This window comes from Dendrobates tinctorius, unplaced genomic scaffold (assembly GCF_039654945.1).
Source record: "Dendrobates tinctorius isolate UK_male_01 unplaced genomic scaffold, ASM3965494v1 ptg000038l, whole genome shotgun sequence".
NCBI lineage: Eukaryota > Metazoa > Chordata > Amphibia > Anura > Dendrobatidae > Dendrobates > Dendrobates tinctorius.
Window position 1 is genome coordinate 20,249,668 of NW_027361706.1, and position 72,089 is coordinate 20,321,756.

The following is a 72,089-nucleotide window of genomic DNA, read 5'->3' on the forward strand; positions in this document are numbered from 1 at the left end:
CGTCGCCAGAGCCCTCCTCGGGAGGTAAAGACGCTTTCTGCCTTAAAGAGGTCTCCCTAAGTGAGTCTATAGCCTGGGTCAGTGACTCCACCGACCGTGACAGGGACGTAGCCCACTCAGGGGATTAAACGCAGGAAATCCGTCAGCAGCGGTGGCGGCGAGGGACGTTTGAGCGCAAGCCGGGTCACAGCCCGTGCATAAGGGATTAGTCTGGGCACTGGGCAAGGCAGTCTTGCAAGTGGTACACAAGGTAAAAAACGCGGCGTTCTTCTTAGCAGCCCGTTTAGCCTCCTTAGATTGAGACATAGCGCTCCTGAAAGGGTTAAAAGCAGAGTCTGGTCTGCAGTTGCAGGGAATGTGCCGAGAAGGGGTTAAGCTTTGTTCCTATGCGGTGTCCCCGGGAGGAATAGCGGTGGCCCTGTGGTGTCACCCGATATCCAGCAGAGTGCGCGCCACACATTCCGAGTCCAGAGAAGGCTGAAGTAAATGACATGGCCCCCGAGACTAGGATTGCGCGTCTCGTAAGGGATCGAGAGGCGCCAAGGAGGGGGGACAGCGGCGCAAGCGTGTGCGGCGTTATTCAAATTGCGGTCTAGTAGGCCGGAAAAGCCGGGTACTACATTTTTGGCCTACCCACGGTAAGCGCCGGGTTTGGGGGGGCGCCTGTGCACCTCCGCTGAGACAAAGTCAGCACCTGTCCCATGAAACAGGACCCGACCCCATACCTCTACTCCAGTGCTCAGGCCGGCCACGCTGTCCGGGGCCATCCATGCAGGTCTTCTCATCCTCCTGGGCTGATGTAGCAGAGCTGGAGGCGTTCTTAAAGGGGTATGCTCAATCGATCCTCCCTATGGGCAGGGGGATGGAGAGCTATGGGGTTGATTTAGGGCATTCGGAAGCGCTGTTCCAGTCTTTTCCATTGCACTCCATGCTTCGTCTGTCGCGCTCCAGAGCCCTCCTCGTGCCCTCGTATCTGTGGATTACCGGGACCGTAAAGGAAGCATCGCCAGAGGAATCAGCCCCGTTTGTCGCAGGAAAGTGTACGGGGAGGTATACTCCGCGTGCTTGCCTGTTGCTGGTTCAGGGGAGAGCGGGCCGTAGAAAGGAACAGTCGCCCCCTTCACTCCGTTAATTAAAAAATTACAGAAAAATCAAAAAGGAAAAAACGGTGGGGTCTGAAGCCAGATCCAAGTGCCTCCTACAGACACTAAGCAAGAACTGGAGAAATCTCCTCCAGCGAGAGGGTGTATACTGCAGGGGAGGAGTTACATTTTTTTCTGGTTTACTTAGTGTCTTCCTAGTGGCAAGCAGCATAACACCCACTGTCTGTGTCCCCCAATGAGGCGTAGGAGAAATTGTATTGCATTACTTAACACAAAATTAATTTCTCATTGAATACACTATAGGACATGAAAATGAGTAAAGGGAAGGGGATCTAGGTGGACCCTATGCCATAGATAACACGTCCTAGGATGACCCATAAAACAAAACAAAAAAAAAAAACATAAAACAAAGCCCCAAAAAAAGACATAGAGAAGCATCAAAGTACAGACAGTGTAAGGCAACTATGGTAAAGGTGAGAACTAAATATTGGACAAAGGAAATGAAAAGGTGGTAGACCCCCACAGGACCAACCCTAGCAAGCCGTCGGAAGAGGGGAGGATAATTTCAGAGATCTTAGACTCCTCAATTGGACATCAGAGTGGCGCTGGGTCACACCTATTTTGGCAGAACATGGATGGTGGAGGCACCAGCACTCCACTTGGTGGAGAGATGACAAATGATGAATTGGCATCCAAAGAGGTTACTGTGGAGGGCACGGCGAGAGAAGATGGAGGAAACCCACAACACCTAGAAGAAAATAAAGACATTTATGTAAGTAAAATCTTGCCTAAGGTACAAAAAGCCACGGCCGCCCCTCCCAATATTCACACCGTGATCTAATGCCAATCAGCTAAAATGTACAACCTGAACATGAGGTTATTACTTTACATTCTGATCAGACTGTATGAAGCCCACTACCACGTCACAGCGACCAAAACAGGGGGGCCCTAGCCTTAAAGGTGCAGCGCCGGGGGAAAACCTTGGTTACAGCGGCAGAGCGAGCGGCAGCGTACTTCCTTCCCTAGGCAGACCCCGAGCACGAAGTCCCATGCAACCTACACCCACTTCCCCAGTCAGACTCCCAGCATGCAGTCCCATGCAAGCATCATCCCCTTCTTCCCAGGCAGACCCCCCCTTCAGCATGCGCACGCAGCCCCAAGCAAGCAACATCACCCCCTTCTTCCCAGGCAGACCCCCCTTCAGCATGCGCACGTAGCCCCAAGCAAGCAACATCACCCTCTTCTCCCCAGGCAGACCCCCCTCCAGTATGAACATGCAGCCCCATGCAAGCAACATCACCCTCTTCTCCCCAGGCAGACCCCCCTCCAGTATGAACATGCAGCCCCATGCAAGCAACATCACCCTCTTCTCCCCAGGCACACCCCCCTCCAGCATGCACATGCAGCCCCATGCAAGCATCATCACCCTCTTCTCCCCAGGCAGACCCCCCTCCAGCATGCACATGCAGCCCCATGCAAGCATCACCCCATTCTCCCCACGCAGACTCCCCTCCAGCATGCACATGCAGCCCCATGCAAGCATCACCCCCTTCTCCAAGGCAGACCCCCTGCAGTATGCAGCCACATGCAAGCATCATCACCCCGTTCTCCCCAGGCAGACCGCCCTCCAGCATGCACATGCAGCCCCATGCAAGCAACATCACCGCCTTCTCCCAGGCAGATCGGCTCCAGCATCCAGCCCCATTCAAGCATCATCACTCCCTTCTCCCCAGGCAGACCACCCCCCATAACGCACATGCAGCCCCATGCAAGCAACATCACCCCCTTCTGCCCAGGCAGACTCCCCCCCAGCATGCACATGCAGCCCCATGCAAGCAACACCACCCCCTTCTCCCAGGCAGACCCCCTCCAGAATGCACATGCAGCCCCATGCAAGCAACATCACCCCCTTCTCCCAGGCAGACCCCCTCCAGCATGCAGCCCCATGCAAGCATCATCACCCAGCTCTCCCCAGGCAGCCCGCCCTCCAGCATGCACATGCAGCACCATGCAAGCAACATCACTCCTTCTCCCCAGGCAGACCACCCAGAAAGCACATGCAGCCGCATGCAAGCAACATCACCCCCTTCTTCCAGGTAGACCCCCTCCAGCATGCACATGAAGCCCCATGCAAGATTCATCACTCCCTTCTCGCCAGGCAGACCCCCCTCCAGCATGCACATGCAGCGCCATGCAAGCATCATCACTCCCTTCTCCCTAGCCAGACCCCCCCCTCCAGCATGCACATGCAGCGCCATGCAAGCATCATCACTCCCTTATCCCTAGCCAGACCCCCCTCCAGCATGCACAAGCAGCCCCATGCAAGCAACATCACCCCCTTCTCCCCAGACAGACCCCCCCTCCAACATGCATATGCAGCCCCATGCAAGCATCACCCACTTCTCCCCAGGCAGACCCCCCCCTCCAGCATGCACATGCAGCCCCATACAAGCAACATCACCCCCTTCTCCCCAGACAGACCCCCCCTCCAACATGCATATGCAGCCCCATGCAAGCATCACCCACTTCTCCCCAGGCAGACCCCCCCTCACGCATGCACATGTAGCCCCATGCAAGCAACATCACCCCCTTCTCCCAAAGCATCCCCCCCTCCAGCATGCAGCCCCATGCAAGCACCATCACCCCGTTCTCCCAAAGCATTCCCCCCTCCAGCATGCACATGCAGCCCCATCACTCCTTCTCCCCAGGCAGACCACCCAGAAAGCACATGCTGGGTGGTCTGCCTGGGGAGAAGCAACATCACCCCCTTCTCCCAGTCAGACCCCCCCGTCCAGCATGCACATGACGCCCCATGCAAGATTCATAACTCCCTTCTCCCCAGGCAGACCCCCCTCCAGCATGCACATGCAGCCCCATGCAAGCAACATCACCCCCTTCTCCCCAGGCAGACTCCCTCCAGCATGCACATGAAGCCCCATGGAAGATTGATCACTCCCTTCTCCCCAGGCAGACCCCCCCAACATGCACATGCAGCGCCATGCAAGCATCATCACTCCCTTCTCCCTAGCCAGACCCCCCTCCAGTATGCACATGCAGCCCCATGCAAGCATCATCACTCCCTTCCCCCTAGCCAGACCCCCCGTCCAGCATGCACACGCAGCCCCATGCAAGCAACATCACCCCCTTCTCCCATGGCAGACCCCCCTCCAGCATGCACATGCAGCGCCATGCAAACATCATCACTCCCTTCTCACTAGCCAGACACCCCCTCCAGCATGCACAAGCAGCCCCATGCAAGCAACGTCACCCCCTTCTCCCCAGGCAGACCCCCTTCCAGCATGCACATGCAGCCCCATGCAAGCAACATCACCCCCTTCTCCCCAGGCAGACCCCCCCCTCAAGCAAGCACATGCAGCCCCATCACCCCCTTCTCCCCAGGCAGGCACCCCCTCACGCATGCACATGCAGCCCCATGAAAGCAACATCACCCTTTTATCCCCAAGCAGACCCCCCCAGCATGCACATGCAGCCCCATGCAAGCAACATCACCCCTTTGTGCCCAGGCAGACCCCCTCCAGCATGCACATGCAACCCCATGAAAGCAACATCACCCCCTTCTCCCCAGGCAGGCCCCCTCTCCAGCATGCACATGCAACCCCATACAAGCAACATCACCCCCTTCTCCCCAGGCAGGCACCCCCCCCCCTCAAGCAAGCACATGAAGCCCCATGCAAGCAACATCACCCCCTTCTCCCCAGGCAGGCACCCCCTCAAGCATGCACATGCAGCCCCATGCAAGAAACAGCACCCCTTTTTCCCCATGCAGACCCCCCCAGCATGCACATGCAGCCGCATGCAAGCAACATCACCCCCTGGTGCCCAGGCAGACCCCCCCCAGCATGCACATGCAGCCCCATGCAAGCAACATCACCCCCTTCTCCACAGGCAAACGCAGCCCCATGCAAGCAACATCACCCCCTTCTCCCCAGGCAGACACGCCTCCAGCATGCAGCCCCATTCAAGCAACAACACGCGCTTCTCCCCAGGCAGACCCCCCCTCCAGCATACACACGCAGTCCCATGCAAGCAACAAAACCCCCTTCTCCCCAGGCAGACCACCCAGCATGCAGCCCCATGCAAGCAACATCACCCTTCTCCCCAAGCAGACCGCCTTCCAGCATGCACGCAACATCACCCCTTTCTCCCCAGGCAGACCACCCAGCATGCACATGCAGCCCCATGCAAGCAACATCACCCTTCACCCCAAGCAGACCCCCTCCAGCATGCACATGCAGCCCCATGCAAGCAACATCACCCCCTTCTCCCTAGCCAGACCACCCCACCAGCATGCACATGCAGCCCCATGCAAGCAACATCACCCCCTTCTCCCAGGCAGACCCCCTCCAGCATGCATCCCCATGCAAACATCATCACCCCATTCTCCCCAGGCATCCCGCCCTCCAGCAAGCACATGCAGCCCCATGCAAGCAACATTACCCCCTTCTCCCCAGGCAGACCCCCCCTCCAGCATGCACATGCAGCCCCATGCAAGCAACATCACCCCCTTCTCCCCAGGCAGACCCCCCCCTCAAGCATGCACATGCAGCCCCATGCAAGCAACATTACCCCCTTCTCCCAGGCAGACCCCCCCCTCCAGCATGCACATGCAGCCCCATGCAAGCAACATCACCCCCTTCTCCCCAGGCAGACCCCCCTCAAGCATGCACATGCAGCCCCATGCAAGCAACATTACCCCCTTCTCCCAGGCAGACCCCCCCCTCCAGCATGCACATGCAGCCCCATGCAAGCAACATCACCCCCTTCTCCCAGGCAGACCCCCGCTCAAGCATGCACATGCAGCCCCATGCAAGCAACATCACCCCCTTCTCCCAGGCAGACCCCCCCTCAAGCATGCACATGCAGCCCCATGAAAGCAACATCACCCCCTTCTCCCAGGCAGACCCCCGCTCAAGCATGCACATGCAGCCCCATGCAAGCAACATCACCCCCTTCTCCCAGGCAGACCCCCCCTCAAGCATGCACATGCAGCCCCGTGAAAGCAACATCACCCCCTTCTCCCCAGGCAGACCCCCCTCAAGCATGCACATGCAGCCCCATGCAAGCAACATTACCCCCTTCTCCCAGGCAGACCCCCCCCTCCAGCATGCACATGCAGCCCCATGCAAGCAACATCACCCCCTTCTCCCAGGCAGACCCCCGCTCAAGCATGCACATGCAGCCCCATGCAAGCAACATCACCCCCTTCTCCCAGGCAGACCCCCGCTCAAGCATGCACATGCAGCCCCATGCAAGCAACATCACCCCCTTCTCCCAGGCAGACCCCCGCTCAAGCATGCACATGCAGCCCCATGCAAGCAACATCACCCCCTTCTCCCAGGCAGACCCCCCCTCAAGCATGCACATGCAGCCCCGTGAAAGCAACATCACCCCCTTCTCCCAGGCAGACCCCCCCTCAAGCATGCACATGCAGCCCCGTGAAAGCAACATCACCCCCTTCTCCCAGGCAGACCCCCCCTCAAGCATGCACATGCAGCCCCGTGAAAGCAACATCACCCCCTTCTCCCAGGCAGACCCCCGCTCAAGCATGCACATGCAGCCCCATGCAAGCAACATCACCCCCTTCTCCCAGGCAGACCCCCGCTCAAGCATGCACATGCAGCCCCATGCAAGCAACATCACCCCCTTCTCCCAGGCAGACCCCCCCTCAAGCATGCACATGCAGCCCCGTGAAAGCAACATCACCCCCTTCTCCCAGGCAGACCCCCCCTCAAGCATGCACATGCAGCCCCGTGAAAGCAACATCACCCCCTTCTCCCAGGCAGACCCCCCCTCAAGCATGCACATGCAGCCCCATGAAAGCAACATCACCCCCTTCTCCCCAGGCAGACTCCCAGCTCTTGCATGAACATCCACCTACCTGATCTGTGACCCCAAAACACTCCAAATCCCGCTATGACACGTGCTCTATGGAGAATGACCCCAAACCACTCCAAATACCGCACAAAATGCTCCAATTCCCACCATGACATCCGCAGCTTCCTCTGTCTGCTCTGCTGCTCTATGTGGAGGAAGAGGCCCCGCCCCTTGTGGTCACATGGGCATGACGTCAGCAGAGGTCCTTTAGCCGACTTGGATTTAGCCTCTACCGTGATCTCTGGGGAAAGTGGTTGTCACGTGGTGCAGTGCGCATGCGGAGTTGTGTATGAGACGAAGTGGGGCCGTGCGTGCGTAACGTGGGTACAGCGGAGCCGTGCGTGCGTAACGTGGGTACAGCGGAGCCGTGCGTGCGTAACGTGGGTACGGCGGAGCCGTGTGTGTAACGTGGGTACAGCGGAGCCGTGCGTGCGTAACGTGGGTACGGCGGAGCCGTGTGCGTGCGTAACGTGTGTACAGCGGAGCCGTGTGTGTAACGTGGGTACGGCGGAGCCGTGCGTGCGTAACGTGTGTACAGCGGAGCCGTGCGTGCGTAACGTGTGTACAGCGGAGCCGTGCGTGCGTAACGTGTGTACAGCGGAGCCGTGCGTGCGTAACGTGGGTACAGCGGAGCCATGTGTGTGTGTAACGTGGGTACGGCGGAGCCGTGCGTGCGTAACGTGGGTACAGCGGAGCCGTGCGTGCGTAACGTGGGTACAGCGGAGCTGTGCGTGCGTAACGTGTGTACAGCGGAGCCGTGCGTGCGTAACGTGTGTACAGCGGAGCCGTGCGTGCGTAACGTGTGTACAGCGGAGCCGTGCGTGCGTAACGTGTGTACAGCGGAGCCGTGCGTGCGTAACGTGGGTACAGCGGAGCCATGTGTGTGTGTAACGTGGATACAGCGGAGCCGTGTGCGTGTGTAACGTGGGTACAGCGGAGCCGTGTGTGCGTAACGTGGGTACAGCAGAGCCGTGTGTGTAACGTGGGTACGGCGGAGCCGTGCGTGCGTAACGTGGGTACTGCGGAGCCGTGCGTGCGTAACGTGTGTACAGCGGAGCCGTGTGTGTGTGTAACGTGGGTACAGCGGAGCCGTGCGTGCGTAACGTGGGTACAGCGGAGCCGTGCGTGCGTAACGTGGGTACGGCGGAGCCGTGCGTGCGTAACGTGTGTACGGCGGAGCCGTGTGTGTAACGTGGGTACGGCGGAGCCGTGCGTGCGTAACGTGGGTACGGCGGAGCCGTGCGTGCGTAACGTGGGTACGGCGGAGCCGTGTGTGTGTGTAACGTGGGTACAGCGGAGCCGTGTGCGTGCGTAACGTGGGTACAGCGGAGCCGTGCGTGCGTAACGTGGGTACAGCGGAGCCGTGCGTGCGTAACGTGTGTACAGCGGAGCCGTGCGTGCGTAACGTGGGTACAGCGGAGCCGTGTGCGTGCGTAACGTGGATACAGCGGAGCCGTGTGCGTGTGTAACGTGGGTACAGCGGAGCCGTGTGCGTGCGTAACGTGGGTACAGCGGAGCCGTGTGTGCGTAACGTGTGTACAGCGGAGCCGTGCGTGCGTAACGTGTGTACAGCGGAGCCGTGTGTGTGTGTAACGTGGGTACAGCGGAGCCGTGTGCGTGCGTAACGTGTGTACAGCGGAGCCGTGCGTGCGTAACGTGTGTACAGCGGAGCCGTGCGTGCGTAACGTGGGTACAGCGGAGCCATGTGTGTGCGTAACGTGGATACAGCGGAGCCGTGTGCGTGTGTAACGTGGGTACAGCGGAGCCGTGCGTGCGTAACGTGGGTACAGCGGAGCCGTGCGTGCGTAACGTGTGTACAGCGGAGCCGTGCGTAACGTGGGTACAGCGGAGCCGTGCGTGTGTGTAACGTGGGTACAGCGGAGCCGTGTGTAACGTGGGTACAGCGGAGCCGTGCGTGCGTAACGTGTGTACAGCGGAGCCGTGTGTGTAACGTGGGTACAGCGGAGCCGTGCGTGCGTAACGTGTGTACAGCGGAGCCGTGTGTGTAACGTGGGTACGGCGGAGCCGTGCGTGCGTAACGTGGGTACGGTGGAGCCGTGCGTGCGTAACGTGGGTACAGCGGAGCCGTGTGTGTGTGTGTGTAACGTGGGTACAGCGGAGTCGTGTGCGTGCGTAACGTGGGTACAGCGGAGCCGTGCGTGCGTAACGTGTGTACAGCGGAGCCGTGCGTGCGTAACGTGGGTACAGCGGAGCCATGTGTGTGTGTAACGTGGGTACAGCTGAGCCGTGTGTGCGTAACGTGGGTACAGCGGAGCCGTGCGTGCGTAACGTGTGTACAGCGGAGCCGTGCGTGCGTAACGTGGGTACAGCGGAGCCGTGCGTGTGTGTAACGTGGGTACAGCGGAGCCGTGTGTAACGTGGGTACAGTGGAGCCGTGCGTGTGTGACTTGTGTACAGCGGAGCCGTGCGTGCGTAACGTGGATACAGCGGAGCCGTGCGTGTGTAACGTGTGTACGTAACCTGTGTACAGCAGAGCCGTGTGTGTGTAATGTGGGTACAGCAGAGCCGTGCGTGTGTGTAACGTGGGTACAGCGGGGCCGTGCGTGTGTGTAACGTGGGTACAGCGGGGCTGTGTGTGTGTAACGTGGGTACAGCGGGGCCGTGTGTGTAACGTGGGTATAGCGGAGCCGTGTGCGTGCGTAACGTGGATACAGCGGAGCCGTGTGCGTGTGTAACGTGGGTACAGCGGAGCCGTGTGCGTGCGTAACGTGGGTACAGCGGAGCCGTGTGTGCGTAACGTGTGTACAGCGGAGCCGTGCGTGCGTAACGTGTGTACAGCGGAGCCGTGTGTGTGTGTAACGTGGGTACAGCGGAGCCGTGTGCGTGCGTAACGTGTGTACAGCGGAGCCGTGCGTGCGTAACGTGTGTACAGCGGAGCCGTGCGTGCGTAACGTGGGTACAGCGGAGCCATGTGTGTGCGTAACGTGGATACAGCGGAGCCGTGTGCGTGTGTAACGTGGGTACAGCGGAGCCGTGCGTGCGTAACGTGGGTACAGCGGAGCCGTGCGTGCGTAACGTGTGTACAGCGGAGCCGTGCGTGCGTAACGTGGGTACAGCGGAGCCGTGCGTGTGTGTAACGTGGGTACAGCGGAGCCGTGTGTAACGTGGGTACAGCGGAGCCGTGCGTGCGTAACGTGTGTACAGCGGAGCCGTGTGTGTAACGTGGGTACAGCGGAGCCGTGCGTGCGTAACGTGTGTACAGCGGAGCCGTGTGTGTAACGTGGGTACGGCGGAGCCGTGCGTGCGTAACGTGGGTACGGTGGAGCCGTGCGTGCGTAACGTGGGTACAGCGGAGCCGTGTGTGTGTGTGTGTAACGTGGGTACAGCGGAGTCGTGTGCGTGCGTAACGTGGGTACAGCGGAGCCGTGCGTGCGTAACGTGTGTACAGCGGAGCCGTGCGTGCGTAACATGGGTACAGCGGAGCCATGTGTGTGTGTAACGTGGGTACAGCTGAGCCGTGTGTGCGTAACGTGGGTACAGCGGAGCCGTGCGTGCGTAACGTGTGTACAGCGGAGCCGTGCGTGCGTAACGTGGGTACAGCGGAGCCGTGCGTGTGTGTAACGTGGGTACAGCGGAGCCGTGTGTAACGTGGGTACAGTGGAGCCGTGCGTGTGTGACTTGTGTACAGCGGAGCCGTGCGTGCGTAACGTGGATACAGCGGAGCCGTGCGTGCGTAACGTGTGTACGTAACCTGTGTACAGCAGAGCCGTGTGTGTGTAATGTGGGTACAGCAGAGCCGTGCGTGTGTGTAACGTGGGTACAGCGGGGCCGTGCGTGTGTGTAACGTGGGTACAGCGGGGCTGTGTGTGTGTAACGTGGGTACAGCGGGGCCGTGTGTGTAACGTGGGTATAGCGGAGCCGTGCGTGTGTGTAACGTGTGTACAGCGGAGCCGTGCGTGTGTGTAACGTGGGTACAGCGGGGCCGTGCATGCGTAACGTGTGTACGTAACCTGTGTACAGCGGAGCCGTGTGTGTGTAACGTGGGTACAGCGGAGCCGTGTGCGTGCGTAACGTGGGTACAGCGGAGCCGTGCGTGCGTAACGTGTGTACAGCGGAGCCGTGCGTGCGTAACGTGGGTACAGCGGAGCCATGTGTGTGTGTAACGTGGGTACAGCGGAGCCGTGTGTGCGTAACGTGGGTACAGCGGAGCCTTGCGTGTGTACAGCGGAGCCGTGCGTGCGTAACGTGGGTACAGCGGAGCCGTGCGTGTGTGTAACGTGGGTACAGCGGAGCCGTGTGTAACGTGGGTACAGTGGAGCCATGCGTGTGTGACTTGTGTACAGCGGAGCCGTGCGTGCGTAACGTGGATACAGCGGAGCCGTGCGTGCGTAACGTGTGTACGTAACCTGTGTACAGCGGAGCCGTGTGTGTGTAATGTGGGTACAGCAGAGCCGTGCGTGTGTGTAACGTGGGTACAGCGGGGCCCTGCGTGTGTGTAACGTGGGTACAGCGGGGCCGTGCGTGTGTAACGTGGGTACAGCGGGGCTGTGTGTGTGTAACGTGGGTACAGCAGGGCCGTGTGTGTAACGTGGGTATAGCGGAGCCGTGCGTGTGTGTAACGTGTGTACAGCGGAGCCGTGCGTGTGTGTAACGGTACAGCGGGGCCGTGCGTGCGTAACGTGGGTACAGCGGAGCCGTGTGTGTAACGCGGGGCCGTGTCTGTGTGTAACGTGGGTACAGCGGAGCCGTGTGTGTAACGCGGGGCCGTGTCTGTGTGTAACGTGGGTACAGCGGAGCCGTGTGTGTAACGCGGGGCCGTGTGTGTGTGTAACGTGGGTACAGCGGGGCCATGTGTGTAACGTGGGTACAGCGGAGCCGTGCGTGCGTAACGGTACAGCGGAGCTGTGCGTGTAACGCGGGGCCGTGTGTGTGTGTGTAACGTGGGTACAGCGGGGCCGTGTGTGTGTGTAACGTGGGTACAGCGGAGCCGTGCGTGCGTAACGTGGATACAGCGGAGCCGTGTGTGTAACGCGGGGCCGTGTCTGTGTGTAACGTGGATACAGCGGAGCCGTGCGTGTGTAACGTGGATACGGCTGAGCCGTGCATGTGTAACATTGATGTGATGCTGAGCTGCTTGCAGACACGTGATATAGGTATAGTGGAGCTGAGTTTGTGTTTATGTATATAGTACAGCAGCGCATTAAACCGTTGGTCGTCAAGAGGCCTTATTCCAGATCGCTGTTTTAAAACTATGATCAGCAATAAGTGAATAGTGCCCCCCGCAGGCGACAGCTGCATATTATGTCGGCCCCAACTGATTTTGGAGCCGATCGGGGTTGATTGGACCCTTAAATAATAAGGGTCTAGGCATCTATGTGGCTAAGAGGGGGTTAAAAGGACCCCCATTGTGCGGTCCAGTTCCACCTATTAGCCTTGTATAACTGACAAATTTGAGGCAAATTACATTTTTACCACTAAAAAGTACTTAACCCCTTAACGACCATGGGGTATTTTTGGTTTTGCATTTTCATTTTTCCCTCCCCTTCTTTCCAGAGCCATAACTTTTTTATTTTTCCGTCACTATGGCCATGTGAGGGCTTATTTTTTGCGGGACGAGTTGTACTTTTAAATGACACCATTGGTTTTACCATGTTGTGTACTCGAAAACGGGAAAAAAATTCCAAGTGCGGTGAAATTGCCAAAAAAGTGCAATCCCACACTTGTTTTTTGCTAAGGCCTCTTTCACACTTCAGTTATTTGCATCAGTCAAAATCCGCCAAAAGGGCGGAAAAGCGGATCCGTCTGTAACTGATGTGAACGGATGCAATAGGATCCGTTTTATGACGGATCCGCAGAATGAAGAATTTTAAAGGAGCCACTGGCCGGGAAGGGGAGACAGAGAAGAGAGAGAGATTTTGGTTTTTTTGTCCGGCACCCAGACAGAATTTCGGGTTAAATCAGTGTGTGGAGGATCCGCTGGCCAAAAAAACGTTGCAAGCTCCGTTTGGAAGTCTTTGAGGATGTTGACGTACAGTAACATTTTGGCGGATTTGAACAAAAACGGATGCAACGGACGGCAATCCGTCAAGATCCGCCATTAATGAAAGTCAATGGGTAAAAAAACGGATCCGCAAAGAAAAATAGCGGATCCATTTTTTTTCCAAATCGGCGGATCTTGACTGATTGTCAAAAACGGAAGTGTGAAAGAGGCCCAAGTTCACTAGATGCTAAATCTGACCTGCCATTATGATTCTCCAGGTCATTACGAGTTCATAGACACCAAACATGTCTATGTTCTCTTTTATCTAAGTGGTGAAAAAAAATTCCAAAGTTTGCTAAAAAAAAAAAACTTGCGCAATTTTCCGAGACCCGTAGCGTCTCCATTTTTCATGACCTGGGGTCGGGTGACAGCTTATTTTTTCCGTGCCGGGCTGACGTTTTTAATGATACCACTTTTGTGCAGATATGTTCTTTTGCTCGCCCGTTATTGCATTTTAATGCAATGTCTTGACGACCAAAAAAACGTAATTCTGGCGTTTTTAATTTTTTTCTCACTACACCGTTCAGCGATTGGGTTAATGCTTTTTTTTTTTATTGATAGATTGGGCGATTCTGAACGCGGCGATACCTAATATGTGTATGTGGGATTTTTTTTTTACTGTTTTATTTTGATTGGGGCGAAAGGGGGGTGATTTGAACTTTTAGGTTTCTTTAATTTTTTTTTTAAACATTTTTTTTTTTTTTTTTTTTACTTTTGGCATGCTTCAATAGCCTCCGAAGGAGGTTAGAAGCATGCGCAACCCGATCGGCTCTGCTACATATGGGCGATGAGCAGATCGCCCATATGTAGCAGATTTACTGCTGTGCTTTCAGCGCCGACCACCGGGTGGCACTGAAAGCCATATGCCTGGAACAACCATAGAGGTCTCATAGAGACCTCTGGTTGTCCATGCAACATGACGCTGACCCCCGATCACGTGACGGGGGTCGGCGATGACATCATTTCCGGCCCGGCGGCCGGAAATGCTATTTAAATGCCCGCTGTCAGCTTTGACAGCGGGATTTAACTAGTTAATAGGCGCGGGCGGACGGCGATTCCGCTCGCGCCTATTGCGGGCACATGTCAGCTGTTCATGACAGCTGACATGTCCCGGCTTTGATGCGGACTGTGTCCGTCATTAGACATTAAGGGGTTAAAGGAAATCTGTCACCTATCAGCTGCCGACACTGACATCAGGGGCTTATCTACAGTATTCTGTAATGCTGTAGCTAAGCCCCCAGTGTAACCTGAAAGATAAGAAAAAAGAGTTAGATTATACTCACCGGGGGGCGGTCCGGTCTTGGTCCGATGGGCTTTGTGGTCCGGCGCCTCCCTTCTAACAGTGACTTCTTTGCTGCCTGTTGTGGCTCCTGCGCAGGCGCACTGCTCTGCCTTGTTGAGGGCAGAGCAGAATACTGCAGTGCGCAGGCGCCGGACCTATCCTGGTGCCTGCGCACTGCAGGACTCTGCTCTCAACAGGGCAGAGCAGTGCACCTGTGCAGGAGCCACGACAGGCAGCAAAGAAGAGGACGTCACCGTTAGAAGATGGGAGGTGCCGGACTGGACGGCGACACCCATCGGACCGGACCCAACGCCGGGGTGAGTATAATCTAACTCTTTTTTTTTTTCTTTCAGGTTACATCGGGAGTTCTTTTTCTGGTAATCCATGGTTTATGTAGAGTATTTCGTTGTTTAACCATGCTGTTTTCATTGATCCTGAATCCCAGCTGTGTTTTCATCTGCCCTCAACAGAGCAGAAAATTACGCCTGTGCAGGAGCCGCGACAGAAGCAAGGATGAGGACGTCATCACTAGAAGATGGGAGGCACCAGAGCCGCGACACCCATCGGACCCGGCCGCACCAGACCGCCCCCGGTGAGTAGAATATAACTCGTTTTTTTCAGGTTACATCGGGGGCTTATCTACAGCATTACAGAATGCTGTAGATAAGCCCCTGATGGCGATTGCCGCATCTCATAGGGAAAAAAAATAGGTGACAGATTCCCTTTAATTTACTGAGGTAATCTGGAGAAATTCACCCCATGCTTCCAGAATCCCCTCCCACAGGTTGGCTTGGCTTGATGTGCACTTTTTGCGTACTATACGGTCAAGCTGCTCCCACAACAGCTCAATGAGGTTGAGATCTGGTGACTGCGCTGGCCACTCCATTACAAATAGAATACAAGCTGCCTGCTTCTTCCCTAAATAGTTCATGCATAATTTGGAGGTGTGCTTTGGGTTATTGTACTGTTGTAGGATGAAATTGGCTCCAATCAAGCGCTGTCCGCAGGGTATGGCGTTGCAAAATGGAGTGTTAGATGTTGGGTTCCTGTCGCTGCACAGCAGGAATCCCGAGCTTTGCCTTCGGCGGTCTCCCATTCCTCTCCGACCACAGTGGAGCCTGCTCAGCAGACTCGTCGATCCCAGCGCTCTGCTCACACCAGCATTGTAGGTTTGGTTGCTGCTGCCACCTCTGGCTCAGCTATAGCAACGCATGCTGGTCAGCAGCGATCTACTCCAGGGACCAAGTCCTCCTGTCAGTCCACTGAGCATGCCCGTGGGACGATCTCTCATTGGAGATCGGAAGTCACATGCTCAGGTCCTTCTCCAGCTCGGATTGGACCATCAGGAAGGTCCCGGAAGGACGCTGCTATAAAAGGTTCGCATGGCCGCTCGGCCATGTGCTAAGATAGACTTTTGTTGAGACTTGTGTGAGTGATGATGGATGCATGTAACTGGTGACTGACTCATTAACCCCTTCCTTTGATACGTATGTGTTAGGGTTAGTTCAGCCTGAGTCAGCGCCTCATGGTGGCAAAGCATGTGCCACAGTGCTCCAGTCTAGCACAAAGGTTAGCGCCATAGTGCCGCCATATCTCCCATGCCTCTGGGTGGTAGGAGTCTATCCGCTGCACTCTGTGACAGCTAACAGGGCACAGCACTTTCCTAGCGTCACTCTTTAGCGCCGCTGCAGCGGCTCTGAGCACAAGTGGTTCTAGAAGGACTCTGACTCCATGCCTCTGGGCAGAGTTCTGTGACCACATCGCTTGCGCTCACATTATATTAGTGCGACCTTGTGAAGTAACAGGGTTCGCCTCGCACACTCCGGGTGAGGTAACCCGAGCGTGCTATTATCCGCCATTGTCTAGCAGCAGTTTCCATCGTTGCACGGTGAACCCCAGGCTGCGAACGCACCTCATTAACATCTATATTACTTGGTGCGTTCCGCCAGCCTAAAATGGAGTGATAACCTTCCGTATTCAAAATCCCTTTTACCTTGTACAAATCTCCTACTTTACCAGCAGCTAAGCAACCCCAGACCATCACATTACCTCCACCATGCTTGACAGATGGTGTTGGGCACTCTTCCATCATCTTTTCAGTTGTTCTGTGTCTCACAAATATTCTTCTGTGTGATCCAAACACCTCAAACTTGGATTCGTCTGTCCATAACACTTTTTGCAATCTTCCTCTGTCCAATGTCTGTGTTCTTTTGCCCATATTAATCTTTCCCTTTTATTTGCCAGTCTCAGATATGGCTTTTTCTTTGCCACTCTGCCCTGAAGGCCAGCATCCCGGAGTCGCCTCTTCACTGTAGACGTTGACACTGGCGTTGTGTGTACTATTTAATGAAGCTGCCAGTTGAGGACCTGTGAGGCGTCGATTTCTCAAACTACAGACTCTAATGTACTTGACGTGTTGCTCAGTTGTGCAGCGCGGCCTCCCACTTGTCTTTCTACTCTGGATAGAGCCTGTTTGTGCTCTCCTCCGAAGGGAGTAGAATCATAGAATCATAGAATCATAGAATCATAGAATCGTAGAGTTGGAAGGGACCTCCTGGGCCATCTGGTCCAACCCCCTGCTCAAAGCAGGATTCGCTAAATCATCCCAGTCAGATGTCTGTCCAGCCTCTGTTTGAAGACTTCCATTGAAGGAGAACTCACCACTTCTCGTGGCAGCCTGTTCCACTCATTGATCACTCTAACTGTCAAAAAGTTTTTTCTAATATCTAATCTGTGTCTCCTCCCATTCAGTTTCATCCCATTGCTTCTAGTCTTTCCTTGTGCAAATGAGAATAAAGTTGATCCTTCTACAATGTGACAGCCCTTTAGATATTTGTAGACAGCTATTAAGTCTCCTCTCAGTCTTCTCTTTTGCAAACTAAACATTCCCAAATCCTGCAACCTTTCCTCATAAGACAGGGTTTGCAGACCGGTCACCATTCTGGTCGCTCTTTTCTGAACTTGCTCCAGTTTGTTGATGTCTTTTTTAAAATGTGGTGCCCAAAACTGGACACAATATTCCAGATGAGGTCTGACCAAAGAGGAGTAGAGGGAAATAATGACTTCACGTGATCTAGACTGTATGCTTCTGTTAATACATCCTAGAATTGCATTTGCCTTTTTTGCTGCTGCATCACACTGTTGACTCATATTCAGTCTGTGATCTATTAGTATACCCAAGTCTTTTTCACATGTGCTGTCACTTAGCCCTATTCCTCCCATTCTATATATGCTTTTTCCATTTTTATTGCCCAGATGTAGTACTTTGCATTTCTCCCTGTTAAAAACCATTCTGTTAGTTGCTGCCCACTTCTCCAGTTTATTTAAATCTTTTTGAATCCTCTCTCTCTCTTCTCTAGTATTAGCTATCCCTCCTAGCTTTGTGTCATCAGCAAATTTAATCAGTTTACCCTCAATTCCTTCATCTAAATCGTTGATAAAGATGTTGAACAATACAGGGCCCAGGACAGAGCCCTGTGGTACCCCACTTGAGACATTCTTCCAACTGGATGTGCAGCCATTTACGACCACTCTTTGGGTCCGATCACTAAGCCAGTTATGAATCCACCTAACAGTTGCCTTGTCCATTCCATACTTAATCATTTTTTCAATAAGGATTATATGAGAGACTTTGTCAAATGCTTTGCTGAAGTCAAGATATACTATATCTACAGCATTTCCTTGATCCACCCAATCAGTGATACCGTCATAGAAGGAAATTAAGTTAGTCTGACATGACTTATTAGTTACAAACCCATGCTGACTCTGTTTAATCACTTCATTCTTATCCAGGTATTGACATACATGTTGTCTAATAATTTGTTCAAAGATCTTTCCTGGTATAGAAGTCAGACTCACCGGCCTATAGTTACCTGGGTCCACCTTCTTCCCCTTTTTGAAGATAGGAACAACATTTGCTCTTCTCCAGTCTTCTGGCACTTCTCCTGTTCTCCAAGAATTTTCAAAGATTATAGAGAGGGGTTCAAAAATTTCTTCTGCTATCTCCTTCAGTACTCTGGGGTGTAATTCATCTGGACCTGGAGACTTGAATTCATTTAGGCTAGCTAAGTGTTTCCTCACTATCTTTCTGTTTATAGATATCCTGGATTCTTCTATTCCCTTAATAGGACAGTGAATAACAGTTGATGTTACATTTCCTTTCTGAGAGAAAACAGATGCAAAATAGGAATTTAAAAGTTCAGCCTTCTCAACATCCTGTCTTACCATTTCATCATTTTCATCCTGTAAAAATCCTATGGCATCTTTGACTTTTCTTTTACTTTTGACATATCCCCAAAATCCTTTATTATTGCTTTTGACATCTCTTGCAAGCCTCAATTCATTTTCAGCTTTAGATAATCTGATTTGTACACACCGTTGTAGGAAATCTTCAGTTTCTTGGCAATTTCCCGCATGGAATAGCCTTCATTTTTAAGAACAAGAATAGACTGTCGAGTTTCACATGAAAGTTCTTTTTTTCTGGCCATTTTGAAAGTTTAATGGAACCAACAAATGTAATGCTCCAGATTCTCAACTAGCTCAAAAGAAGGTCAGGTTTATAGCTTCTCTAATCAGCCAAACTGTTTTCAGCTGTGCTAACATACCCTTGTGCAAGTATTCTAACCATCCATTAGCCTTCTTACACTGCAAACACAAAGTACCATAAGAACACTGGAGTGATGGTTGTTGGAAAAGGGCCTCTATACACCTATGAAGACATTGCATTACAAACCAGATGTTTGCAGCTAGAATAGTCATTTACCACATTAACAATGTATAGAGTGTATTTCTGTATAATTTAATGTTAGCTTAATTGGCAAAAACAGCTTTTCTTTCAAAATAAGGGAATTTATAAGTGACCCTAAACTTTTGAACGGCAGTGTGTATGTATGTATGTGTGTGTGTGTATATATATATATATATATATATATATATATATATATATATATACATGCACACACAGCTGTGGCAAAAATTAAGAGACAACTGCACAGTTTTATAAAAATCAGCTTCTCTACATGTCTCACAGTCATTCCATTCCAGTGTCACTTGAATTCCAACCAGACTACACCTCATTCTACTCAATGTGCTTCTGATTAGGTGATCACCTGAACCAAATCTTATTTAACAAAGGAAAGTATAAAAACCCTGCTGCGGTGTTCACAATCCTTTTGCAATAGGACAAGCTGGATGGCAAAACAAGTGCTAGTAATATCCCAAAATTAATAGGAATGAAAAAATAACTTTTAATCATGCCGAAGGAGTTGAAAAGACAAGTCTTGAGTGAGGAAAAGAAGAGCTCAATTCTGGCTTTACTAGCAGAGGGATTTATTCCCTGACTCACCTCCTGGGGAGGGGGTTGGGTGTTTAGCTCAGGGCTAAACAGGAGATAGGGACAGGTTGGGGACTTGGGCCTCCCTACCATCAAGTGTATCCCCAAGTTAAGGAGAGCCAGGGCACCCCCTTTAGCCTGAGGGGCAGTTCAGGGGCCCTGGTTCCACGTCTCCTGTTTCCCCGCAACTGCCCCATGACATTATTACCAGCACCCATTTTTTTTCTGGTGAGCCATGGCCCTAATGCAGACCTATCTCCAATTGCTGCAGACCCTCACTGAGGAGCGTGGGGTGCTGCACGGTGTGGTGGAGCTGCAGCAGTTTGTGGGGTTCAGGGCCTCAGCTCAGGTTCAGGCTCAACCAGAACCCAAGTTATCTCTCCCAGACAGGTTTTCTGGAGGGAGAGATAATTTTTTGTTTTTTTCAGGAGGCCTGCAAGCTACACTTCAGGCTCCGCCCTCGTTCATTAGGGAGTGAGGAACAGCGGGTGGGATTCATCATATCTCTCCTTAAAGTTGTTCCCCTATCCTGAGCCTTCTCCCTGCCGGCCGATTCATCATCTCTACGGTCGGTGGACGAGTTTTTTGCGGCTTTGGCGAATTTGCCCCCTGTAGTCCTTGCTAGGGAGGAGGACTCAATGGTGCAGTCGGACGAGCCCAGGCAGGTGGGAGGAGTTTGTTCCCCAATGGTGCTGCCTGCGGCTTGTCATGGTTTGGGGGCATGTTTTAGCTGTGAGCAGACTGGTCATTTTATCAGGGTCTGCTCAGCTTGCGCCAAACTTCCGTACCACCTAAGAAGCCGCGTCCCCCTGGTCGTGTGGAGGGAGGCGACCAGGGAGTGTATATTTCCTCCATTTTGCCCACTCTGTGTACTTTGTCAGCAGAAGTGGTGGTTGGCAGGGTACCTGAGGGCATACCGGTGTTTGTGGAGTCAATCTGCTGGATGCTCACTTTGTCCAGACCCATGGCCTGAGGTGTAGGACGCTGGCCAAACCCCTTAGCGTCCAGACCATTGACTCTGTCCCACTGAGCCAGGGGAGGTTGACCCAAGTCATGGAAAAAATACATTTGCGTATAGGGACATATCATGTAGAGTCCCTGTCATGCTACGTCTTGGGGGTGAATTCCATCAACCATCGTTTTAGGCCTCCCTTGGTTGGAAAAACACAACCCAATCATAGATTGGCAGTCTAGGGAAGTAGTCAGCTGGGATCAGTCGTGTGAGGGTTGCTGCCTGGGGGCTACTGTCTCTGCCATCTTTCTACAACCGTCCCCTTCTTCTCCAGTGGGGGCAGCAGAGGTGCTGCCAGGGAGTAGGGGCAAGTCTCTACCCTCACCACATGCTAACTCTGGGTGTCGGAGTCCTCTTAGGAGGAGGCGTCAGAGGAGTCAGTCATCTGTGTCAGAGTCCGGATGCTCTGATATAAACGTTTTTCCTTTCAGGCCATCGGGAGTTAATATTAGTTTTTCCCTCCAGTGACAGCTGGTGTTACTACAACTGTAGTTGGTCGGCTGCTGGGTTATCCTCACCCCGGTGGCTGCTGGTGTTACTACATGTTTAGTTAGTCAGCAGGTGGTGACTACTCCCACTTCCCTTTATAAGGCCACCTGGTGCTGCAATTCACTGTTGGTAATACTGGTCATTTGCTAACCAACCTTGGTGAAGACTGGGACCTGCCTGGTGCAGAGGGGGTTCAGCTTGTCTTGAGCAGTTTTGATGCTGCTGGATGCTGATCGGGTGCCTTACTCTGCTGGTGGGAGCATTGGCAGCAGATAAAGCTAAGCTTTGGTTTTTAGTTGCTTTAACCCCGTGGTGTCTGTTTTATATTTCCTTTCGTGTTATTGGTGCGGTGCAGTTCACTTCCCTGTCTTACTTCCTGGGGAGGGGGTTGGGTGTTTAGCTCAGGGCTAAACAGGGGACTTGGGACTCCCTACCATCAAGTGTACCCCCAAGTTAAGGAGAGTCAGGGCACCCCCTTTAGCCTGAGGGGCAGTTCAGGCAGGGGACCTGGTTCCACGTCTCCTGTTTCCCCGCAACTGCCCCGTGACAAGGATTGGACCATAGAGGACTGGAGTAAGGTAATCTTCTCTGATGAGTCTAATTTTCAGCTTTGCCCAACACCTGGTCGTGTAATGGTTTAGATGGAGACCTGGAGAGGCGTACAAGCCACAGTGTCTTGCACCCACTGTGAAATTTGGTGGAGGATCAGTGATGATCTGGGGATGCTTCAGCAAGGCTGGAATTGGGCAGGTTTTTCTTTGTGAAGGACGGATTAATCAAGCCGCATACAAGGTTATCCTGGAAACACAGTTGATTCCTTCTGCTCAGGCAATGTTTTCCGACTCTGAGGACTGTTTTTCCAGCAGGGCAATGCGCCATGCCACACAGCAAGGTCAATCAATGTGTGGATGAAGGACCACCACATCAAATCCCTGACATGGCCAGCCCGGTCTCCAGACCTGAACCCCATTGAAAACCTCTGGAATGTAATCACGAGGAAGATGGATAGTCACAAGCCATCAAACAAAGAACAACTGCTTAAATTTTTGTACCAGGAGTGGCAAAAGGTCACCCAAAAGCAGCGTGAAAGACTGGAGGAAAGCAGCCCAGACACATGAAAGCTGTGATTAAAAATCATGGTTATTCCACAAAATAGTGATTTCTGAACTCTTCCTGAGTTTAAACAGTTGTTTCTAAATGAACTTGTTTTCTTAGCATTATTTGAGGTCTTCAAGCACTGCATTTTTTGTTATTTTGAGCATTTCTCATTTTCAGAAAATAAATACAAAATTTAGTGCTTGGAAATTCGAAGCTATGTTGTCAGTAGTTTATAGAATAAAAGAGCAATTTACATTTTACTCAAAAATATACCTATAAAGGGAAAAATCCAACAAACTGAAAATTTTGCTGTAGTCTCTTAAATTTTGCCAGAGCTGTATTAGGGCAGTAAAAAATTGCTGAGTTAGTAAAGTGACATGGTAAAGTTTTAAAAAAAAATGTCATCCACAGTGGAGGCCTTCTCAATATCCAACACGTGCTCCCTCACTCTAAATTTAAGTTCCCTTGTGGTCAGCCCGACATATACTTTCCCACACAGGCATTCAGCGTGATATATCACCCCCTTGGAACTACATGTGAGGTGTTTCCGAATATCGTAAAGACGTGATCCATCAAAATTTTTGCATTTCTTGGATTTGTTCAGAGTCAAACAAGCCTTACATAGGCCACATGGGAAGAACCCTGGGCCTAGGGACCTACTGCTGGAGACTCTTGGGGGATTGTAGTGACTATGCACCAAAAGATCTTTAAAATTGGCCGAACGTCGAGCTACACACTGGGGGGAAGGAGGTAAAGCCCTTTTCAAAATGGGGTCCGTAAGGAGGACATTCCAATGTTTATTGATGAATTTTTCTATGTTATGCCACTAACTATTAAAGGTGGAGATAAATCTTACCTGTTTGTTGTTCTCTTTATCTGCAATTTGGTAACTATATAGCAGTTCATTCCTAGATGTTGCAACCGCTCTTTTGTACCCCCTCCTGATCATCCTTCGACTGTAGCCCCTATCCTCAAATCTCCTGGTCAGTTCTGCTCACTGTTTCTCAAACCTTATTGAATCCGAACAAAATCTCTTAGCATGTAAAAACCGACCTATAGGGATACTACGGATGATGCTTGCTGGGTGGGCAGAGCCTGCTTGTAAACACGAGTTTGTGGCTGTCGGCTTCCTGTATACATCTGTATGGATCATCCCATCATTGGAAGCTTCAATCCAGATGTCAAGGAACTGCAGGGGCGTGTTTTACTGAATATAAGTAAGGCTGTACCTTTGTTTTTAATATCCAGAGCGGTTTATGTCATTTTAATAAACTCGCTTGGATATTTCCACAATACTGCTTCCTATGCCTACCTCAACAGCAGCCTAACGTCTTCCACAAATCTCTACTGAAACCTTTTGAAGCAGTCCGGGGAGACTCCGAGTCTGCTGCTTCTCCTGTTTTGGTCGAGGGGCAGGTGGAGTACGAGGTTGGTCATATCGTAGATTCCAGGTTGGTACGGCGGTCGGTACAGTACCTGGTTCATTGGACCGAAAAACAGGTCCTGGGTACCGGCCCGGTTGATGCATGCTGATCGCCTGGTGCGGACTTTCCACGCTAAGTACCCGGGCAAGCCTGGGGGTACAGAGGTCCCCCCGTTGAGAGGGGGGTACTGTCATGATCTCAGTGCGGGTTTGACTCGCACACGTGGGGTTAATGTCTGGAACCAGTGCTGATGACTGGCATTTCTGGGGTTAAAGGTTGTGATCCCGGTGCAGGCTTACCTGCACACCTGGGGCTATGATTGTGGCCTCTCCCTGGTTTTGGGAGAGGCTTCTTATAGCCTCAGGACGCTCCCATCCCTGTCAGTTATACTCTTGCCCTTGGCATAGTGTGGTGACCCCTGAGAGTGTTAGTGCTGTGTTCTGGTTGCTTGATAATCTGTGTATGACTCGGTCTGTTCTCTGGATATTGCTTTGGATTCTGCTTGGTACCTTCTATGTCTGTTTGGTTTTGACTGCTGCTTGGCCCTGACTATCCACTCTGTCTCATCCTTGGTACGTTACGGCTATCTCTGTGTGTGAAACCCGTTTTGCCTGACTCTGAGTAATTCTGTATAGTGTCTTTCCATCTCACTAAGCAGGATGCTAAGCCCCGTCCCCTTGCAGTCACATGACCGTAGGTCCCGTGTCTGCTTGCTAAATTTCAGCATCCACAGGTCCTGTGCATCGGTACTTTCTGGCTGTACCTGACCCCGGTACCCCTACAGTGCGGGTGAGTCCCTGCTCAGCGGAGGCTGCACGCCGGGGCTGACAGGATCCTGACACTCAGTGAGCAAGTACAGTGCGGTGTTCCTGACAGGTATGTTTTTTGGTGCATCGGGAAAAATGGCATGAAACTCTGACAACATTGTTTAAAGCTGTGAACTAGGTATCAGGAATGCTTCCAGGAGCGATCCCCATGATGTCCCTGTGTCATTTGAGCAGTGTTTCCATCATTTTCTGACGTTTTTAGATGTTAAAAGGACCCAAGGGGGGATTGCGGTAAAAATGCTCGGGTCACCCATAGACATTACATTGGGCTCGTTGTTCTGTCCGAGTACCCGAGTATTCCAATTTGCTCGAATCGACCAATGAGCACCCGAGCATATTGATTATCAGATATCAACCAAAGTGCAGTGTACACAGAAGTCTGTCAATCAGTGGTTTAGGCAGAGCTCAGCATTCAGATAACTGTTAGAGCTCCATCAGATGAGACAGTGATTTTATCAAAATAACAGCAAGAAATCCAGTGAGTGGCATATTGCTGGAATAAGGGTCTCTGCCCCTGCATTATGCTGCTTTCAGATGGGGTAGAAAAAAACTGGCAACAGATTTCCTTTAAAAAGGGGTTGTCCAGTAGTGGAAACAATCTTTAAAGCTATAGCCTTATTTGAAACTGCAAGGTAGCTAGAGCCCTCGTAAAGTAAAAACACTCGTCCATATATACTGTATATTTATTTTAGTTTTATTTTTGTGAGGGATATTGTGTACCTGATTATTTTTTTTACCAATATTCAATCTATATTTGTCATGATCCCAGTGCAGGTTTTTGAGCGGCACGTCAGGGGTTAGTATCTGGAGCTCAGTGCAGGTTTTGACCTGCACACCTGAGGTTAATGATTGTGGCCTCTCTTTGGTTCTGGGAGAGCTTCTTAAACCCCTGGGAAGCTCCAATCCCTGCCAGTTATACTTTTGCCTTTGGCCGAGTGTGGTGACCTCTGTGTGCCTGTTCGTTGTTATAGCTTGTTTATATGGTTCTGACCCGGTTCTGTTCCCCGTTGTGAGTTTGCCTGTTGATTCTGTACTGCGCTACCCTCTCTGTGTATGACTCATTGCCTGTGATCTGACTACGCTCTGCTCGCCCCTCTTGTACCTTGCAGCTATCTCTGTGTATGACTCATTGGCTACGTCCTGACTATCCTCCCTGTCTATGCCCCTTGGTAACTTTGTCTCGCAGTTACCCTGCTAGGAGTTCTCTTGCAGCTCCTAGCTCTCTGGAGCTTAGGCCACGCCCCTAGTAGTCACGTGCTTCAGGTCCTGCTGTTCTGAAGTACGCATCTACTCGGCTGCTGCCCGCTCCACAGGTATGTTTGAGCACAGTTCGCTTTACTCAGGACTCGCGCACTGGCTCAGTGAGCAAGTTCAGTGCGGTGTTCCTGACAATATTCATGTTTAAATGTAAAATTCTTAATTTGTAAAACTATCATTTTGAAGAGGTATGGGGGAGAAGCTGCCCGAGAGAATTTGTTTGCTTAGTGTACAAGTCTGATTAGCCAAATAAGTCACCTTAAGTGTAAATTATATATCAACACCCAAAATTTCTCTTCTCATAGCGATATAAGATTTCTCAGTCTTTTGCATAGTGTAAGATTTTTATCCCTTTGAGAAAGAGTTTTAATCATTCAAAAGGGGATAATCAGAATAAGTCCTGACAATACTCAGACGTTTTGTTGGTGATTCTTTTTTCTGCTGTTTTCCTTGAGAAGATCTTCTCTGTCTTTAAGAAAGTCTGATGCTTGTTCTGCTGCTGAAAATGTTTGTGTTCTTCCTCCAGGTAAAAACACTTTAAGATTCGCCGAGAATTGTAATGAGACGCGGGTTTTCTTCTATACTAGCTCAGTGCATATTCCACTAAAGACGCGTCTTTCTTTGTTACTTCCACCGAGTAGTCACTGAAAATTAACACTCTACGTCCATCGAGCACCAGGGGTGGAGAGGATTTTCTGTACCGTTGTAAGATGTCCACTTTGTCTGCATAGCTCAGGTATTTCGCAGTACCAGGCCCGGGCTTATAAGCAGGGGATTCTTGTGGAGGTGGTGGTGGTGGGCCGACTCTGTGAGCGCATTTCACCTTCAATGGTGTATTAAGGCCCAGAGCGTTTGGTAGGTCTAGTGTGCATATACTTGTAAGCTGGCTACGGGTCATAGATTCTGGTAAACCCATGATCACAAGATTGCTTCTATTCTCCAGATCATCATATGCAGCAAGATCACATCTTTAATATGCATTTAATTCATTTATTTGCTGATATATATTTATTCAGATGAAAGTAAAATTCTCTCTCAAATTGGCACCGGCCGCGCCTGCGCAGTAGCATCTATTGGATCACCAATCTTGGAGGAGACAATTTTTTTTTCTCTAACAAACCGCCGGCGCCTGCCTGCTGAATGTGATTTTTTTTTCAAAACATATAGTCAGTGTGTAAAATAGGGGGCAGATCACTGAGGGTAAGAAAAGCTAAGAAGAGCACCACATGAAGCCTCCCCACAGGCCCGCCCCGGAGTGGAAAGAGATGAAAACATTCTCCACAAGAATTGGCCTGTACTAAAAACAGACCCAATTCTGGCAGCACAATTACCAAAAAATCCCCTTATAACGGCCAGGAGGGGTAGGAGTCTGAAGGACATGTTACTGAGGAGCCACTATACTGCCAAGGTGTCCAATCCCTTCACCTCTTCTGAAAGTAAACCGAGACGGGCTGGTACCCCTTTAGTGACTGTCGGGCCTGTGAAAATATCATCAGGAGTACAGAATTTATGTCCTCTGATGGGTCGTTATCTTGACATTTTAAGGTTTTTCATGGATGTGATACGAAAACTCTAACGGTAAGGGGGATTGATTGTGTTAATGGGGGAATTAGGGGTTGTGATTTAAAACAGATATTGGCACAATTAGAATGCCAATGGATCAGTCATTTGGAATCCATGGCCCCCCAAATGCTTAACTGAAAAATGAAGCTTTCTCCCATTTCTTTGAATAATCCATTAACATCAACAATGTCCATTGTATAGGGAATATTCAAGGTTCCTGATATCTCTGCGCTTTTATTTTAATTGTGTGTTTTTTGTCTGTTTGTAGCTGATACATTATTGAAGATTTATCTTTTCCTTATGGCTATTCATGAAATGTATGTGTGATATGGGATTCTTGTGTGACCATCATATGAGGACCCCTCTGGTGTCAGGATGAACACTTCTGAACACTTCATCTTGAACGCCATGTTATTGGTTGACACAGTAATGATAGTGTTGTTCATGTACTCTTGTATATATAGCTATTTACATTTTTGCACATATGCACCTTAATTATATATTTTTTTAAATGCCGCACTTTATAATGCTATGGTATATTAGTAGATTCCAATGCAATAATGTTGTTTTCTCTATTTGAGTATATTAAGCACATGTGCACTTTATTATACCTAATATTACCCATTGTGTGACATACTTTCATTAATGTGACTAGTGGTTATGATTTTACACTGGCACTTGTAATATCTGTTGTTTTCATTATCTAATATGGTGATTTATTTTACCCCACTAATAATGGTAGACTCCATGGGACTCCTTAAACATGTCCGCCGGCTGAGAGTGCACTCCTGAACGCTGGTCCGTCCTTCCTGGAATCCAACTTGACAACGCACCTGTCTGTGACGCCATCGGGGGATTTCCCCGGACGTGCACTTTAGATATATCCATATGAGCCACCATTACACATTACCTCTCTTAGGATAAGTATATATAGAGAAGCTATGGATGTACTTGACTCATACTGATAACTTTTTGTCTGCTGTGATTATTTTCCTGTCTTTTGAGGTGATATATGTTTATCTGCTGGATTTATAATATCCTTTATATACTTTCAATTGTTCCTCTGTTCTATGAGAGCCCAAGTCTGTGAGTGCTCCCCAGGTGACACTTGTTGTTTCTTTCTTGATGTACAGCCTGTATATATTTTCTTTATTACTGATTTTGATTAAATAAGAAACATATATTTGTTTATATTTATGAAGTCAGCATTCAATTTTTTCTTCAGTTTCATTTATTATACCCTGGAGACGAGTGAACAAAAGCACAAGAGGGAGGACACAGACTGAGTCTGGGCCCTCCCTCTTGTGCTTCTGCTCACTGGATCCCTCTCAACAGTGAGGACAGTAATGCTCTGATGGCGGTCCTGTCCACACATAAAAGTATAAAATAAAGACTCTGACACATCATGGAAAGTTTAAATAGTGGGAAGTTTATTATATGCTTTATTATATATTATTTATTATATTTATATATTATCTATTTATATATTATCTATTTATTATATATTTAATATATTATATTTATATTATATATTTATTATATTATATTAAATTATATTATTATTTATTATATATATATATATATATATATTAATCTATTATATATTTAACATATTATATTTATATTATATATTTATTATATTATTTTAAATTATATTATTATTTATTATATATATTTTAATATATATTTAACATGTTATATTTATATTATATATTTATTATATTATATATTATATTTTACTATATATTTATTATATTAAATTATATTATTATTAATTATATATTTATTATATTATATATATTAATCTATTATATATTTAACATATTTATATTCTATATTTATTATATTATATTAAATTATATTATTATTTATTATATTATATATATTTATTTTATATATATTAATATATTATATATTTAACATGTTATATTTATAGTATTTGAGGTTGAAGGGAGACATTAAGTCCATCTAGTTCAACCTATAGCCTAACATGTTGATCCAGAGGAAGGCAAAAAAAACCCATGTGGCAAACAGTGCCACATTGGGGAAAAAAATTCCTTCCTGACTCCACATACGGCAATCAGACTAGTTCCCTGGATCAACGCCCTATCAAGGAATCTAGTCTATATCCCCTGTACACCATACCAGCATACTTCTCTACTTTCTCCAATTCTTCATCCGTCACGTCTTCTATCTGTTCTTCTAGGACCGTCAGCCATGTTTCTCTTCCAGCCATGTTCTTCTCCTTGTAGGTCCTGCAGCTCTGTTTCCAGGCATCAGTGGATATTCCTCTCCCTCTTCCATGCCCAGTGGTCAGGGTCTTCTGCCATGATCTAGAATAAAATAAGTGATTATAATCAGAGTGTAAAGGGCATATGTCACCATTAGTGTTGAGCATTCCGATACCGCAAGTATCGGGTATCGGCCGATACTTGCTGTATCGGAATTCCGATACCGACTTCCGATATTTTTTCAATATCGGAAGTCGGCATCGGAATCGGAAGTTCAAAGTTGATTGACAGCCTGACATCATCATGATGCGCGGTGTGTGCGCATCATGATGCGCCGTCATTTCGGGCCTTCCGGGGGTCTCTGCCGGGGGGCTGTGTGGACTGCCCGGGGTCTGTACCGGCCTGCCGGGGGGCTGTGCCGGCCTGCCGGTGGTCTGTGCACCCTGTGGGGGTCTGTGCCGGCCTGCCAGTGGTCTGTGCACCCTGTGGGGGTCTGTACCGGCCTGCCGGGGGGCTGTGCCGGCCTGCCGGTGGTCTGTGCACCCTGTGGGGGTCTGTACCGGCCTGCCGGGGGGCTGTGCCGGCCTGCCGGGGGGCTGTGCTGATGTCCGGGGGTCTGTGCAAGCATCGTCCGATGGGACTACAAGTCCCATCTGGCGATGCCTGCTACCATGACAGTGATTGACACATTAGCCAATGATGGGACAGTAGTAGTCCCATCATCCGGCTAATGTGTTAAATGTTAAAAGAAAAAAAAAATACTACATACATACTACATACATACTACATGCATGCTACATACATACTACATGCTACATACATACTACATATATACTACATACATACTACATACATGCTACATACATACTGCATGCTACATACATACTACATACATACTACATGCATGCTACATGCATGCTACATACATACTACATAGATACTACATGCATGCTACATACATACTACATGCATGCTACATACATACTACATGCATGCTACATACATACCACATGCATGCTACATACATACCACATACATACTACATACATACTACATACATACTACATGCTACATACATACTACATATATACCTTATGCATGCTACATACATACTACATGCTACATACATACCACATACATACTACATACATGCTACATACATACTACATACATTCTACATACATACTACATGCATGCTACATACATACTACATACATACTACATACATGCTACATACATACTACATGCATGCTACATGCATGCTACATACATACTACATGCTACATACATACCACATACATACTACATACATACTACATACATACTACATACATGCTACATACATACTACATATATACTACATGCATGCTACATACATACTACATGCTACATACATACCACATACATACTACATACATGCTACATACATACTACATATATACTACATGCATGCTACATACATACTACATATATACTACATGCATGCTACATACATACTGCATGCTACATGCATGCTACATACATACTACATACATACTACATGCTACATACATACCACATATATACTACATACATACAATACATTCATACAATACATACATAGACATACAGTACATATAACATAGAGTAACATACTTACCAATACGTGTCACATTGTTCCCCGAAGCCATTGTCTTTTCCGGAATAAATATTAACATAACAAACCACAAAAATACTCACCCACGATCCGAAGCAGTCCACGAGTGTGTCCCACGACGATCTTGGGTAGAGAACTGCAGCATCAGATGATGCTGCCGTTCTCTACGGGCTGCAGGAATCCAATGACGGAAGGTAGGTATCCTTCCGCACTGTATTCCTCCGCCACTTAAAAAAAAAAAAGTCCCTAGTCTCACTTTATGCCATTGCTGCGTGGGAAATTCCCACACAGCAATGGCATAAAGTGAGACTAGGGACTTTTTTTTTTTTTAAGTGGCGGAGGAATACAGTGCGGAAGGATACCTACCTTCCGTCATTGGATTCCTGCAGCCCGTAGAGAATGGCAGCATCAGCTGATGCTGCAGTTCTCTACCCAAGATCGTCGTGGGACACACTCGTGGACTGCTTCGGATCGTGGGTGAGTATTTTTGTGGTTTGTTATGTTAATATTTATTCTGGAAAAGACAATGGCTTCGGGGAACAATGTGACAAGTATTGGTAAGTATGTTACTCTATGTTATATGTACTGTATGTCTATGTATGTATTGTATGAATGTATTGTATGTATGTAGTATATATGTGGTATGTATGTAGCATGTAGTATGTATGTAGTATGTATGTAGCATGCATGTAGCATGCAGTATGTATGTAGCATGCATGTAGTATATATGTAGTATGTATGTATCATGTAGTATGTATGTAGTATGCATGTAGTATATATGTAGCATGTAGTATGTATGTAGTATGCATGTAGTATGTATGTAGTATGTATGTAGCATGCATGTAGTATATATGTAGTATGTATGTAGCATGTATTATGTATGTAGCATGCATGTAGTATATATGTAGTATGTATGTAGCATGTAGTATGTATGTAGTATGCATGTAGTATATATGTAGAATGTATGTAGCATGTAGTATGTATGTAGCATGCATGTAGTATATATGTAGTATGTATGTAGCATGTAGTATGTATGTAGCATGCATGTAGTATGTATGTAGCATGCATGTAGTATATATGTAGTATGTATGTAGCATGTAGTATGTATGTAGCATGTAGTATGTATGTAGCATGCATGTAGTATATATGTAGTATGTATGTAGCATGTAGTATGTATGTAGTATGCATGTAGTATATATGTAGTATGTATGTAGCATGTAGTATGTATGTAGCATGTAGTATATATGTAGTATGTATGTAGCATGTAGTATGTATGTAGCATGCATGTAGTATATATGTAGTATGTATGTAGCATGTAGTATGTATGTAGCATGCATGTAGTATATATGTAGTATGTAGCATGTAGTATGTATGTAGCATGCATGTAGTATGTATGTGGTATGTATGTAGCATGTAGTATGTATGTAGCATGCATGTAGTATATATGTGTTATGTATGTAGCATGCATGTAGCATGCATGTAGTATGTATGTAGTATGTATGTGGTATGTATGTAGCATGCATGTAGTATGTATGTAGTATATATGTGGTATGTATGTAGTATATATGTGGTATGTATGTAGCATGTAGTATGTATGTAGCATGTAGTATGTATGTAGCATGCAGTATGTATGTAGCATGCATGTAGTATATATGTAGTATGTATGTAGTATATATGTAGTATGTATGTTGCATGTAGTATTTATGTAGTATGAATGTAGCATGTATGTAGTATGCATGTTGTATGTATGTAGCATGTATGTAGCATGTAATTTTTTTTTTTTTTTTTTTTTTTTACATTCAACACATTAGCCGGATGATGGGACTACTACTGTCCCATCATTGGCTAATCTGTCAATCACTGTCATGGTAGCAGGCATCGCCCGATGGGACTTGTAGTCCCATCGGACGATGCCTGCACAGACCCCTGAAGCCTGCACAGACCACCGGCAGGCCGGCACAGCCCCCCGGCAGGCCGGCACAGCCCCCCGGAGCCTGCACAGACCACCGGCAGGCCGGCACAGCCCCCCGGCAGGCCGGCACAGCCCCCCGGAGCCTGCACAGCCCCCCGGCAGGCCGGCACAGCCCCCCGGCAGGCCGGCACAGCCCACCGGAGCCTGCACAGACCACCGGCAGGCCGGCACAGCCCCCCGGCAGGCCGGCACAGCCCACCGGAGCCTGCACAGACCACCGGCAGGCCGGCACAGCCCCCCGGCAGGCCGGCACAGACCACCGGAGCCTGCACAGACCCCCTGGCAGGCCGGCACAGCCCCCCGAAAGGCCCGTACAGACCCCAGAGAGGCTGTACAAGGCAAAAACAGGGTTTTTCTTATTCCGATACCGGAAGTCCCATAGACTTGAATGGGACTTCCGGTATCGGAATCGGCGATACCGATACTTTTTTTAAAGATCGGCCGATCCATTCCGATCCGATACTTTGAAGTATCGGACGGTATCGCTCAACTCTAGTCACCATTAATCATAATCTAATTTGCATATATTTTAGGCCTGATGATACTGGTGTGTGATGACTGAAAATCCATGGCAGAATGACTTTATAATCACTTATTAAAGTTTTCTTGCTTGACATTAAAGCAAGCATGTCATGAGTCCAGCTATGGCTGCAGTCATAAAATGCTCTGCCTAATATCAGGATTACATGACCATTTTGACGTGGCTTTACAGAGTAAGTACAAGTGCCTCATCAGGTCTAAGGGATTTACTTAAGCATACTATTTATATTGTGATCTCTATTTACAGATCAGCTTTATATTATTACTGTCTATATTACTCACCAGATCACATGTGTCCCGATCCACCCAAGCCCGGAATCCCATCCTGGTGAGCAGAACATTGCGGCATTGTAGCAGTCGGTCCTTCTTCATCCTCCACTTCCGTCCAAGGGCCCAGCGGTAGATCTTCTGTCGATATCGCACCTCTTCTTGCTCAAACTGGTTGGCTAAAAACCTTGGAGGGAAGAGAAATGAAACGAAATAAATTACAATCCACTTCAGGAGAAAATACAGACAACAACAACAAATGCCATTATCATGTATTTAGCCGAGTGGCCGAAAAGAGATTTTGGTTTTACAATAAAATAAAACAATGTTATTTATAGACGTGAATGTGTAATAATAAAAGAGACTCACAGAGCTGGAAAGAAGAAGGTTCCATATTCTGAAGATGGCAGTCCTGCTCTCCTGAAGTAAGCGACGACCATGGCGAGGAGATACTGGAGGGAGGAGAAGCCGAGTTAAGGTCCTGTCACACTAAGCGATATCGCTAGCAATATCTCTATAACTTGTGACGTTATAGCGATATTGCTAGCGACATCGCGGTGTGTGATACTTACCTACGACCCGCTCTCCCGCTGGTTATCGCTGATCGCGCGAGAACATCCAGGACTGTTTCTCGTCGTCAGCTTCCTGCGGCGCTTCCTGTGGAGAGACGAGCGTGGAGCCGGGCGGGAGGAAGCAGGATCGCCTAGTGTGACAGGTAAGTAGCGACCCCCGTCCCCAGCGATGTCACTGGTGAGATCTGCCTGTGTGACAGCTCACTAGCCACCACTTAGCGATGTACCAGCGATCCTGACCGCGTCATATCGCTGGTCGGAATCGCTGGTACATCGCTAAGTGTGACAGTACCTTTAGAGGGATATATAACACAGCACATATCTGTCAGTAGATTCCTAGGTTTGGTCATATCTGGCCACTATTACATAAGAATAAGCCCTTTATTTCCCTATGATGGATCTTCTCAGATCTGGAGGATTTCTTATCCTTCACTACAATAATACCTTGTCCGAAATCTTTAGACAGCTGTCCCTGGCTAGAAAACATCTGATGTGTTCTTCTTCTACAAAAATGAGGAAAATAGAATTATTTCACTATGAACTTTGTAATGAAATCCTGTTTAATGCTATTATTTCTAAATTAATGGGGTTGTAGGGCTCCTCATCAAATGATGGATTATCCTCAGGATCGCTCATCAGTGTCAGATTGGTGGAGATTTGGCGCCTGACACCCACTGATCAGATACTGAAGAATTGTCCTAAAGACATGCCATCAGTATTGAGGAGACACCAAAGCCCCGACACTGCTCACCACATAGTGTCTGCTGTATCATACTAGGTGTGACTATAAGAGGAGGAGGGAGAACACTTCCCTACATGTTTCTCCACCATAATACACATAAAATAGATTATATGACATGTATTTTATATTAATCTAACACTTTGGGTCTGGAAACCTTGGAAGGTGCAATGAGTCTTACCAAGGAGTGCGGTGAAAGCTGCCCGCTCTTCCGGCTGGGGGATGTCCTCTTCTGTCTTCCTCCTCTTGGCCTCTTCCTGGGCGGCAGACCGTGAGCTGAAATAGAAGAGGTAGATATTATAGTATTAGGCCTCACGCTCATGGCCGTACTGTGGCTACACATAACTCACATCCTGATGGGTGTTCTCCTCATGGGGATCTGACATTAGTTTGGAGCTGTACATGGGATAAATATGTGTAGTGGTGGTGTGTAATGGTCACTATGGACTTTCCGGTGTAAGTGTATGGATTGTGATGACCGCAGTGATGGAACCTCATCTACTTACCACTCCTCTTCATACTGGGCGATCAGTTCTCTCTTCCGCTTCCTCATGGCCATTCTTACTCTTCTTCCTGGAAACTACCATACAGCAAAAAGGAAAACCTGAGTATGCAGAGGATGGCGCTTTCTATAGGATCTCTAGTAGAGTAATGCTATCAACCTAATGTGTAACCAAAAACATAACTACCACGGCCTGCATTACATGTGTTCCAGTATTGCAGCTTTATTGCCTCGATTGGTATTTAGTTGTAATACCCAACATGACCCACTGACAGAAGTGGCGCTGTAGCTAGTAAACAAAGCAAACCCTATTTTCTACTTAAAGCGCCACTCCAGTGTTTTGTTTTGTTTGTACTGCTGAAGAGGCGATTTAAATGTAAGCCCCCCTTATACCGACGGTGCTCCGCTGCTGTGATGCCATCTCGTGCCCGTAACTTCTGACTGGCTGCAAATGAGAAGTTACGTCACAAGATCTCAATGCAAGTCTATGAGCGACAGAACTAGGCTCTCATACAGATGTATTGAAAAGTGACCCCTGCGCCGCTCCATGAAACACTGGAGCTGATGGTAGGTTACTTTTCACCAGAGACTGATAGAAGCAACACTGGAAAAGGATTAAAGTAGCGACAGATGAGGATGAGGCAGGGGCCAGGAGAATCACATATAATGCACCACTCCTGCGGTGCACTAAAGAGAACCGCTGGAGTGGTGCTTTAAAAAAAAAATATATATATAATGTATATATATAATCGGTTATCTATGTCTAACCAGATTGATTTTATGTCCTATGGTAAGAGAAGACTACACATATCTACACTATACTGACTGCACTGTGACCCGCCATATAAACCTCTGCATATATCCGCTACCTCCCTGTATAGTAACTGATGAGCCAGTAACATATTCTTCATATCTCCACTATATGTATTATATAACTATTATATACAGGCTAATAATGGCCATGCACTTCTAAATATTGGATCTGGGAATTTCTAGGAGAAATATGTGGCCCCGTATTTTTCAGATTAATCTTTACACATCATTATCCACATTGTAAATATTTTCTCAGAATCCCCATATTTTATCCCATTTATCCGTTATCACCCCGTTATCTATATTTGGGTCTTTATGGTGAAATCATTTCCTTTTTTCTATGTGTTGCTTCCAGTATAGATCCCAACTCTCAGTATCCGGGATGAGATAAGTCGGCAGTTTACTCCTCACACAATGATTCTCACCTCTGTAGAGCGGCCGGTGGCGGCTGTCTCTCCCAATCAGCAGGTAACGATCCGGGTATCAATGCAAAAAGTGTCGCTTCTAGGAATCAATAAGGAGCCGGTCTCTTCTCTAATAGAGCAATCGCAGACTGGCACCAACTGACGTTTTTTTTCTTTCTTTGAATTCAAATCCTGCGATGTGATTGGTTGATGGTTGAGACACATGATGCATGTGGCGCTAAATTTAAAGGGACAGCGCATTCTAGTAATGTTATAAGCTGATGCAGTGTATGACTTTTATCTCTGTCTTTGTAGTTTCCCTCTTTACTCCAGTGAGTGTTATTTGGGGAAGTTGTCATGTTATTCCATTTATTAACTGATGTTTGGGAAATGGCAGCAGTGAAAACCCCATGTAATAATGATGATACTAAAGTCATGTGATGAGAGAAGTGTGATGTGTAACATGTTCACTAGATCGTCCAATGGAAGAGAGTAATTGTCATCTGCTTTCTTGCTCCCTGTAAAGTCATTATTTAAGCCCCTTAATGACAAGGTCAATTTTCATTTTTGCGTCTTTGTTTCTTCCTCTTCTTTTCCAAAACTCATAACTTTTTTTATTTTTCTGTCCACATAGCCCTATGACTGCTTCTTTATTGGGGGGAGAAGTTGTACTTTTGAATGACACCATTCATTTCACCACATAGTGTACAGGAAAACATAAAAAAATTCCAAGCAAGGAGAAATTGTAAAAGCAAAAAATAAATTCTCACATTGCTTTTAGAACTGTAGGATGCATTATACTGTATTAACTGTTGGGTGCATTATACTGTATGGACTATAGGGTGCATTATATTGTGTGGATAACTATGTGGTGAATTATACTATGGAAAAGACACCAGGCTGCATTATACTGCATGGATTATTGGGTGCATCATGCTTTATGGACCATCTGGTGCTTTATGCTGTATGGATTATGGGGTGCATTATACTGTATGGATGACTATGGGGTGCACTATACTATGCAGAGGACAATGGGGTACATTATACTATATGGATTATTGGGTGCATTATTTTGTATAGACTATGGGATGCATTATACTTTGTGGACTATGGGGTGCATTATAATATACAGAGGACAGTTAGAGTGATCAATGAGTGGAACAGGCTGCCACGAGAAGTGGTGAGTTTTACTTCAATGGAAGTCTTCAAACAGAGGCTGGACAGATATCTGTCTGGAATGATTTAGCGAATCCTGCTTTGAGCAGGGGGTTGGACCAGATGGCCCAGGAGGTCCCTTCCAACTCTGCGATTCTATGATTCTATGACTAATGGGGTGCATTATATTATACAGAGGACTATGGGTGCATCATACTATACAGATGACTATGGGTGCATTATGTTGTATAAACTATGGGGTGCATTATGATGTATGGACCATGTATTGCATTATGTTGTATGGACTATGGGGTGCATTATGCTGTATGAACTATGGGATGCATTATACTATACAGAAGACTTTGGGGTGCATTATACTGTATAGAGTATGGGGAGCATTATACTATACATAGGACAATGGAATGCATTATGCTGTATGGAGTACGGGGTCCATTATACTATACAGAGGACTATGGAATGCTTTATGCAGTATGAAGTATGGGGTGCATTATACTATACCGAGGACTATGGGGTGCATTATACTCTAGGGAGCATGTGGTGCATTCAATTATGAAGAGGACAAAGTGATGCATTATACTGTGTGATCATTGTGTGAGGGTCACAGGTGATCATACAATGTAGGGGACATCATACTTTTCTGGGTGAGTTGTGGGGTGGGGTGCAGTAGGGTCATCATACTGTGCGTGTGGACGGTACTGTGGAGGAATTCACTGTGGTGGCATCTTACAGTGCCTGTGGGACACTTTTTTGACATCATACTTTGAGTGCAATGATAGGGCTCCAGTACGAGGAATATTAGGGGACACACAGTACCAAACAGGTGCAGAAATAGGGACACATACGGCAGCAGTGGCTCAGCATTGGGTTATCAGCAGGATAAGGAGTTTGTGCAGGTCCGGGTTAGATGTGGATGGTGCCTGAAATGTGAGAAATCATATGTATTTTTGTTGTAATCTCTGCAGCCGAGTCCTGGCTGGAGCAGTTGTCATGTCGGTCTGGGCCCGATGAAAAAGACGGGAAAAGTAAATGACTCCAGCTGAAAGAAAGTCAGCTGTAACTCAGCATCCATAACTGTACTGTAATCCCTTATATGTTCTGCAGGACTGGTACTGGTATCTACCACTATATACAGTGGTGGAAATAAGTATTTGCCCCCTTGCTGATTTTGTAAGTTTGCCCACTGACAAAGACATGAACAGTCTGTATTTTTAAGGGTCGGTTAATTTTAACACTGAGAGATAGAATATCAAAAATAAAATCCAGAAAATCACATTGTATAAATTACATAATTTTATTTGCATTTTGCAGTGAGAAATAAGTATTTGATTCCTACCACCCATTAAGAGTTCTGGCTATTACAGACCTGTTAAACGCTCCAAATCAACATCGTCACTTGCATTAAAGACAGCTGTCTTACATAGTCACCTTTATAAAAGACTCCTGTCCACAGACTCAATCAGTCAGACTTTAACCTCTACAACATGGGCAACACCAAAGAGCTTTATAAGGATGTCAGGGACAAGATCATAGGCCTGAAAAAAGCTGGAATGGGCTAAAAAACCATAAGTAAGACACTGATTGAGCAGGACACAACTGTTGGTGCAATAGTAAGAAAATGGAAGAAATACAAAGTCACCGTCAATCGACATCGATTTAGAGCACCATGCAAAGTCTCACCTTGTGGGGTATCCTTAATCATAAGGAAGGTGAGAGATCAGCCTAAAACTACATGGAGGGGAACTTGTTATTGATCTCAATGCAGCTGGGACCACAGTCACCAAGAAAACCATTGGTAACACATTACGCCATAAAGATTTCAAATCCTGCAGTGCAGGCAATGTCCCCCTGCTTAAGAAGGCACATGTGCAGGCCTGTCTGAAGTTTGCCAACGAACACCTGGATGCTTCTATGAGTGATTGGGAGAAGGTGCTGTGGTCAGACGAGACAAAAAATGAGGTCTTTGACTAACTCAACTCACGGTGTTTGGAGGAAGAGAAATGCAGCCTATGACCCAAAGAACATACTGTCAAGCATGGAGGTGGAAACATTATGTTTTGGAGGTGTTTCTCTGCTAAGGGCAAAGGACTACTTCACTGCATCAGTGGGAGAATGGATGGAGCCATGTACCGTAAAATCCTGAGTGACAACCTCCTTCCCTCTGCCAGGACATTAAACATGGGTCGCGGCTGGGTCTTCCAGAAAGACAATGACCCAAAACATAGAGCCAAGGCAACAAAGGAGTGGCTGAAAACGAAGCACAATAAGGTCATGGAGTGGCCTAGCCAGTCTCCAGACATTAATCCCATAGAAAACTTATTGAGGGAGTGAAGCTCTGAGTTGTCAAGTGACAGCCTCAAAATCTTAATGATTTAGAGATGATCTGCAAAGAGGAGTGGACCAAAATTCCTGCTGACATGTGCGCAAACCTCATCATCAACTACAAAAAACTTCTGACTGCTGTGCTTGCCATCTAGGATTTTGCCACCAAGTATTGTCTTGTTTACCAGAGGGATCAAATACTTATTTCTCACTGCAAATTGCAAATAAATTTATATAATTTATATAATGTGATTTTCTGGATTTTATTTTTGATATACTATCTCTCAATGCTAAAATTAACGTACCCTTAAAATTATAAACTGTTTATGTCTTTGTGAGTAGGCAAACTTACAAAATCAGTAAGGGATCAAATACTTATTTCCCTTGTGGTACTCGCAGGTTCCCAGGATGCAGTGACGAGGCGCAAGACGGTTTAGTGCTTTTAGTATTAACGTTTATAGGCCTAGAGGTAACTGTCCTCAGTTGTAGCCTAACCAACCAAAGAGGTAACAAGAATTGCCCTCGTAGGGGCTCTATACAAGCAAACACAAACGGGGTAGAACACGACTACGTCCGGCAAGAGCCGGTCACTATAGGGCTGCGGTATGGCCGACTACGGGTCCTTAATTATATAGCCAACTTAGCCGTCCAGATGTCCCTCGCCGTTCGGGATGGTGGTCTTTCAGCGTAGCAGTCGCTGGGCCCAGTTGCTGAAGCGTTGACAAATTCTTCGAGCGCTCCGGCGCTCCAATGACACTGGAGCACCACAGGCCCCAGAGGAGTCCTTGGGCGGATGGGCCACAGCCCCCGGACTGGGGTAAGCGGCAGCGATGTGGGGTGGCGTGGGGCAGGCAACATGCACAGCTACGACGGAGAATCTGCGGCGAGCAACGGCCCCGCCCTTGCCGCGAACCGTAGCGGGACAGTGGTGGCCGGCGGTGGCACTGGACTTGCCGCAGCCACGGGTAAGAGCAGGGCGGCCGCGGGTGGCGGGGCACAGGCCGCAGCCGCGGGCCGGAGCGAGGCGACAACGGCCGTGAGCGACCGCGGGCGGGCCGCAAACAGAGGCGAGGCGGCAGCAGCCACGAGCGACCGTGGGCAGGCCGCAGCCACGGGCAGAGGCGAGGCGGCCGCGGGCAGAGGCGAGGCGGCCGCGGCCAGAAGCGGGGTAGCGGCTCTCGGACGGTCATCTGGGCGCTGTCCCTCTGATGTCTTCCTGGAGCGTCTCTCCTGGCTCTGATAAGTCGCTCTGGTTCTCTGTCGCTCCCACGGTCTCCTGCTGCTTCTGTCCCAGTCTACTGACTCACGGTGACTAGGTTCCCCGCCCCTTTTATACTGGCTCCTCCCCCAGCCCATCTGTCCATCTCAATGGTCCGTCCCTGAACTCTGTCCCCCAGGAACAATTTCCCCCGGAACCTAGGTGACGGTCCCCTTGGTTCCGGCCTGGACACTCGGCAGGGGCCATTCTTCCCACACCCTCACTGTAGTCATCATATGACGGTACTATCTGTGTTGGTCTTTGTATAGAGTCTTTTTTTTTAGTAGTAGTAGGGTCATCTACTGAGGTTCTCTTACATCCACTATTAATGTACGCCACCATAGTTGTAATCAGGGTTTCCTGGTTAGGGGCAACCTCCGAAGTTTCTTCCACCATGAATCAAACCCCTAGCTACGCCTCTGGTTTAAACTGATAGTATTCCTTTGAGTACTAGTGTAACTTGTCTAAAAGGCAAAACAAAAGCTGTTTAGTAGCTGTTTGATAATTAAATACTGATCCCTTGGTTGTTGCTCAGTCCCAGTCTGGCACCAGCCCTCCCAATGGCCCGGCGGAGGTTGGCATTTCCTTTCCTTTACGCCAATAAAAGAACTAAAAGAAAAAATATCAAGGCTATCATGTGATACCAATAATAATACACCGTTCTACAGCCAAATTGGTTCAGGGACAACATAGGTGAACCTAACTAATTTTGTACTGCTGAAAACGAATATGATGCTTAAATGTACTGATTGACTCTAATTTCCAAGATCCAGAGGAGATTGTAATTACTTATGACATCTTTCATGCAGGCTTATTGAAAATTTGTGTCTTTATTTGTTCATCATCATTATTGCATTGTTAGTAACTCGTCTATCACATCATCTACTTAGTCTATTGCGCATTCAATATTCTATCATCTTAGGGTGACCTATCAAAAACGCCAACTCAGCTCTGATGACATAATCCTAATCACAGTTCCATCACCTACTTTTATAAATGCTCTCTGTGTAAGGTATACAGTTTTATGATTTCTTAGCTCAGTTTCTTAGCATATTGCGGAGAAATCACTTTTGTGTCACAAAGATGAAACTTGACTGCCATGATATGGCTGCCGAATAGATTTAGACAAGTAATAAAAGAATATGCACAAAGGCGCAAAGTGCTACGTACTAATACCTGCAGCTGCAAATATAGACAAAAACCACCCTATTTGTCCTACAATAAACGTCAATATATACAAATTAGTTATTTGCGCTAGCAGGTTAAATACTAAACAAAACATAAAAAATAAATATGTAAACTAAGTACACTCTTTCCTTCTCCCACACAGGATAATGCCGTTAGAAATTGACCATAGTCAAGCTGGTTCAAAAAACTTGCATAGCAATACTTTCGATCTAGTAGGTTATGAGCTAGTGAAGGGATCCGTGCTGGAGCGGTGTCTCCTTACAGGAATGGCGGTTCAGTCAGTGGTAACGATAAGGGTACAAGTCTTCAAATTGTTGACCCTCAGGTGGAGACCGTAGGTACGGGACGCTGTTCCGGCCGGTAAAAGACGTCCGTCTAGTCGCGTGACCGCCGCCGCTGCCCGGCGAAAGTACCGCGCGAATAGATTCAAAGCCAGCAAGGTAGCAGAACCTGCAGGACCTTGCGTGACGTCACGGTCACGTGGAGAGCCACGTGACTGGCTAGTGAGCGCAAGTTTGACCAAAAAGCTGTCTTACGCGTTTCGGAATCACCGGATTCCTTCCTCAGAGATGGTCTATAGGAATCAAATAGGCGCTTATATACCCACAGTGTCCAGCCTCTATATTCATTAATTAAAAGCAAACAATTCAATCTCACTATTCAAGCCATTAGGGACCAATGTGTTCATTTCAAAGATCAATCTGCTTTCTTCCCTTGACATTTGTTGGATAAAGTTCCCTTTCCGCCAGCTTTTTTTAACCACTCTAATGCCGGTAAATTTAACGTTCTTAATAGAGCCCCCATGATAATTACTAAAATGGTGTGAAAGTGGGTGACCCGTAAATCTATTTCTAATATTTCGCAGATGTTCGGCTATCCGGACATGCATTGGACGTATTGTGCGTCCTATATACAATTTCCCACAGGGACATGTGATACCATATATGACCCCTGTAGTTTCACATGTTATAAAGTCTTTAATTTGTACCTCCGCAGATTTATTTGTGATCACTACTTGTTTTTTAGAGGTCAATTTTTTACAGGGGCCACACTTTCTACAAGGAAAAAACCCCACTGGTAGTTTTTCTAAATTTGATGTACCATTACTTAGAGGCTTGGATATAGAGGGAGCTATCAAATTACCCAAATTCTGAGCCTTCCTGAAGATGAACCTGGGGTATAGTGGTAAAGATTCCCCTATAACCTTATCATTTCTCAAGATGTTCCAATGTCTCCTAACAATTTTTTTTAAGAATTATACTGTTGGCATTGTATTGTGTGATTATGGGGACTTCTTCCATAAGGGGATTGCCCTTTTTACTCTTCCGTTGTTCCAGTAATTGATCCCTTGGAATCTTCTCCACTAATTGTTTCGCTTTTAATAGAGACATTGAATCATAACCTTTATTAGAGAACATCTTCATCATTATCTCTGCCTCTTTATTAAAATCCTCCCTTTTCGAACAGTTACGATGAGCTCTAATTAGTTGACTTTTTGGAACATTTAGCAGCCAGCTAGGTAAATGGCAACTATCAAGTGAAATGAAATTATTAGAATCAGTAGGCTTATGATATAGTTGTGAGCCAATAGTGTTATTTTCTACAAAAAATTTTAAGTCTAAAAAGTTTATTTCTTTTGAACTGGTGGTCATCTCAAGGATAGCACCCATATTTTGGGTATTTTAAAGAACATAAAATGGTGTGACCATTATATTATGGGCACACTTGATATCACTTCTTTGTATACAGTTATCCAGCATAAAAAGGGCTGTGAAGCAGTGGAACACTTCTTGAGGATGGATGGTTTATTACCGTGTGATCAAATTGAATATCTTCTTGAATGTATAAATTTTATTTTAACTCATAACTTCTTCCGTTATGGGATGAACTACTACTCCCAGCAGTGGGGTACAGCCATGGGCACGAGGTTCGCTCCTAGCTACGCAAATCTTTACGTGGGGAGATGGGAGCAGGAAACCATCTATCCCGACGGCAGGCTACTAGCTAACCTAGTGCTATGGCATCGATTCATAGATGACATTGTTTTTATATGGTCTGGTGGTCCTCTTTTATTGGAACAATTTTTTTTTTTGAACCAAAGATTTTTTATTATATTCAAATGCCGTTTACATTACATGCAGGCAAAAGCCTATGCAAAATCCAGAACATATACAAAAAAAAATATACGACATTCGAGTTACCCCCCTCATAAGAAAGCCCCCCCTCCTCCCTCCTCCCTCGCCCCCCCAGCCTAATTGCCATAAGACATTCTCAATAAGGTTGACTCTACTGCAACCACTTAGACCAAAGTTTTTCAAAATGCACCTCTTTGTGTTGTCGTCTATAAACTCTTTCTTCTAACCGAACTACATTGTTCACTCGTACAATAAATTCCCCAACCGTCGGGGGCTCGGCATCGATCCATTTTTGTGCGATCAGTTTACGGGCAACATATAAAAGTTTTGCTATAATTGGCTTATATGCATTTCCCACAGACACTTCCTCCACATACCCCAACACACACGTTATGGGGTCCCTTCCCACTCCACATTGGTATATCTTCTCAATTTGTTCAATAACCTCCCCCCAATATGAGGAGAGTCTTGGGCAGGACCAGAGCATGTGTAACATTCCCGCGGGCTCAACTCTACATCTTGGACATTCCGCATTGTCCCTCAGGCCCATTTTTTCCATAAGTTCTGGGGTTTTATACGTTCTATGTATGATGTACAGCTGCGATATCCTACCCGGTTCACTCAATGAAAGTTTGGGTATATATTCTAATATAGTGTCCCATATTTCATCTTCTATCTGTCCCACTTCCCTCTCCCATTTAGCTTTTGCCTTTAGGGGAAACCTAATCATGTGGGAGTACAATAGGTCCCGGTAAATGGTGGAAATAACTCCACTCGTACCCCCAGACGCGCACACATAATCCAACACAACATCTTTTTGTACCGTCATATGTGTCATATGTTTCTGTGCCTGGAATGCATGCCTGAGACCGAGGTATCGAAACTCCCCGCTGCTCGAGAGCCCAAACTCCTCTTTTAATACAGAAAATGGCTTGATTTCCGTCCCCTCCAGTAACTGCCACATATATTGCAATCCTTTCCTCTCCCAATCACCAAAATCCTTCAATTTACACAGTTCTGATAGGCTTGCATTATCCCAAATAGGCGTGTATATCGTCAATTCCCCAATTCCTCTGAGACTCTTAATATTTTGCCATATTTTATGCATTAACCTAAAAGTAGGTAGTCCTTTTCCATGACTCACAAAGCATCCCGCCTCCAGACTCTGTATTAATATTTTTTTATTGGTCAGTTGGGCCAAAATTTTTCCCATAACATTTAAATTTCCCTCCTCTTGCCAACCTCTGAAGTGCTGCCCTTGCATTGCTATAAAGTATATCCATGGGTTTGGTGCCGCCAGCCCTCCTTCCTCCTTCCCCCTTTGGAGCACTTCCAGTTTAAGTTTTGCTTGTTTTTTCCCCCAAATTAGTTCCCTAAAAATAGTATTAATTTTATAAAATCTTCTCTTTGGGATCCACACTGGGGTATTATGGAGAATATACACCAACTGAGGCATCATTATCATTTTAAGTAGGTTCGTCCTCCCTACTATTGACAATACTAGTTTACACCATGCTGTCATCTTGGCTTTAAGTTTAACTAATAAAGGATCCAGGTTTAATTCGAGAAATCTAGATATAGGCATTGATACCCATATTCTGAGGTATTTAAATTCATTAACTACTTTCAGCTGTCCATCCACCCCACCTATATGTGGACATCCCAATTCCCGGTCAATCCCCATGATACATGATTTGTCCCAATTAGTTCTCAATCTGGAAAAGGATCCAAATCTTTCTATAAGGGCCATAACCTTAGTCAACGAATCTCCCCCATCTTGCAGAAAAAGGAGTATGTCATCTGCATATAGGGCAATCTTTTCCTCCAGATTCCCATATCTGAAGCCCTGTATTTCTGTGGAGTTACGAATTTTAATCGCTAATGGCTCCATCGCCACCGCAAATAGCAACGGCGATAAGGGGCATCCCTGACGAGTTCCTCTGAACAACCCAAACGACTCCGAGGTCTCCCCGTTAATCCTAATGTACCCCTTTGGATCCGCGTATAATAATTTAATCCAGGAAAAAAATCTATGTCCGAATCCCATTAACTTCAATACTGCCCATAGATAATTCCACTCTACCCTATCAAATGCCTTTCGTGCATCCAGCGAGGCCACCACCCTTTCCCCTACATTATCTGCCGGGAGTTGTATATTAAGAAAGAGTCTACGTAGGTTAATGGCGGTAGATCTATTTTGTAAAAAACCCGATTGGTCTGGATGTATCAATTTTTGAACAACCCCAGACATTCTTATCGCCAACATTTTAGCTAATATTTTAACGTCTGACGTCAATAACGAGATGGGTCTATAGGATTCAACGGATGAGGCATCTTTCCCCTCCTTAGGAATAACCACAATTACGGCCTCCCTCATAGACCTCGGCAAAGCCCCTCTCTCCGCTGCATCTTCAAATACCTCCTTAAGTTTAGGTGCTACGACCTCTATTAGTTCCTTATATGCTTCTCCCGGGATACCGTCAGAGCCAGGTGACCTATTATTTGCCAATGACAGAATAGCCTTCTCCACTTCCTCTACAGTAAATAATTCTTCCAGATTCTGTTTATCAGTATCATCTAACTTAGGTATCTCTATCTCTTGTAAATATCTATCCATTTCTTGTTCTCTAACCCCCAATTCTGAGGTATATAATTTTACATAGTATTCCCGGAAACATTCCAATATCCCAGAGGTGGCTTTATGAGTTACCCCATCCTCCTTGACAATTTTATATATCTGTGTGGACCCTTTCTGCGCCGCAGATATCACTGACAGTAAGTGTCCCACCTTTTCCCCTTCGTCATAGAACAGTGCTCTCTGGAATGCCCTTTTCTTGTCTATCCCTTTTAAATATAACTTATTTACTTCTTCTTGTGCTTCTTTTAATGCCTTTTTAGTGGCGATACTGGGCCTACGTATCATTTCCTCCTCTGCCCTGCTCAATCTGTATTGGAACAATTTTTTAATTCATTAAATAAAAATTCTTATTTTTTAAAATTTTCTATGACCACCAGTTCAAAAGAAATAAACTTTTTAGACTTAAAAATTTTTGTAGAAAATAACACTATTGGCTCACAACTATATCATAAGCCTACTGATTCTAATAATTTCATTTCACTTGATAGTTGCCATTTACCTAGCTGGCTGCTAAATGTTCCAAAAAGTCAACTAATTAGAGCTCATCGTAACTGTTCGAAAAGGGAGGATTTTAATAAAGAGGCAGAGATAATGATGAAGATGTTCTCTAATAAAGGTTATGATTCAATGTCTCTATTAAAAACGAAACAATTAGTGGAGAAGATTCCAAGGGATCAATTACTGGAACAACGGAAGAGTAAAAAGGGCAATCCCCTTATGGAAGAAATCCCCATAATCACACAATACAATGCCAACAGTATAATTCTTAAAAAAATTGTTAGGAGACATTGGAACATCTTGAGAAATGATAAGGTTATAGGGGAATCTTTACCACTATACCCCAGGTTCATCTTCAGGAAGGCTCAGAATTTGGGCAATTTGATAGCTCCCTCTATATCCAAGCCTCTAAGTAATGGTACATCAAATTTAGAAAAACTACCAGTGGGGTTTTTTCCTTGTAGAAAGTGTGGCCCCTGTAAAAAATTGACCTCTAAAAAACAAGTAGTGATCACAAATAAATCTGCGGAGGTACAAATTAAAGACTTTATAACATGTGAAACTACAGGGGTCATATATGGTATCACATGTCCCTGTGGGAAATTGTATATAGGACGCACAATACGTCCAATGCATGTCCGGATAGCCGAACATCTGCGAAATATTAGAAATAGATTTACGGGTCACCCACTTTCACACCATTTTAGTAATTATCATGGGGGCTCTATTAAGAACGTTAAATTTACCGGCATTAGAGTGGTTAAAAAAAGCTGGCGGAAAGGGAACTTTATCCAACAAATGTCAAGGGAAGAAAGCAGATTGATCTTCGAAATGAACACATTGGTCCCTAATGGCTTGAATAGTGAGATTGAATTGTTTGCTTTTAATTAATGAATATAGAGGCTGGACACTGTGGGTATATAAGCGCCTATTTGATTCCTATAGACCATCTCTGAGGAAGGAATCCGGTGATTCCGAAACGCGTAAGACAGCTTTTTGGTCAAACTTGCGCTCACTAGCCAGTCACGTGGCTCTCCACGTGACCGTGACGTCACGCAAGGTCCTGCAGGTTCTGCTACCTTGCTGGCTTTGAATCTATTCGCGCGGTACTTTCGCCGGGCAGCGGCGGCGGTCACGCGACTAGACGGACATCTGTTACCGGCCGGAACAGCGTCCAGTACCTACGGTCTCCACCTGAGCCTCAACAATTTGAAGACTTGTACCCTTATCGTTACCACTGACTAAACCGCCATTCCTGTAAGGAGACACCGCTCCAGCACGGATCCCTTCACTAGCTCATAACCTACTAGATCGAAGGTATTGCTATGCAAGTTTTTTGAACCAGCTTGACTATGGTCAATTTCTAACGGCATTATCCTGTGTGGGAGAAGGAAAGAGTGTACTTAGTTTACATATTTATTTTTTATGTTTTGTTTAGTATTTAACCTGCTAGCGCAAATAACTAATTTGTATAGATTTAGACAAGTGTTGGGCTCCACACTCCATGCTGCAATAGATGTATGTGGGTAGAGGCAATCTATGCCTTTTGCAGTCCTAATGATCTGGAGAGAGCCAACCGATCACACTACCAATTGCTATTTCTGCTTGGTGTCCTCCATTAGGAAATCAGTTTCATGGAAGAAGACATGGACTTCACAGTATAATGGCAATGCACTAGGTCCAGTTCCAGTTAGTTGTGCAGTCCATATGAAATAAACCTATGACCACATGAAACAGCTGATGAGGTGCCTAAACTATGACCAGCATTTGTGGCTCCTCTGTGATGACATAAAGTTGATTGCCCTCTTACTTGGTTTCCAGGGCGGATACACAAAGTACTGCTGCTTTCTGTGTGAGTGGGATAGTCGTACAACCGAATATCACTACATTGAAAGAGACTGACCTCTCTGACATTCACTTTAGCCAGGGAGTAGAAATGTCCTGCATTTGACCCACATGAGATTTTGTTACCACCGTTGCACATCAAGTTGGGTTTAATGAAGAACTTTGTAAAGGCAATGGATAAAAATGCAAAAGCATTCAAGCGTCTCACTGATAAATTTCCAAGGTTGAATGAAGCAATGATAAAGGAGGGAGTCTTTATTGGAGCTCAGATTCATAAGCTTCTTCAAGCTGAGGAGTTTCTCCATTCATTGTAGGAAAGACTGCATGGGTAGCATTCGCATTAGTGGTAACTAATTTTTTGGGAAATACAAGAGCAGATAACTGTGAAAAATTGGTAGAAAACACATAAGGATCTTGGCTGTAACTTGTCCTTCAAGATTATTGTCTTACTTTAGCATCTAGACATTTTTCCACCAAGCAGTGAGCGATGAGCACAGTAACAGATTTCACCAAGATATTGCGGCTATGGAGAAAAGATGTCAAGGAAAATGAAATCCATCAATGCTTGCAGATTACTGTTGGACGAATGTAAGAGATGATCTGCTGCAGGAGTACAAGAGACAAGCAAAAAATTGTCACTAAATGAAGACCAAATTTGTGGTGCAATTTCTGTAACTGTGTAGAATTCGCAGCAGGGTTTACACAGGTTTTAGTCATTTGAAATGTTGCCGAGATTCCTCAGAATAAATAACACAAAAGTGGCATAACAATCTTTATATTTGCAAAAATAATAATGTTTCAAAGTAATTAAACTTTTCTGCATTAATGATATGTAGCAGTAAAGGGAAGACTCTTTGATACAGAAAAAAAAGCCAACTAAAAATTTTTATAGTCAGATTTTCATTCAGGATGTCAAAATTATTAAGAAATGGCTCATCTCATCACTGAACCTGACAAGTTTTGAAAATATGAAGAACATAATCAATGGGGCCTCTGCACAAGTGATGAAAATGTAGACTTGAATTCTGTTTCTTTCTCTAAATGTGACAGGCAAATGGAATATACAGAAATGTGTACATGGCCTTACTTTAATAAATCAATATTTTCTTTAAATACAACCCATGTTCATAGGGACTAAGGGTTTCAAGCGTTGGATTCGTGGAAGGGATATGAGACAGGTTAGGGGTGCAGAATACTTGCCAAGCCCCATGCGCTAGCAACCCACACTAGGTCACTGATGTCATCTCCCTATTATCTATGGACCTTACACAAGCCTGACCTTGTTACAAATATCTCCAGTCCAACCTTCTCTGAAGTGGCTGCCATTGTTATATCATTGCACATTTTATATCCATATTGGCTCAATAACTTGTGATAAGTGAATTTAGTGTTATATATAATCCTCTTGTCTCCACAAATGGATGCTCCTTTGGTCGTTTAGAACTGAACCATGCACCTACTGGATGTACCACGTTCTTTTGTCTCATTGTTTGGTAATTTGTTTCTATGGCTCGTCATTTTACTTACTTTTTATCTCCTCAATTATAAAGCACTACTGTATATAAAAGTGCAATATAGATTAAAATCGCATCTCATTGACACAATATCCACGTTAGAGATGAGCGAATATGTTTGGAAAACGATCGACAAACATAAATTTGGCACGAATATGGTAGATTCGGATTGGTGATCGGTAACTTGAGCATTTTTCTTAAAATTGGAAAAAGTCGGTAACAGCGCAGGAAAATAATTGTGCTGACAATAAAGTATTTTAAAGTAGATGATAACTTCTGTCAGGGAGTGTATGTCACATATCCATGTTACGTAAATAAAAGCTTATAACCTGACGTTAAATTCATCCATTGGTTGTATAAATTATTCTTTTGAAAGCTGAAACCCTCCGAAATGTGGTTTAGGTTAAGAAAATAAATTGCCATAAATGCAGAAATATTGATCATATAATGGACACAGAATGGTCAGATTTTGGCAAGACAAAAGTTTTGTAACCTGGTCATATAATGCACCCAATCCTAGTTTACATCCTCACCTGTGACAGTAAATGATCGGTTAATTAGTGGGTGTGTATAAAAAGAAACCCAGCACCCCAGACCTTCACTTGAGCTGCAACTTGAGCTCTAACAACATGCCAAAAATCCACCCTGCGACCAAAGCCTGGATTATCAAGAGGCTGAAGACCAGATCCACTGCAGAGGTGGCTGGCACCTTTAATGTGTCTCAGCGTCAAGTACAAAGAATTAAAAAAAGATTAGAAGAGACTGGAAATGTGTTTGACAAGCCCAAGTCCGGCAGACCCTGCAAGACAACTGCACAGGAGGTTTGTTGGTTAGAAAATCCAAAGCAAGCCCTTCTTCCACTGCAGCAGAGCTCCAACAGGCCTGGTCACCTCAAGTCCCTGTGTCAGCTAGAACAGTTTGTAGGATTCTGTCTCGAAATGGCCTCCATGGTCGAATCAGTGCCCAGAAGCCAGCACTAAACAAAAGGCAAATAAAAAACCGTGTGGCATTTGCAAAGTTCCACAGCCTGCTAAACAGATGGACGCTGGAAAAGTGGCAGAAGATGGGTTTCTCTGATGAATCTTCAGTAGAATTACACCACAGTAGCCACAAATACTGCAGGAGACCTACTGGAGCCCGTATGGATCCAAAATACACCCAGAAAACAGTTAAATTGGGTGGTGGAAAGATCATGGTCTGGGGTTACATTCAGTATGGGGGTGTGCGAAACATTTGCAAGGTGGAAGGCAATATTAATAGCCTAAAATATCAAGAAGTATTAGCTACCTCTTATATTCCAAATCATAAAAGGGGTCAAATTCTGCAGCAGGATGGTCCTCCATCTCATACATCCATCTGTACAACAAAGTTCCTCCAGGCAAAAAAGATCAAGGTGCTCAAGGACTGGCCAGCCCAGTCACCAGACATGAACATCATTGAGCATGTTTGGGGTATGATGAAAGACGAAGCTTGGAAGACAAAACCAAAGACTCTAGATGAACTCTGGGAGGCATGTACGACTGCATTCTTTGCTATTCCTGATGACTTCATTAATAAATTGTATGAATCATTGTTGAACTGCATGGATGCAGTCCTTCAAGCTCATGGAAGTAACACAAAATATTAAATATGACTCTAATAGCACCACAGCTTCATTCACCAATGTGATGCAACATATATTTGTATATTAAGTTAATTATTTGTTTGAATATCACATTACTTTCTGTGGCCGACAAAACTTTTGTCTTGGTAAAATCTGACCATTCTGTGTCCATTAAATGATCAATATTTCTGCATTGATGGCAATTTATTTTCTTAACCTAAACCACATTTCGGAAGGTTTCAGCTTTCAAATTAATAATTTATACAACCAATGGATGAATTTAACGTCAGGTTATAAGCTTTTATTTCCATAACATGGATAAGCGACATAACTTCTGTCAGGGAGTGTAGATAGATAGATAGATAGATACAGTCATATGTAAAAGTTTGGGCACCCCTATTAATGTTAACCTTTTTTCTTTATAACAATTTTGGTTTTTGCAACAGCTATTTCAGTTTCATATATCTAATAACTGATAGACTCAGTTATATTTCTGGATTCAAATGAGGTTTATTGTACTAACAGAAAGTGTGCAATCTGCATTTAAACAAAATTTGACTGTGTAAAAGTATGGGCACCCTTATCATTTTCTTGATTTGAACACTCCTAACTACTTTTTACTGACTTCCTGAAGTACTAAATTGGTTTTGTAACCTCATTGAGCTTTGAACTTCATAGCCAGGTTTATCAAATCATGAGAAAAGGTATTTAAGGTGGCCTCTTGCAAGTAGTTCTCCTATTTGATTCTCCTATGAAGAGTGGCATCATGGGCTCCTCAAAACAACTCTCAAATGATCTGAAAACAAAGATTATTCAACATAGCTTTTCAGGGGAAGGATACAAAAAGTTGTCTCAGAGATTTAACCTGTCAGTTTCCACTGTGAGGAACATAGTAAGGAAATGGAAGAACACAGGTACAGTTCTTGTTAAGCCCAGAAGTGGCAGGCCAAGAAAAATATCAGAAAGGCAGAGAAGAAGAATGGTGAGAACAGTCAAGGACAATCCACAGACCACCTCCAAAGACCTGCAGCATCATCTTGCTGCAGATGGTGTCACTGTGCATCGGTCAACAATACAGCGCATGCATAACGCCTTTTTGTATGACCAAACAACTCAATCTTTGTTTCATCAGTCCACAGGACCTTCTTCCAAAATGTAACTGGCTTGTCCAAATGTGCTTTTGCATACCTCAGGCGACTCTGTTTGTGGCATGCTTGCAGAAACGGCTTCTTTCGCATCACTCTCCCATACAGCTTCTCCTTGTGCAAAGTGTGCTGTATTGTTGACCGATGCACAGTGACACCATCTACAGCAAGATGATGCTGCAGGTCTTTGGAGGTGGTCTGTGGATTGTCCTTGACTGTTCTCAGCATTCTTCTTCTCTGCCTTTCTGATATTTTTCTTGGCCTGCCACTTCTGGGCTTAACAAGAACTGTACCTGTGTTCTTCCATTTCCTTACTATGTTCCTCACAGTGGAAACTGACAGGTTAAATCTCTGAGACAACTTTTTGTATCCTTCCCCTGAAAAGCTATGTTGAATAATCTTTGTTTTCAGATCATTTGAGAGTTGTTTTGAGGAGCCCATGATGCCACTCTTCATAGGAGAATCAAATAGGAGAACTACTTGCAAGTGGCCACTTTAAATACCTTTTCTCATGATTTGATACACCTGGCTATGAAGTTCTAAGCTCAATGAGGTTACAAAACCAATTTAGTGCTTCAGGAAGTCAGTAAAAAGTAGTTAGGAGTGTTCAAATCAAGAAAATGATAAGGGTGCACATACTTTTGCACCGGTCAAATTTTGTTTAAATGCAGATTGCACATTTTCTGTTAGTACAATAAACCTCATTTGAATCCAGAAATATAACTGAGTCCATCAGTTATTAGATATATGAAACTGAAATACCTGTTGCAAAAACCAAAATTGCTATTAAGAAAAAAGGTTAACATTAATAGGGGTGCCCAAACTTTTACATATGACTGTAGAAAGCAAAAAACAGTGCGTTTTGATCTATTTCACTATAATTTTGTTAATAATTACAATTTGTAAATCCTATAAGTGTTTGGCATTTGTTATATGCTCACTGCTTGGAAAAGGTTCGCCATATGAACCTAAATGTCGCACTTATGGGTTAAATAAACAGCTCTTATTTCACTCAGAAAAAAACGGTGTGCTGTTCCTGTTTTTTGGATTCTTGCATTGAAAAGGTTTGGTTTATGCCTTTGGGAGCGCCTGCACCCGGACTCTCTCTTTTTGCGCTGCTCTGTTTTTTGCTTTCTACAGTGAATACTGGATATTAATGTCTTCTCTCTATTTACAGTGGATTCTGACCCTCATTTTGTGATAAATGTCCCTGAGAAGAGTGACGCCCTGTGCTTCAATATTCAGGAGAAGCCGGGTGTGACCCTGAATCTTATCGAGGATAGACAGCCAGGTATGTCGTGGAGCTTTCCGCTTTACACTTTTAGCATTTACTACATTTTCATGTGATGAGAGCAATGTGGGTCACATTACAGAACAGCAGAATGGAATAATACTTTTCGGTTAAGATAAAACTTCATGCAGTTTAAAAGATACTTTCCCTTTTTTCAAACTTTTCCCCACTCTGAAAACCTGAACGTCATTCAATACATGTGGAGGAGGTTTCCAAAATCCCATCTACATATAAACTTCCCTCCTTCTATGCTGCAGGAACACTACTACATAGCACGAGAGGTCTAAGGGGTAAAGTTTAACCTCAAGTGCGTCGAGTCAGTGTAAGGAGACTTCTAGGCCATGCAATGCTCCTATAGCAATTTAAATATGCAAATAGCCTCTTCAGAGAAGAAGAGGACTGGTGTTCTAATGCCACTTATTAGATGTGGCAATCCAGCCCTCTTCCTCTTTGAAGAGGTTATTTGCATATTTAAAGGGAATCGGTCACCAGGTTTTTTTCTATGTAATCTGAGAGCAGCATCCTGAAGGGTTAGAGACATTGATTCCAGTGATGTATCACTTACTTTACCTGGTACTACAGCTTTGATTAAAAACTGTTTTCTCTGCTGCAGATCTACCTGTTCTGTGAATGTTGAGCTCTGTATAACCCCGCACCCACAACTGATTTGCAGCTTTCTGTGTTCACTATGCATAGGCATTAAGCTGTCAATCAATGGAAAGGATGTGATAGAACTACCTAGCAACATGACAAATAGTCCTCGAGTAATGGTCTCCTGCTAATAAAACAATGATTATATATAAACTGCAGAAAGCAGCCCAGTATATATGAAGTAAGACATCGGATCACAGACATCAAGGAATCATTTTATTCAGCTTTCTTTGACCTGCATCCCCACGTAGACGGCTTAGGAGGGTTGATCCTACTAATAGATTTATCTTTAAAGGGGTTTAAATGCAATGTTATGCAGAAAAATGATGGCCGCCCCGTATGTTTTAGAAAGAAGACCATGATCCATTAGAGTAGTACTGGTTGTATTGCCCTGATGGTGACCCAGGGACCAATCCAGGACCCAACGTCTGGATCTCTCAGATTGTGTATGACAGTGACAGTGAATATGCAATCTTCTCTCTACTTCTGACATAGAAAGCAAGACATTGTATGCAATATGAGCCGCTCAGATGCAGTCAGGAGTCATATCAGGGTTCCGTATGTTGTGGCCGGTCAGCTACCATTGTACTAGGCAGTTTGCTAACATATAACACAGCGATTTTTAGGGTAGGTTGGGGTAATTTATTTATTACATCACTGATCATGTTTCATTTCATATATACTGTAATCATGGTTAGAAATATACTTATGCATATGCACTTCATTGAAAACAAAAAAAAAAAAAAAATATATATATATATATATACTAGATGGTGGCCCAATTCTAACGCATCGGGTATTCTAGAATATGTATGTAATTTATTTATGAAGTTTTAATAATAATGCAATAATGCACCCCTCAATCCTGATATGCGTGGTACCCCTCACCCCCCAATCCTGGTAAGCATAGTCCCCTCACCCTCCAAACCTGGAATGCATGGTCCTCTCACCCTCCAATCCTGGTATGCATGGACCTCTCACCCCTCTTTCCTGGTAAGCATGGTCCCCTCACCCCCCTTTCCTGATATGCATGGTCCCCCTCACACCCTTTCCTGGCATGCATGGTCCTGTTACCCCCCTTTCCTGGTATGCATGGTCCCCTCATGCCCCAATCCTGATATGCATGGTCCCCCCACCCCCCAATCCTGATATGCATGGTCCTCTCATCCCCCAATCCTGGAATACATGGTCCCCTCACCCTCCAATCCTGGTATGCAGGGTCAACCTCAACCCCCTATCCTGGTATGCATGGTCACCCTCACCCCCCTTTCCTGGTATGCAGGGTCAACCTCACCCCCCTTTCCTGGTGTGCATGATCAACCTCACCCCCCTTTCCTGGTATGCATGGTCACCCTCACCCCCCTATCCTGGTATGCATGGTCACCCTCTCCCCCCTTTCCTGGTATGCATGGTCAACCTCACCCCCTATCCTGGTATGCATGGTCACCCTCACCCCCCTTTCCTGGTATGCATGGTCACCCTCACCCCCCTATCCTGGTATTCATGGTCACCCTCACCCCCCTTTCCTGGAATGCATGGTCACCCTCACCCTCCTATCCTGGTATGCAGGGTCACTCTCACCCTCCTATCCTGGTATGCATGGTCAACCTCACCCCCCTATCCTGGTATGCATGGTCACCCTCACCCCCTTATCCTGGTATTCATGGTCAACCTCACCTCCCTATCCTGGTATGCATGGTCCTCTCACCCCCCTTTACTGGTATGCATGGTCCCCCCTCTTTGCTGGTATGCATGGTCCCCTCACCCCCCCTTTGCTGGTATGCATGGTCACCCTCACCCCCTATCCTTGGTATGCATGGTAACCCTCACCCCCCTATCCTGGTATGCATGGTCAACCTCACCCCCCTATCCTGGTATGCATGGTCACCCTCACCTCCTATCCTTGGTATGCATGGTAACCCTCACCCCCCTATCCTGGTATGCATGGTCAACCTCACCCCCCTATCCTGTTATGCATGGTCCTCTCACCCCCCTTTACTGGTATGCATGGTCCCCCCTCTTTGCTGGTATGCATGGTCCCCTCACCCCCCTTTGCTGGTATGCATGGTCACCCTCACCCCCTATCCTTGGTATGCATGGTAACCCTCACCCTCCTATCCTGGAATGCATGGTCAACCTCACCCCCCTCTCCTGGTATGTATGGTCACCCTCACCCCCCTTTGCTGGTATGCATGGTCCCCTCCCCCTTTGCTGGTATGCATGGTCCCCCTCCCCCCCTCCTTTACTGGTATGCATGGTCCCCTCATCCCCCTTTACTGGTATGCATGGTCCCCCCCTCTTTGCTGGTATGCATGGTCCCCTCACCCCCTTTGCTGGTATACATGGTCACCCTCACCCCCCTATCCAGGTATGCATGGTCACCCTCACCCCCCTTTCCTGGTATGCATGGTCACCCTCACCTCCCTTTCCTGGTATGCATGGTCCCCTCACCCCCTTTGCTGGTATACATGGTCACCCTCACCCCCCTATCCAGGTATGCATGGTCACCCTCACCCCCCTTTCCAGGTATGCATGGTCCCCTCACCACCCCTTTACTGTTATGCATGGTCCCCCCCTTTCCTGGTATGCATGGTCCCATCACCCCCTTTCCTGGTATGCATGGTCAACCTCACCCCCCTATCATCTGTTAAAATAAAAAATAGTTATATACTCACCATCCGACGGCCCGCGATCTCCACTCCACGCGCCCGGCCTCGAGGTCCCAGTAATGCATTGTGCGAAACACCACTGATGACGTCGCGCTCTCGCAAGAGTGACGTCATCTCCAGTCTAAGGCGCAAGGCATTACTGGAACCGCGAGGCCGGGCGCGTGGAGTGGAGATCGGACTCCGTCGGAAGGTGAGTATAACCTTTTTAATTTTAATTTATTTATTTTAAATTCTATTTACAGATGCGCTGCGCCCGATTGAGCGCTGCACCCGACTGTGCCTGCCGCTGATTGGTCGCGGCCTGGCGCGACCAATCAGCGGCAGGCGCAGCTTACCGTTACAAACAGCTGCGCAGTCAGCGCGGCGGGATTTCGGTTACAGACAGACAGACAGACATGATAAGACGATTATATATAGATATCCTTTGATTACGGTATGTTCACTATTATTATGCTCTTATGTCGGTTTATGAATTATTTATTGATTACATGATCCCATTTCTTATATTGCCACATATGACCGCTCTTGTGTTTGATATATTTTCTTGGGATAGAAGATAGATAGACTGTAAATATATATATATATATACATACTGTATATACACTCACTGGCCACTTTATTAGGTACACCTGTCCAACTGTGTGTTAAGACTTAATTTCTAATCAGCCAATCACATGGCGGCAACTCAGTGCATTTAGGCATGTAGACATGGTCAAGACAATCTCCTGCAGTTCAAACCGAGCATCAGTATGGGGAAGAAAGGTGATTTGAGTGCCTTTGAACGTGGCATGATTGTTGGTGCCAGAAGGGCTGGTCTGAGAATTTCAGAAACTGCTGATCTACTGGGATTTTCACACACAACCATCTCTAGGGTTTACAGAGAATGGTCCGAAAAAGAAAAAAAATCCAGTGAGCGGCAGTTCTGTGGCCGGAAATGCCATGTTGATGCCAGAGGTCAGAGGAGAATGGGCAGACTGGTTCGAGCTGATAGAAAGGCAACAGTGACTCAAATTGCCACCCGTTACAACCAAGGTAGGCAGAAGAGCATCTCTGAACGCACAGTGCGTCGAACTTTGAGGCAGATGGGCTACAGCAGCAGAAGACCACACTGGGTACCACTCCTCTCAGCTAAGAACATGAAACTTAGGCTACAATTTGCACAAGCTCATCGAAATTGGACAGTAGAAGATTGGAAAAACGTTGCCTGGTCTGATGAGTCTCGATTTCTGCTGCGACATTCGGATGGTAGGGTCAGAATTTGGCGTAAACAACATGAAAGCATGGATCCATCCTGCCTTGTATCAACGGTTAAGGCTGGTGGTGGTGGTGTCATGGTGTGGGGAATTTTTTCTGGGCACTCTTTGGGCCCCTTGGTACCAATTGAGCATCGTTGCAACGCCACAGCCTACCTGAGTATTGTTGCTGACCATGTCCATCCCTTTATGACCACAATGTACCCAACATCTGATGGCTACTTTCAGCAGGATAATGCGCCATGTCATAAAGCTCGAATCATCTCAGATTGGTTTCTTGAACATGACAATGAGTTTACTGTACTCAAATGGCCTCCTCAGTCACCAGATCTCAATCCAATAGAGCATCTTTGGGATGTGGTGGAACGGGAGATTCGCATCAGGGATGTGCAGCCGACAAATCTGCGCCAACTGTGTGATGCCATCATGTCAATATGGTCCAAAATCTCTGAGGAATGCTTCCAGCACCTTGTTGAATCTCTGCCACGAAGAATTGAGGCAGTTTTGAAGGCAAAAGGGGGTCCAACCCCTTACTAGCATGGTGTACCTAATAAAGTGGCCAGTGAGTGTATATGTGTGTGTGTTTGTGTGTTTTTTTATATTATGGAATATATGTTTTAAACACATTTCATAAATAGTAATGGTACTTTTTTCTTGTAGCATTTATGATTTACTTGTACCTATTTACCTTTTTGTGTGAATCGGTTATCTATGGGCCCATCACTTGGATGCAGTGTACAGGAAGGGCCACAGTAGGCTTTATCTGCTCAGAAGGCTGAGAGCCTTCGGAGTTAGGGGGGCACTTCTTGCATCCTTCTTCAACTCTGTTGTGGCATCAGTCATCTTCTTTGGTGTGGCGTGCTGGGGTAGTGGCATATCAACCAGGGATAGGAATAGGCTGGACAAACTGATTAGAAGGGCCAGCTCTGTCCTGGGATGCCCCATTGATCCAGTTCAGGAAGTAAGCGACAGGCGGATACTGGCCAAGGTGAGCTACACGGTGCAGAATGATTCCCATCCCATGCATGAGACCGTGACAAAGATGTGCAGTACTGTCAGTGACCGGCTACTTCATCCTAAATGTGAGAGGGAGCGCTATCGAAAGTCCTTCCTTCCTGCTGCAGTTAGGCTGTATAACCAGCACTGTGCAAAACGGTGAACGACCCAAACAGTGAACTGATAGATCCAAAGTTGTGATAGTCCGGTTACATCTTTTTTTTCATATATGTTTCTACCTACTGTCAATGTAATGCCTTTATGCATCTGTATCTGTACTTGTTCCTGCATTGCTGCTGTAATGCTCTGAATTTCCCCATGGTGGGACGATTAAAGGATTATCTTATCTTATAGTAAAGAATCTGAATAAATATTTCTGCATTTATTCTCTTCCAGGTTTAATCTGGAAGTCAACAAAAGAAGTAATGTGACCTTTTCATTCAGAGAAGGAGCGACACTTTATCATTATTCTGCATAAAGTGTAGAAAGGTCATCCTCTACACAGGGATTTCGTAGGTTTTTACACATTGGATGATCATACATTTTCTGAAGGAGCCCATGGACTGCTAGGTAAACTTTGTTCCTATATTATACAGTATATACTGTGACTCTCAGAGTTTATTAGTGTGTTGAGTCATTTGAACAAGGCAAATATGTATCCGGCTTTCACTCAACATGTCATTGTTTAATCCTTTTGCAGCTAAAGATTTCTGGGCAATTGAAAATCCTATTACCTTGGGTTATTTTTACATGTCAGATATGAACTGTAAAAATCATTGCCAAATGCCTACTCACCTGCCTGTTTTGCCCAGATCTCTGCTGGCACAGAGCAGTCACTCCTGGCAGTGATTCTGCAACATCCGCTGATGTCACATCGACTGAACAACGGCTCCTCTTCTTCTCTGCTCTGTTGATGAGGTGTTAGAGATGGGCGAACCCGAACAGTAAAGTTCAGAATCTGTACCGAACACCTACTGTTCAGGCACGGACACCAAACACAGACTTCACCAGGAAGTCCGTATTACTGTCCGGGTTCGGCTGCCCGAACATCGAGTGTTTGTCACGCTTTCAAATGCATGACAGCACAGCAAACACCTCTTCTGATTGTCAGCGGATGGGACTACTGCTTCCATCATCCGACACCTGCTACCGCGAATAACAGCAATAGCAGGAGCAGCTGATGGGAGTAAGCATTAGCCGGCTCATGCGCTTTAAATACATTTAAAAAATAAAACGGCATGGGTTCCCCTGTATTTTTGATAACCAGCCAGGTAAAACGCAAGCTGGGGGCTACAACCCTCAGCTGTCAGCTTCAGAAAAGTTGATTATCGAGATTAGAGGGATCCCCACACTGTGTTTTTTAATTACTTAAATAATTTAAATTGCTTGGGGTCCTCCCATTTTTGACAACCAGCCTTTCTAAAGCAGACAGCTGGGGACTAGTATTTTCCCCGCAGCCTAAAAATAATAGCCCGCAACCTTCCAGAAAAGGCGCATCTATTAGATGTGCCAATTCTGGAGCTTTGCCCGGCTCTTCCCACTTGCCCTGTAGCGGTCACAATTTTGGTTAATATTTGTGATGTTGATGTCACATTTTTATTGTCAGGTGACATCAAGCCCACGGCTTAGTAATGAAGAGGCATCTTTGAGACACCTATCCATTACTAATCCTATAGTTATATGGTAAATAAAGACACAGCCAGAATAAAGTCCTTTATTAGAAATAAAACAAAACCAAAACACACTTTTACTTTTTTATTTAAAAATAACAAACACAATTAGGTGAGTATAACCCCTTATTCCACCAAAGCCCTTATTCTCCTATAATAAAACAAAAATAAAAAAAACAACAATATCCCTCAACTCTCCGTTGTTGTGTCCCACGCCATAATCCATGTCTGGGGATAAACAGTTAAGAATCACTGGTTACTGAACTGCTGCAAGCGCAACCTCAGTGACCAGCGTTGACGTCATCAAGGTTACCTCCGGTCACTGAGGATGAGTTCTCAGCTGGGCTGAACTACGGTGACCTCGGTGAGATCCCCGCTAGCACCGTGAGAAAAACTCTCATTATGAGTCGGCTAATAAATACACCCAAGCGCCACTCCTGCTCTCGCTGTTATTAGCAGCAGCAGGTGTCGGATGATGGGAGCTGTAGTCCCATCCACTGAGACCAGTGACCGTAGGTAAACTTTATACCTCTGATCACAGCTGAGCACTCACACTGTCTTTTGACAGCGTGGGAACCATCTCTCTAACCAGCGAAGAGGATTTCACTGTGGATCAGAAGCGGTGTTTGCTGCGCTGTCTTGCACATGACAGCGTAGCAAGCACTGGATGTTCGGGCCCCCCATTCAAGTGAATGGAGTCTGAGTTCGGGTTCAGATCCAGGTACTGTTCTGGTACCCAAACCAAAACTTCTTGTAACCCGCCGGACTCTAACATCCCGGTGTCCGCCCATCTCTTCTGCTGATGTCATGCTGATTGACAGTCAGCTCCCTGCAGTTAATCAGCATGACACTGGCAGTGACACCGATTGATAGGGCAGTACAGAAGATCTCCTCTCTTGACGTTGGGCAGCTGAATCACTGGTAGGAGCTGTCAGTGACCACACTGAGCTGGCGATGAGTTAAAACAGGCAGGTAGTTAGAAGCCACCTGACTGTTTTTCTTTATTTGGATGGTAATATTTGAACTGACCAGCGGGTTCCCGACTTGAGCATGACAGCGGCATAGCCACATATTCAGCTGTCATGCATGGGGTGGAAAAGCCAGTCCGTGCACTGCGTTCTGATCTCAAATGGATTTACATGCCCGTCTGGATGCACTTATACCAATGTATTAGACCATTGTGTCCACACAATAGAATGATATATGCTTTGGATTAGACCTATATATTGCTGCTAAGTTAACTAACTACATGAGAACTAAACATAGGGTCAGTCATGTGATCTCGCACAAATAATGTCCGCCCGGGCATTCTGTACAAATACTGGGCTCACACATACCCGACTAGAACTAATATTGATATTTTATTTATGGTAAGCTTTTCTTTTGTCCAACTAAATGACTTTCATTGATCATCTAACCTTTTTTATTTGCATGATGCTTTGAAATCACTCTGATGTTGCAATTTAGCATTTTCGACAAAAATTTGATTGATTAAAGGATTTGATAACTTGTACAAACGTTCAACCCCGGGGCTAAACAAGGACAGGATCGTGCTCACCTATCCAAAGTGTCTGCACTTACCCAGCCATAAACATGTTTTCACATTTTTGTATTCAGTAAACCAACTTTCAATGTCTTGACTTTTTAAGGACAATTTTTTCATGGAATCAATTATGAAATTGACAACATTCATGAAGCTAATAATCCAGAGTAACCAGATGCAACAATGAAGGTGAAGGACAAGTTGCTGAATGTGACAAGGTAAGGAATATTTACAGTTAAATACAACCAAAGTAGGCAATCAGTTGATCCAGATCTGCTGGTAAATCTCTGACTGAACTTGAGATTCTCAACAATGAAGTCTCTTCAGTTCATGGTCTTAAAATGAACACTACCTGTGCGCAAGCAATGGTGGTGGTGTTGGACGGGGCAGTGAAAAGCATTATGAAAGATACCTATTCCAGCGTCGTCCATATCACCTAAATTCAGCATGTATTGATAGTGATATTAGGTCTGCAAGTGCACTGCTGTTGCCATCTTCTTCTGTCTCTGCAGTCAGTCAAGAAGTGGAGGGCAGCACCAGATCAATAAAGGCTAAGAGGTGCCACATGCTGGAAGTGCACTGATACATGCACTAGTGCATTTGCACACCTAATTTGCATATTATTAAAACCCAAATTTCTGCATAACGCTGCAGCAGATGGCATTGAAATAGGTATCTTTCATATGTGATGGGCGTTGCCACTTCGCTATGGCAGTGACAAAAAGAAGTGAACGTTCATGACGTCAGGGTGCAGGTAATTAACCTCTGCTTCCTGGTAGTGTGATGTAATGTGGTGCACTGCAAATAGTCCAGAAAAACTATGCCTGAGGAAGAGGCCTAAGAATCTCGAAAGATTGCTTTGTAACATCATTTATTTTATTTTTGTTACCCATTAAAATTCATCATAACCACAAGATTATCTTGTTTTTCCCAATGAGAGCAGTCTAGATGCCCTGACACATGCCTGATGGGATCCTGTATGGGGAAACTTTTCATTTACGGAAATGGGCTCACAATTTTACCTAAAAGCACTACTATGAATAAAGCCTTTCCCCACTGCCTGTAATCAGTCTCAGTAAAGCCCCCGTCACACACAGCGAGATCGCTGTGTGTGACACCTATCAGCGACCGGCCCCCTGCCGGGTATCGCTGATCGTGCTCAAAAGCCCTGGACTTTTTTTTGATCGTTGGTCTCCTGCTGGCCAGCACGCATCGCTGCGTGTGGCAGGCGGGAGAGCAACGATCAGCGAGCTCCCAGCTCGTATCCAAGGTAAACAGTGGTTTCTTAGTGCAGTGCGGCACTTAGAAACCCGCAGTGTACCTTAGATACCAACGCGCTGGTGCAGGGAGCTTAGAAACCCGCTGTTTACCTTGAATACGAGCTCCCTGCAGCAGCCCGCTGGTATCTAAGGTACACAGCGACCCGAGCGCTCGTCGTTGCTGGTGCTGATCGCTGGTGAAGCTGTCTGTTTGGCAGCTCACCAGCGATCATGTAGCGACTCACCAGCTATCCTGACAAGTTCAAGTCCTAGTCGGGATCGCTGGTGAGTCGCTATGTGTGACGGGGCCCTAACTCTGCTGCTAAAAAGGATGAGGAAGACAAAAAGATATAGGTAGAAGTAAAGAGAATACTTTGATGGCTGGCACATTGTAGTGATTTGTTTTGGAATGCAATCGTAATCTTGGGTAAATAAAGCACTTTGTAATTTTGCACCAGAATAGTCAAAGTTTATTGAAATGACAGTTTCTGTTTAACTATAAATAAATAGTATATCTCTATTTTACATATATTTTCTTCACCATTATTGCTGATTTATTATTAATGTGTTTTACTTTTAGGGGTGTACAAAAAGACTACCGAAAAGACCCCAAGAATGGCATCAAAGTTCCCTGCTGGTTTGTGCATTTCACCAGAGAAGGCCTGATTGATGGAAACCATACTGATTACATTGTACCTGATATTTTTAGTTTTGGTTGTTAGAAGAGATTGTACTCATCTGCATTGAATCTCAGAGTTTTCATCACTTAATTAACAATATAGTGAATTTTGTACTTAAACGGAATCTATCAGAAGGTTTTTGCTATTTAATCAGAGGACAGCCTCATGTAAGGGCTGGGACACAGATATCAGGGTCTCACTTATTTGCCTGTGTGCTGTTGCTTTCATACAATGACTGTTTTATCACCGGGAGATTATCACTGCCTGGACTGCAGCTCATGTAGGTCATCCCACCACACCCTTCCTCAGATAAGCAGCTCACTGTCAATAGACAATGTACACAACAAGCTGTTGGTTAGCTTTCTGAGCTAAGCTACTTGTTATGTCTAAAAATTCTGATTGTGTCACAACTTCTGCACCCAGTAAACTCCGTGATACATTGTTGGAATCAGGGCCTCTTTTCTTATATTATGCTGCTATCAGATGAGATAGCAAACCCTGGTGGCAGATTCCTTTTAAAGATGCACTCCAGCTATTTTAATGTATTTATACAGTATAGTGCAGTGTAGGCTATGTTAGAATAGAAAAGAATACTGCTGATATTGGCCAATCAGAGAGCAGCTTTTGTTTTTCATGAGAAGAATACAAAATGAAAGCTGCATTGTGATTGGTTACTATAAGCAGCAAGAACAGGGATTTGTGTAGACCGCTCCATAAGTCATCAGTTACATCTTTAGCTGCATGGGAGGCTTTACAGAAAGGCAGGGAAGGTGGAGCAATATAGTGAGGATAGGCGTCTGACGACTGTCAAGAGGGTTTTGATAGATGGTGACTTTGGTGGGTAGATTTTAGCTCATGAATTGAACTGTTTTTTTTACTTGACATCATATGACTCAATTTCCTATATTGAAGGAGAGAAGAAGGTATAAGTGTAGCAAAAGTGGGATATAATTAAACAATGACTATACTGATGGTAAGTACGCAAAGAAAAGTACCTGAAATATTTCTTTACGCTGTGTGCCCAGGAGTTTTTGATGCTGCAAATTTTCCCTGCTTCAAAAATCTGCCATCTTACAGTTCCAGCATAGTGGATGGGATTTATAGAAACTCTCACTCCCACTGTACTTTTTTTCATATACTTTGTAAACTGACATGTGGTATTTGTTTCAAATCTACAACATGTGCAGACTACATATATTTTTACCCGAGGATTTTCCACATCTAATGCAATTCTCTGGGGAACATTTGCACAAACAGTGGAGAAAAAAAGTATTTAGTCAGCCACCAATTGTGCAAGTTCTCCCACTTAAAAAGATGAGAGAGGCCTGTAATTGACATCATAGGTAGACCACAACTATGAGAGTCAAAATAAGAAGCCAAATCCGGAAAATCACCTTGTCTGATTTGGCAAGATTTATTTTGCAAATTATGGTGGAAAATAAGTATTTGGTCTTCACAAGGTTGGCATACACTGTTGGTGGTATGTTGGCCCATTCCTCTATGCAGATCTCCTCTAGAGCAGTGATGTTTTGGGCCTGTCACTGGGCAAAACACACTTTCAACTCCCTCCAAAGGTTTTCTATGGGGTTGAGATCTAGAGACTGGCTAGGCCACTCCAGGACCTCCATATGCATCTTACGAAGCCACTCCTATGTTGCCCTGGTGGTGTGCTTGGGATCATTATCATGCTGAAAGACCCATCCACGTTTCATCTTCAATGCCCTTGCTGATGGAAGAAGGGTTTACACTCAAAATCTCACGATACATGGCCACATTCATTCTATCATGTACACGGATCAGTTTTCCTGGTCCCTTTGCAGAGAAACAGCCTCAAAGCATGATGTTGCCACCCCCATGCTTTACAGTAGGTGTTGTAGATTTTTGATTGATATAGATATATATCTCTGTGTGTGCTGCGGCCTGTCCTAATTAGACAGAGTCTTATTGAGCGCTCAGAGGAAAAGAGGAAGCTACACTTGGTTAGCAACAACTCATTCCAGCAGAACTCTGTCAGTTTATTCACATTCATGGTTTTTTATCAGTTCGTACAAAGGATTAGTTACTCACTAACATAAAGGCTGAACTTCTAATCTAATTGGTCAGTTTAAATACATGAACATATATGGGCGTCCGACCTAAGGTGACTTAAGAATCAGATGATATACTGCTGTCCCTTGTCTTACAATGTCAGCAATGTTCTGATATTGGCTGGCACATCTGGCCTTACTTCCTCTTCTGTATGTCTGCTAGATATTTCTCATGGCACAAGACAATGCTATCACGTAGGTTGTCCAGACAGGCTTCATGGGGTTAGGTCATCTTTAGCCACTGATTATAAAGTTCAAACTGTAAATATGTATCTGTGTGCATATAAGAGTATATAAGTATATAGCAGTATATGCAGTATATAGCCTATAGCAGGCAAGTGAGATCTAGATGGAATACATATATATTTCTGTTATGAATGAGTCACCGTAGGAGGCAAAAACAGAACTGCTAGCTAAGTCCAGAAAACCAGAGAGGTTGGCAGCTATCGGATTGCAGACCCCTGATCCTATCACAACAACTAACAGTAGCCGTGGGGGGTTCCTACGATGCCCTAGACCCCTCGATCACAGCCGGAGAATTAAATAGGCCTAAAGAAAGAAAGGGGAAATCTAAACTGCCCCAGAGCAGACCCCAAAGCAATAGGCAGCCCCCAACATATAATGACGGTGAAGCAAGATGAAAACACTAACACAGACAGAAAGATAGACTGAGCCAAGACGGGGCCCAAACTACCTAGATAGGAAAGGATAGGAAGGCTGCTATCTGCAATCCGTGAAAAACCCTATGAAAATAAGAGCCAACAGACTGACAGTGAAAAAGGCCCTGAAGACGCTAGGCTTCAAAAAAGCTATGTCAGTACTCCGGAATATTCTGAAGACAGAGCAACCGGCAAAAGGAGATTCAGCTCATCCCAGCAGGGAATGGCAGAATCCAGAAAAGCAAGGAAAACAAAAACAAAACATAAATGCAAACAGGCAAAGCAGAAAACTTAGGTTTAGGGAAGCAGGAATCAGACTGGTGTCCTAGAAGTCCACAGAGAAATCACCCGCAGGGCAGAAGGGCGTCGGCAGCCTTATATCCAGTCAGTGACTCCACTCAGCCAGTCATCCTCACTAGACTCAGGTGCCTGATAATCAGGCTCATCACCTTCCTCCACCAGAATAGGGAGTTCACCACACCTCAGTGACGAAGGGGAAAACAAACTCACAACAGTACCTCCCCCTTGAGGAGGGGTCACCGAACCCTCAACCACGCCACCAGGGCGATCAGGGTGAGCCCGATGAAAGGCACGCACCAATCTTTTGGCATGAATATCAGAGGCAGAGACCCAGAAATTATCCTCCTGACCATAACCCTTCCACTTAACCAAATACTGGAGTCTCCATCTAGCCAGACGGGAATCCAGTATTTTCTCTACCTCATATTCCATGTTCCCTTCAACCAATACAGGGTCTGGAGGTGCCACCCCAGGAACAACTGGTTCAACAAACCTCTTCAACAAGGACTTATGGAACACATTATGGATTTTAAATGTGACCGGAAGAGCCAAACGAAAAGAGACCGGATTAATAATCTCCCAAATCTTGTAAGGTCCAATAAATCTAGGCTTAAACTTAGGAGAAGCCACCTTCATAGCAATATTTTTTGATGATAACCACACCATATCACCAATCTTAAACTGGGGACCAATGGTCCTATGTCGATTAGAAAACCGCTGGGCCTTTTCCTGGGAGAGAGATAACTTATCCACCACTTGGTCCCAGATCTGGTGCATTCTCTCCACCACAGTGTCAACACCTGGGCAGGCATAAGGCTCCACCTGCCCTGAAGAGAATCGAGGATGAAACCCAAAGTTACAAAAAAAAGGTGACATCAAAGTGGCAGAACTAGCTCTATTATTTAAAGCAAATTCGGCCAAGGGCAAAAATGAAACCCAATCATCCTGATCAGCGGAAATAAAACATCTCAAATACGACTCCAAGGTCTGGTTTGTTCTCTCTGTCTGCCCATTGGTCTGAGGGTGAAAAGCAGAGGAGAAGGACAACTGAATTCCCAGCTTGGAACAGAAAGTCCTCCAAAATCTAGACTCAAACTGAACTCCTCTGTCAGATACAATGTTCTCAGGAATCCCGTGCAAGCGAACCACCTGTTGCAAAAACAGGGGCACCAACTCAGAGGAAGATGGCAACTTAGGGAGTGGTACAAGATGAACCATCTTAGAGAACCTATCACAAATCACCCAAATAACAGTCATTCTTTGAGAAACCGGCATATCAGAGATGAAATCCATTGAAATATAGGTCCATGGCCTCCTGGGGACCGGCAAAGGCATCAACAACCCACTAGCGCGAGAACAAGATTTAGACCGGGAGCAAGTCCCACAGGACTGCACAAAATTCCTGACATCATGAGACAAGGTGGGCCACCAAAAAGAGCGACTCACCAGATCTCTAGTACCACAAATACCTGGATGACCAGCCAATGCAGAGCAATGAACTTCAGACATCACTCTCTTCTTCCACTGGTCAGGAACATACAACTTTCCACTGGGACAACGCTCAGGTTTGTCCTCCTGGAACTCTTGCAGAGCAAGTCTCAAATCGGGCGAGATGGCAGAAAGAACTACCCCTTCGCCTAAGATGGTAGCAGGCTTGGTCACCACAGGAGAATCAGCAAAGAAACTCCTAGAGAGGGCGTCTGCCTTGACATTCTTAGTTCCAGGAAGAAAAGAGACCACAAAATCAAAACGTGTAAAAAACAAGGCCCACCTAGCCTGTCTAGGGTTCAAGCGTTTAGCCTACTCTAGGTAAATCAAATTCTTGTGGTCAGTGAGGACCACAACTTGATGTTTAGCTCCCTCCAACCAATGTCTCCACTCCTCAAATCCCCATTTCATGGCCAACAGTTCCCGATTCCCCACATCATAGTTACGTTCAGATGGAGAGAACTTTCGGGAAAAGAAAGCACAGGGATTCATTTTAGATGTTACAGGATCCTTTTGGGACAAAACAGCTCCTGCACCAATCTCAGAAGCATCCACCTCTACCTGGAACGGGAGTGAGACATCAGGTTGCCGCAAAACCGGGGCGGAGGTAAATCTTCGCTTCAGCTCCTGAAAGGAAGCAACAGCCTCCGGAGACCAATTCAACACATCAGCACCCTTCTTAGTCAGATCAGTCAATGGCTTGGCAATACTAGAAAATTTTGCTATAAATTTCCGATAAAAACTAGCAAAACCCAAAAACTTCTGGAGGGCCTTCAAAGAAGTGGGCTGAACCCAATCATAAATGGCCTGTACCTTGGCCGGGTCCATTTCAATAGTTGACGGAGACAAAATAAATCCCAAAAATGAAATCCTCTGTACTCCAAAAAGGCATTTCGATCCTTTGACATACAGGGAATTCTCCCTCAAGATCCGGAACACAGTCCGAATATGTTCCACATGAGAATCCCAATCCTTGGAGAAGATCAAAATATCATCCAGATAGATAATCAAAAATTTATCGACAAAGTCTCGGAAAATATCGTTCATGAAGCACTGGAAGACAGAAGGGGCATTAGTGAGCCCAAAAGGCATCACCAGGTACTCAAAATGTCCCTCCGGAGTATTAAACGCCGTCTTCCATTCATCCCCCTGCTTAATGCGGATAAGATTATACGCCCCCCTGAGGTCAAGCTTGGTAAACCAGCAAGCACCTCTAACTCTAGAGAATAGATCCGAAATCAGGGGTAACGGATACTGATATAGAA

At 46.0% G+C, this 72,089-nt stretch overlaps 2 long non-coding RNA genes across 4 annotated transcripts; one reads left to right on the forward strand and one right to left on the reverse strand.

The window, feature by feature from the left end:
- Nucleotides 1-833: 833 nt before the first annotated feature.
- Nucleotides 834-7,276, reverse strand: LOC141088251 (uncharacterized). The gene is made up of 2 exons (XR_012231863.1): nt 7,003-7,276; nt 834-1,851 (listed from the first exon to the last, which is right to left on the reverse strand). It is a non-coding gene; the product is annotated as an uncharacterized lncRNA (long non-coding RNA).
- Nucleotides 7,277-11,926: 4,650 nt separating this feature from the next.
- Nucleotides 11,927-34,264, forward strand: LOC141088252 (uncharacterized). Of its 3 annotated transcripts, none has more exons than XR_012231864.1 (3): nt 11,927-12,112; nt 14,752-14,873; nt 33,948-34,264. It is a non-coding gene; the product is annotated as an uncharacterized lncRNA (long non-coding RNA). The 3 variants fall into 3 exon arrangements; XR_012231865.1 differs by lacking the exon at nt 33,948-34,264 and adding an exon at nt 26,247-28,476; XR_012231866.1 differs by lacking the exon at nt 33,948-34,264 and adding an exon at nt 28,026-28,476.
- Nucleotides 34,265-72,089: the final 37,825 nt, after the last annotated feature.